A 72,089-nucleotide genomic window follows, 5' to 3' on the forward strand; every position below is an offset into this window, starting at 1 on the left:
ATGTCTTGCCTTTGGATCTGTGATAGAGGGTGTACCCAACTGTCTTCTTTGGATATCCTATGAAGACACATTTATCCGATTTGGGTTTGAGCTTATCAGGATGAAAAAATTTCACATAAGCATCGCAACCCCAAAATTTAAGAAACGACAACTTTGGTTTCTTGCCAAACCACAGTTCATATGGTGTCGTCTCAACGGATTTAGATGGTGCCCTATTTAACGTGAATGCAGCTGTCTCTAATGCATAACCCCAAAACGATAGTGGTAAATCGGTAAGAGACATCATAGATTGCACCATATCTAATAAAGTACTGTTACGATGTTCAGACACACCATTACGCTATGGTGTTCCAGGTGGCGTGAGTTGCGAAACTATTCCACATTGTTCCAAATGAAGACCAAACTCGTAACTCGAATATTCTCCTCCACGATCAGATCGTAGAAACTTTATTTTCTTGTTACGATGTTTTTCCACTTCACTCTGAAATTATTTGAACTTTTCAAATGTTCCAGATTTATGTTTCATCAAGTAGATATACCCATATCTGCTCAAATCATCTGTGAAGGTCAGAAAATAACGATACCTTCCGCGCGCCTCAACACTCATTGGACTGCATACATCAGTATGTATTATTTCCAACAAGTTTGTTGCTCGCTCCATTGTTCCGGAGAACGGAGTCTTAGTCATCTTGCCCATGAGGCATGGTTCGCAAGCATCAACTGATTCATAATCAAGTGATTCCAAAAGCCCATCAGCATGGGTTTTCTTCATGCGCTTTACACCAATATGACCTAAACGGCGGTGCCACAAATAAGTTGCACTATCATTATTAACTTTGCATCTTTTGGATTCAATATTATGAATATGTGTATCACTACGATCGAGATTCAATAAACCATTCACCTTGGGTGTATGACCATTGAAGGTTTTATTCATGTAAACAGAACAACAATTATTCTCTGACTTTAAATGAATAACCGTATTGCAACAAACATGATCAAATCATATTCATGCTTAACGCAAACACCAAATAACATTTATTTAGGTTCAACACTAATCCCGAAAGTATAGGGAGTGTGCGATGATGATCATATCAATCTTGGAACCACTTCCAACACACATCGTCACTTCACCCTTAACTAGTTTCTGTTCATTCTGCAACTCCCATTTCGAGATACTACTCTTAGCAACTGAACCAGTATCAAATGCCGAGGGGTTGCTATAAACATTAGGAAAGTACACATCAATAACATGTATATCCAATATACCTTTGTTCACTTTGCCATCCTTCTTATCCGCCAAGTATCTAAGGCAGTTCCACTTCCAGTGACCATTTCCTTTGCAGTAGAAGCACTCAGTTTCAGGCTTGGGTCTAGCTTTGGGCTTCTTCACAGGAACAGCAACTTGCTTGCCATTCTTTTTGAAGTTCCCTTTCTTCCCTTTGCCCTTTTCTTGAAACTAGTGGTCTTGCCAACCATCAACACTTGATGCTTTTCTTGATTTCTACCTTCGTCGATTTCAGCATCACGAAGAGCATGGGAATCGTTTCCGTTATCCCTTGCATATTATAGTTTATCACGAAGTTCTAGTAACTTGGTGATAGTGACTAGAGAACTCTGTTAATCACTATCTTATCTGGAAGATTAACTCCCACTTGATTCAAGTGATTTTAGTACTCAGACATTCTCAGCACATGCTCACTAGCTGAGCTATTCTCCTCCATCTTGTAGGCAAAGTACTTGTCAAAGGTCTCATACCTTTCGACATGGGCATGAGTCTGAAATACTAATTTCAACTCTTGGAACATCTCATATGCTCCGTGGCGTTTCAAAAACGTCTTTGAAGCCCCGATTCTAAGCCGTAGAGCATGGTGCACTAAACTATCAAGTAGTCATCATATCGAGCTTGCCAAACGTTCATAACGTCTGCATTTGCTCCTGCAATCGGTTTTTCACCTAGCGGTGCATCAAGGACATAATTTTTCTGTGCAGCAATGAGGATAATCCTCAGATTACGGATCCAATCCGCATCATTGCTACTAACATCTTTCAACTTAGTTTTCTCTAGAAACATATCAAAAATAAAACAGGGGAGCTAAACGCGAGCTATTGATCTACAACATGGATATGCTAATACTACCAGAACTAAGTTCATGATAAATTAAAGTTCAATTAATCATATTACTTAAGAACTCCCACTTAGATAGACATCCCTCTAATCATCTAAGTGATCACGTGATCCATATCAACTAAACCATGTCCGATCATCACGTGAGATGGAGTAGTTTTCAATGGTGAACATCACTATGTTGATCATATCTACTATATGATTCACGCTCGACCTTTCGGTCTCAGTGTTCCGAGGCCATATCTACATATGCTAGGCTTGTCAAGTTTAACCCGAGTATTCTGTGTGTGCAAAACTGGCTTGCACCCGTTGTATGTGAACGTAGAGCTTATCACACCCGATCGTCACGTGGTGTCTTGGCGCGACGAACTTTCGCAACAGTGCATACTCAGGGAGAACACTTGTACCTTGAAATTTAGTGAGAGATCATCTTATAATGCTACCGCCGAACTAAGCAAAATAAGATGCATAAAAGATAAACATCACATGCAATCAATATAAGTGATATGATATGGTCATCATCATCTTGTGCCTTTGATCTCCATCTCCAAAGCACCGTCATGATCACCATCGTCACCGGCGCGACACTTTGATCTCCATCATAGCATCGTTGTCGTCTCGCCAACTATTGCTTCTACGACTATCGCAACCGCTTAGTGATAAAGTAAAGCAATTACATGGCGATTGCATTTCATACAATAAAGCGACAACCATATGGCTCCTGCCAGTTGCCGATAACTCTGTTACAAAACATGATCATCTCATACAATAAAATTTAGCATCATGTCTTGACCATATCACGTCACAACATTCCGTGCAAAAACAAGTTAGGCGTCCTCTAATTTGTTGTTGCATGTTTTACGTGGCTACTACGGGCTGAGCAAGAACCATTCTTACCTACGCATCAAAAACCACAACGACATTTCGTCAAGTATGTGATGTTTTAACCTTCACAAGGACCGGGTGTAGCCACACTGGATTCAACTAAAGTTGGAGAAACTGACACCCGCCAGCCACCTGTGTGCGAAGCACGTCGGTAGAACCAGTCTCGCGTAAGCGTACACGTAATGTCGGTCCGGGCCGCTTCATCCAACAATACCGCCGAATCAAAGTATGACATGCTGGTAAGCAGTATGACTAGTATCGCCCACAACTCACTTGTGTTCTACTCGTGCATATAACATCTACGCATAAACCTGGCTCGGATGCCACTGTTGGGGAACGTAGTAATTTCAAAAAAAAGTCCTACGCACACGCAAGATCATGGTGATGCATAGCAACGAGAGGGGTGAGTGTCGTCCACGTACCCTCGTAGACCGTAAGCGGAAGCATTATGACAACGCAGTTGATGTAGTCGTACGTCTTCACGATCGACCGATCCTAGTACCAAATGTACGGCACCTCCGCGATCTGCACACGTTCAGCTCGGTGACGTCCCGCGAACTCACGATCCAGTAGAGCTTCGAAGGAGAGTTCCGTCATCACGACAGCGTGATGATGGTGATGATGATGCTACCGACGCAGGGCTTCGCCTAAGCACCACTACGATATAACCGAGGTGGATTATGGTGGAGGGGGCGCCGCACACAGCTAAAAGAACAATGATCAACTTGTGTGTCTATGGGGTGCCCCCCTCCCCCGTATATAAAGGAGTGGAGGAGGGGGAGGGGGTCGGCCTCCTAGGCGCGCCCCAAGGGGAGTCCTACTCCCACCGGGAGTAGGATTCCACCCCTTCCAAGAGTAGGAGTAGGAGGGAAGGAAGGAGGAGAGAGTGGGAAGGAAAAAGGGGGGCGCCCCCCCCTTCCTTGTCCAATTCGGACTAGAGGGGGAGGGGCACGCGGCCTGCCCTGGCCGCCCCTCCTCTTCTCCACTAAGGCCCATGAGGCCCATTACACTCCCCGGGGGGTTCCGGTAACCCCCCGGTACTCCGGTATTTGTCCGAACTTATCCGGAACCCTTATGAAGTCCAAACATAGTCATCCAATATATCGATCTTTATGTCTCGACAATTTCGAGACTCCTCGTCATGTCCGTGATCATATCCAGGACTCCGAACTACCTTCGGTACATCAAAACGTATAAACTCATAATACCGATTGAGGGAGTCCTGGATTAGGGGGTCCTCGGACAGCCGGACTATATACTTCTGCCGGACTGTTGGACTATGAAGATACAAGACTCAAGACTTCGTCCCGTGTCCGGATGGGACTCTCTTTTGCGTGGAAGGCAAGCTTGGCAATACGGATATGTAGATCTCCTCCCTTGTAACCGACTCTGTGTAACCCTAGCCCCCTCCGGTGTCTATATAAACCGGAGGGTTTAGTCCGTAGGACAACAACAATCATAATCATAGGCTAGCTTCTAGGGTTTAGCCTCTACGATCTCGTGGTAGATCAACTCTTGTAATACTCATATCATCCAGATCAATCAAGAAGGAAGTAGGGTATTACCTCCATCGAGAGGGCCCGAACCTGGATAAACATTGTGTCCCCCGCCTCCTGTTACCATCCGCCTTAGACGCACAGTTCGGGAGCCCCTACCCGAGATCCGCCAGTTTTGACACCGACACTGATCGTCACCAAACGTTAAGCGTACGGACCCTATGGGATGGAGAACTATGTAGACATGACTCAGACTCATCTCCGGTCAATAACCAATAGCGGAACTTGGATGCTCATATTGGTTCCTACATATTCTACGAAGATCTTTATCGATCAAACCGCATAACAACATACGTTGTTCCCTTTGTCATCGGTATGTTACTTGTCCGAGATTCGATCGTCGGTATCTCAATACCTAGTTCAATCTCGTTACTGGCAAGTCTCTTTACTCCTTCTGTAATACATCATCTCGCAACTAACTCATTAGTTACATTGCTTGCAAGGCTTATAGTGATGTGCATTACCGAGAGGGCCCAGAGATACCTCTCCGATACCCGGAGTGACAAATCCTAATCTCGATCTATGCCAACCCAACAAACACCTTCGGAGACACCTGTAGAGCATCTTTATGATCACCCAGTTGCGTTGTGACGTTTGATAGCACACAAGGTGTTCCTCCGGTATTCGGGAGTTGCATAATCTCATAGTCATAGGAACATGTATAAGTCATGAAGAAAGCAATAGCAACATACTAAACGATCAAGTGCTAAGCTAACGGAATGGGTCAAGTCAATCACATCATTCTCTAATGATGTGATCCCTTTCATTGAATGACAACTCATGTCTATGGTTAGGAAACTTAACCATCTTTGATTAACGAGCTAGTCAAGTAGAGGCATACTAGTGCCACTCAGTTTGTCTATGTATTCACACATGTACTAAGTTTCCGGTTAATACAATTCTAGCATGAATAATAAACATTTATCATGATATAAGGAAATATAAATAACAACTTTATTATTGCCTCTAGGGCATATTTCCTTCAATGCTGGTAAGCAGTATGACTATTATCGCCCACAACTCTTTGTGTTCTACTCGTGCATATAACATCTACGCATAGACCTGGCTCTGATACCACTGTTGGGGAATGTGGTATTTCAAAAAATTTACCTACGATCACGCAAGATCTATCCATGTGATGCATAGCAACGAGCGGGAGTGTGTCCACGTACCCTCGTAGACCGAAAGCGGAAGCGTTAAGTAACGCGGTTGATGTAGTCGAACGTCTTCGCGATCCAACCGATCAAGTACCGAACACACGGCACCTCCGCGATCTGCACACGTTCAGGTCAGCGACGTCCCTCAAACTCTTGATCCAGCTGAGTGCCGAGGGAGAGTTTTGTCAGCACGACGGCGTGATGATGGTGATGATGAAGTTACCGACACAGGGCTTTGCCTAAGCACTACAACGATATGACCGAGGTGGAAATCTGTGGAGGGGGGCATCGCACACGGCTAAAACAACTGTTGACTTGTGTGTTCTAGGGTGCCCCCTGCCCCCGTATATAAAGGAGCAAGGGGGAGCCCGGCCGGCCCTCCTGGGGCGCGCCCAAGTAGGATTCCTACTAGGAATCCTATTCCTAGTAGGTTTCCAACAAGGGAAGAGGGGGGGAAGGAAGGAGAGGGAGAAGGAAAGGGGGGGCGCCCCCACTTCCCTTGTCCTATTCAGACTCCAAGGGGGGCGCGGCCTGCCCTGGCGGCCCTCCTCTCTCTCCACTAAGGCCCATGTTGGCCCATTAGTTCCGCGGGGGTTCCGGTAACCCCCCGGCACTCCGATATTTATCCGGTGACCCCAGAACTCATTCGGTGCCCGAATAACATCGTCCAATATATCAATCTTTATGTCTCGACCATTTCGAGACTCCTTGTAATGTCCGCGATCACATCCGGGACTTCGAACAACCTTCGGTACATCAAAACACATAAACTCATAATACCGATCGTCATCGAACGTTAAGCATGTGGACCCTACGGGTTCGAGAACTATGTAGACATGACCGAGACTCATCTCCAGTCAATAACCAATAGCGGAACCTGGATGCTCATATTGGCTCCCACATATTCTACGAAGATCTTTATCGGTCAAACCGCATAACAACATACGTTGTTCCCTTTGTCATCGGTATGTTACTTGCCCGAGATTCGATCGTCGGTATCTCAATACCTAGTTCAATCTCGTTATCGGCAAGTCTCTTTACTCGTTCCGTAATGCATCATCCCGTAACTAACTCATTAGTCACATTGCTTGCAAGGCTTATAGTGATGTGCATTACCGAGAGGGCCCAGAGATACCTCTCCGACAATCGAAGTGACAAATCCTAATCTCGATCTATGCCAACTCAACAAACACCATCGGAGACACCTGTAGAGCATCTTTATAATCACCCAGTTACGTTGTGACGTTTGATAGCACACTAAGTGTTCCTCCGGTATTCGGGAGTTGCACAATCTCATAGTCATAGGAACATGTATAAGTCATGAAGAAAGCAATAGCAACAAACCAAACGATCATCGTGCTAAGCTAACTGATGGGTCTTGTCAATCACATCATTCTCTAATGATGTGTTCTCATTCATCAAATGACAACTCATGTCCATGGTTAGGAAACTTAACCATCTTTGATTAACGAGCTAGTCAAGTAGAGGCATACTAGTGCCACTCAGTTTGTCTATGTATTCACACATGTACTAAGTTTCCGGTTAATACAATTCTAGCATGAATAATAAACATTTATCATGATATAAGGAAATATAAATAACAACTTTATTATTGCCTCTAGGGCATATTTCCTTCAGCAGGGCGCTGGGGCGCATCCGTGCTCCGCGCGCGCCTCGGCTGGAGCGCCAAGGAGCGGCAAACACTCGTCATCCGGAGCCACACGATGGCGGCGGTCACGAGAAGAATCTTCTCTTCAACGCGGCGCGGACGTACCTGTCGTCCTGGCTTGACTCGCGCACCATGCGCCGCTCAAGCTCAGGCTGTGCACGACCAGAGACGATGGCGGCCTCAAAAGCTGGATGAAGCGCCTCTTCATTGAGCCCGGGGACGCCACCGAGGAGACGGGATCCAGCTTCCGGCCACCTGCGCGGAAGACGGGATCCAGCGGGAACCGGCGGGGGAGACGGTCGCCTGCGGGAGAGAGAGGGGTCGGCTGAGAGAGGGAAACGATGGAGGGGTCGGGTGAGACAGGTTCGGCAGTGCGGCGGCGAGGTTCGACAGTGTGGCGATAGAGACCTGCGGTAGAGAGCCAACGAATATATAAAATAAAAAGGAGAGAGGTGGGCGGGTGACAAGTGGGCCAGTCCCAGACACAGACGGATGAGATGGACACAGAAAAAGTCCGCTTTGTGTCCGCCTCCGACCCAAATGTGACCCAAGTTTGAAAAGGAAATGGGTTAGGACGAACACAAAACAGACATAAAATGAGAATGGGTAGCAAACGGACGCAAGCAGATTGCTGCGATTGGAGTTGCTCTTAGGTCTGACTAATACGAGTTAAATATTGTGTGTGCAGACATCTTCCAACAAATTTACACCATGATTCTTTTCGAAAAATTCGAATAAGAAAGTTACTTTTTCTTTCTATTTTTTTCAACTCTTTATTTAAGGACTCCCGGGTCAAAAAAAGGACTCCCGGGTTGAACCAAGTTGGTTCGCCCTCCCTCTCAACCTCCACAGCCCAACTGAACTTCTGAACCCAAGGGTTCGCTACCCGGCCCCCTCCCACCCTCGCGATGGCGGCTGCGACGGCGACGGCGGCAGGAGCAGCCGCTGCGGCCGCCTCCATATCCTTGTTTGCATACTACTTCCTCTTCGGCAGGAGCGGCTCCAAGTTCCCATGGGCCCGCACCACCGGCGCGGACGACCGGAGGACGCGGCGGAAGGGCCTCGTGGAGGCCGTCGGCAACACGCCTCTCATCCGCATCAACAGCCTCTCCGACGCCACCGGGTGTGAGGTATATTCTTTGGGTGTCTCCTTGTGTGCAGCTCCGCTTTCCTGCTTCGGTTTAAGGTACTGAGGTACTGGATTTGTTATTCGAATGTGCTGCAGATTCTGGGGAAGGCCGAATTTCTGAACCCGGGAGGCAGCGTGAAGGACCGTGTGGCGGTTAAGATTATCGAGGAGGTAATTTGTGCAGTTCGGTGTAAATTGTAAGATTAATTCGGTTAGTTTTTAGAAGCCAGAAGGGAGAAGTGTGAAGTACTTCCTCCGTTCCTAAATATAAGTATTTTTAGAGATTCAGTAAGAACTACATACGGATGTATATAGACATATTTTAGAGTGTAAATTCACTCATTTTGCTCCGTATGTAGTCCGCATTGGAATCTCTAAAAAGACTTATATTTAGGAACGGAGATAGTAGATAGGGTTCATGGTGAGAAGTTGTCTGACCGATTCATGCAATGTTGGCAAGGGTTACATGTTTTTTAGTCATTTGGTGAGGTCAAGTTCATGTAGCGAGTTCGTCCTTAATGAAGGATATGCTATTAGTGAATAGTAAGTGTAGTTCTAGCATATGTATTTTTCTTTCATTTGTTATGATTATAAGTATGTAAAATTACGGTTCTAAAGGAACAACCGTAGTTATTCTGGAACAAAGCATTCATGGAAAGCACCATTCAGTTATGGGTTTCGAGTATTAAAGAAAAGGGGTTTTGAATTTTGCTTCTTTTGCATGAAATGCAAAAAAGTAGGTGATAATATCGAATTACTTCCTTGCATACTTGGATCTAGCTAAATTATTTACATTTCAATGGATGAGGCATGAGATACTTCGTCGATATATTCAGTTTTATGCTATAGTATATATTGATCCTACAGAAATTTATTTTCTCTTTTGACTTAACATGACACTGGCATTTTTATTGCAATTAGGCTCTGAAATCTGGGGATCTTGTCTGTGGTGGTGTAGTAACAGAAGGGAGTGCCGGAAGCACGGCTATTAGCTTGGCCACTGTTGCTCCTGCTTATGGCTGTAGGTGCCATGTTGTTATTCCTGATGATGCTGCCGTTGAGAAGGTATGGAGGTTATGCTCTGTTCGAGAATTCTTGGTGTACTAAATCGGACATCTGCTGCTGTAGCATCCAGAATTTGTACTTGAATTGTCTTGTTATGTAATAAGATGAACTAATTTAGATCAGACCAGGTAGACCAGGTCTGAAATCAGGCTCTCATTGGGCCCAAGACCTATCAGAAATAATAAATCAAGATAACACCATAGCATTGTATTTCCAAGTATCAATATTCTGGGGTTCAGGCCTGAGCTTCCGGGACTGGTCTAGACTTGAGCCTGCCCTTTCAAGGGCGTGGGGCTTTTCAGGCCTGGTTGGATATTTTAGATGCTCCGGTGGGAATCTCTCCTAACAATGAATCACAGTACTTCAATCCTGTTTGTTGCTTATATTCCTGCTATGTAGTTTTACTTAAAGATTGCTTTCCAGTCTCAAATAATTGAAGCGCTTGGAGCTACTGTGGAACGAGTGCGTCCTGTTTCAATCACTCACAGAGACCATTTTGTCAATATTGCAAGAAGAAGGGCATTGGAAGCCAATATAGCATCAGCACAAAGGGAACCTAATCACATACAAACTAATGGTTCAGCCTATGTTGATACTAAAACGCTGAACTCCAAACAAACTAACGGTTCAGCACATGCCAGTTCTGAAGTGCCTGACAATGGCAAATGTTACCCTAATTCTGATTCAAAGGGAGGTTTCTTTGCTGACCAGTTTGAGAATATGGCAAACTATCGAGCGCATTACGAATGGACTGGTCCTGAGATATGGAAGCAAACTAAAGGGACTGTTCATGCCTTTGTTGCTGCCGCTGGTACTGGCGGTACAATTGCTGGAGTTTCACGATATCTTAAGGTTTGTATGCTTATTATTGTCTTTCTTCTATATATGTTTTCTTCTTGGGTCAACTAATTTTTTATTGCTATGATATTATTTACTTAGGAAATGAACAGAAATGTCCGATGCTTTTTAATGGATCCACCTGGATCTGGTCTGTTTAATAAGGTAACCAGAGGGGTTATGTATACAAAAGAGGAGGCTGAGGGCAAAAGGCTGAAAAATCCTTTTGACACTATTACTGAAGGAATTGGAATCAACAGGGTCACAGCAAATTTTATGATGGCAGAACTGGATGGTGCTTACCGGGGAACAGATAGAGAAGCTGTTGAGATGTCAAGGTACATACTTCCAGTTTAAGTTTTTATCGACTTTCAGCAGTTATGGAATAGCTATGCATACGATTTTGATGCGCGATTCCTGTACGATGCAGTTCAAGCTACACAATTTCAAAGAATGACTCAATCCATTGGTGTAGGTGTTTTTTTGTACTGAGATCGTATATGAATTGTTGTATGCTTAGCGTTGCTCTAGCAGTTATTATCTGAAAGAGAAAGGATAATTTGTTTAGTTGTATAGTTTACATCATTTTTTTTACTGCAGTCTACCTTTAACCGATCAACCAATTGGCCTGATTTTGTACTATTTCACTGTACAACTTAAATACATGTTGAAGTTATTATGTCTTGGGTTATTGGGTCCCTCGACCCCTCCAAAAATAAAGAAAAATGAGTACACATCCCACCCTTTTCTCAAACTCCAGTAGAAGCTTCAATCGTCATTTGTTAAGCATGTTTTTAGAACCAATAGGAAGACTTATATACTCCCTCCTTTCCTAGATATAGGCTGTATAGTTTTTGGAGAAAAAAATGCGGAATATAGGGTGCATGGCCTTTGTTGTCAATTTTACCCCTCCACCGATCAGCTCACACACATGAAATCCCTAAAAAAAGGAGATGATTTATTTAGAAAACTCAGCCATGATTTCATGCGTGTGAGCTGATTGGTGGAGGGGTAAAATTGACAACAAAGGTTATACATCGTATATTCCGAATTTTTTCCTCAAAAAACTATACACCCTATATCTAGGAACGGAGGGAGTATTTATTTAATCACCTTAGCCGTGATAGTTGATGGAAAGTTCGCCGTTGTTCATTCTTCTATCTTACCAAGTATGTTAGCGAACCGTGAAAATACTTCCATCCATCTGACCTCAGTTACTTGAAACATTAATCTAGGTTCCTGCTGAGAAGAGATGGACTATTTGTTGGGAGTTCTTCAGCCATGAATTGTGTTGGGGCTGTAAGAGTTGCCCGGGATTTAGGTCCAGGACATACAATTGTGACAATTCTCTGCGACAGTGGGATGAGGCATCTAAGTAAGTTCTTCAATGATGAATATTTGGCCAATCATGGGTTGACACCAACTGCTACTGGTCTGGAGTTTCTTGATCAGTAAAAACTTCACAGGGGATGCATGATTTCAGCAGTTTTGTCATTCTTCGTTGTCTGTCCTGAAAACAGTTGACGAGTGAACACTGAGGCGCCGAAACATTCCATCTAACAAGGGAACTGTTGGCTCCAGATAATGGACCTCAAATTTTATGTCATCCTAATTGAAGGTTCCTCTGGAAGAACTTTAGAGTAGTTGTCATAGCCATTTAGTAGGGATTGGGATAGCCAACCATTCAGACTGTTGTACACTGCAAATCTTCTTGTTTTTCTTCAGCCTGTTGTACACTGCTCAAGTCACCAATTCATCTATGTATACGCAGTTATTTATAGAATCATTTATGCTACTACTGTCTTGGTTCTGTGAGATGGCAGCACACATCAACTAGTCTGCGATAAAAACCATTCTAGGTGTTCCAACAGATCATCGCATGCATCATGCTAATGGTAAGAGTACTGAAAAGAACTGGTATTCTTTAGTCATGAAAGTAAACAGAAGCATCTGTCACCAGAAGGGTGGATTATGAAGATTTCAGAACACCCACAGCCACAGGTTATACCAAATAAAAAAACAAATAAATCCTATATACCTCCTCCTAGATTGTGCACCTTACACGGCGACTAGCTCTGACGACTTCTTCGCCTCCAGCCAGTGCTTGGCAGCAACGCTCGTCGTCAGGAACCAGCCGGCCTTGTCGGGAGCGCCATGGAAGGGGGCGTCGAGCTCCTTGAGATGCGACTCGAACACGGAGGCCAGCCCTTTGTCGGAGTACATGTTCCTCCCCTCCCCTGTGTGGATTCCGAGCAGTGGTGGCAGCTCTTCGCCGCTCTGAAGCGTCGTGTACAGGTCGTTCATCCAGACATGGAGTGTGGTCAGGGCGGCGCCGACGGAGAGGCCTCTGAGGTGCAGCGACCACTGCGTCTGCGTCCTCGTCTGCACGTTGCTGTAGATGTCGAGCTGCAGCGCGGCGTCGAGGAGCGCGCAGGCTTTCTCCATCTGCCCCAGGTTGATGCACAGGTCCATCAAGCAGTTGCAGTAGGGCATCTTCACCACGCCACGGGCGCCGCTCAGGATGCCCCTGGCTGCCTCCTTGAAGGATTCAGTGGAGGCTTTCCTGTCCGCCAGGAGCTTCACCACGGTGCCAAGCTCGGCATTGCTTCTGTCGATGCAGTCAACCACCTTGCCGAGCTCCTCCACCGGCGTATCCGCTGCCACGGTAAGGAGGCAGCCGCAGAACCGGTCGTCAGGCGTGATTTTGAGCTCCTTTAGCATGCCGAATGACCTGACAACATCGTCAGTGCATCCCGCTTTACCGTAGCACCGGGTGAGCGACGTGAGGATGAAGATGTTGGGCTTGAAACCTGCCTCTGCCATCTCCTTCAGTATGGCCTCGGCACCAGGGACATTGCCAGTGCAGGAATATAGTGTCACCATTGATGAGTAGGTCCAGCTATCAGGCTTGCACTTGGTGTCCATGGACGACTTCATGTCTCTGAAGATCTCCTCAGCCTCGTCAACGTAGCCGATGTCGGCGCACATTGACAGGAGCATGTTGTACAGCACCACGTCGATGTCCATCACCTCGTCCTTCATCTTCCGGTACACGATCATCGCGTCCTCGCCGTAGCGTGCCCTGGTGTACGCCTGCAGGAGACAGCAGTAGGTTGCTCTGTTGGGCTGCACCTTCTGGCTGACCATCTCCCTGTGGATGGTCTTCACTACCCATGGCCGCATGGCACGGCCCATGGCGTCCAGCACGGTGTTGTACACGACCAGGTTTGGCTTGACGCCGACGGCCTTCATTTCCTCAAACACGTTGAGTGCGCCGTCGAAATTGCCGCTGGTGGAGTGCACCTTGATCACCGTGGCGCATATGACAGGGTCGAGCTGGCATCTCTCGGACCGGGCACGGTCGTACAAGCGGAGTGCCATCTCGGCGTCCCCGGCGCGGCCGTACGCGTCGATCACGACCGAGTAGGTGAGCATGTCCGGCGAGCACCCTGACTCCGGCATCTTCTCGAACCACTCCACGGCCTTGCCGGGCGGGCCGCAGGCGCGCGCGCAGCTGATGACGGTCGAGAAGGTGGTGTTGTCCGGCTGCACGCCGTCCCGCAGCATCGCGTCCCAGAGCGCCTCCGTTTCGCTCCAGCGCCGCCGATTGCGCAGCACCTTGAACACGACGTTGTAGAGGATGACCTTGCTGCGGACCTCGGCGTTCTCCAGGAACCAGCGCAGCGCGAGCACGGCGGTGGCCGGGTTGCCGGCGGCCGTGTTGAGCACGATGGCGGCGTCCTGCTCGGAGGGGGCCTCGGGGAAGGCGGCCTCGAGCGCGGCGGCGACGGGCGCCTCGGCGGGCTCGCACGCGGCGAGCGCTGCGGCCGCGGCGGCGAGGCGGGCCCGGCGGCCGGATCCGGCGCGCGCGCGGGCGAGTTCGGCGGCGCGCGGGCTGTTGGGGTTGACCCAGAGGAACTTCGCAGTGCTGGAAATCTTGGGGTTCTGGCCGGGGTCGGAGGGAGGCGCCGGGTCCTGGGGCGGCGAGTCCTGGACGGAGACATGTGCGGCGGCCGGCGAGGCGGAGGAGGAGTGGTTCTTGGGCTGGAAGGAGAGCGAGATTGGGCGGTGCGGCCATGAGAGGAAGGAGGAAGGGGACGATGGGCAGATGGGTAGGGAAGCCATCTCGCTGCTCTGCTCTGCTCTCCTGCGGGTGGATTGTGGGGTGCCCACTGTCCAGAGCTTCGCTTCGGTTGGGGAGTGACGGACGCGACTGTGTCTTGCTGTCAGCAAGTGGGGTCCAGATGCCAGGGACACCGAAGGCGACGCGCTCTTCCCGCCGCTCCTCGTGAGGTGAGACCCCAAACTGCCAAAGTACATACGCCGCGCCGCGCAGCGTCCCTCGCACTCCACCGCGGCGGCGGCGCCACCGCCCCGGGCTCGCCTCCCTCGCCGACCGACCGGCACCTTCTCATCCTCACCGACTACCCGCCGGGCTCCTACCCGCGCCTACCCCGCTCGACGCGTTCCCCGACTCCTCTCGAGCCCACCACCGCCGCGGGGGCGGGATCGGCGTCCGATTCACGCGCGCCTTCCACGCCACCGAGCCGTGCGGTGCAGCCGCTCCCGCGTGTGATCCTGCGCGGCCCTGTCGTGCACTGGATGGATCGCGGCGAAGCTGGGCTGCCATTGCCTGGCCTCGGGCGTGTGATTTACCCAGGCAAAGTCGTCTTCTCTCACGAGGGCGCGGTAGCTGTTCGACGAAATAGACGAGCCCGGAGTTTCTCCCCGGGATCAATCGTGTTTCAGGAGCTTCTAGTGCTCGAGAGTGGCTTACCTGCAGCTTTGTGTTCCATGGTCGCAGGTTCTGTACGGCACGCGACTAAATTTCAGGGCATGATGCATCAGTGACGAATTTCTAGCACAAAGCTGCCCAGTTATACAATCTGCAGTTCTGCCCAGGTACTATGGACTGGAGAGCCAGTTTTGAGCCTTTGCGTTTGTTGTTTAGGATGCTACTTAGTCTTGTAGCAAATATGTTGATGTTTTTACCATTACAAAGTAAGCTTCAGTTAGCTAAATAAACCATTCTGATGGTAATAATACCTTCGAATGATACATTATATGTTATGTGTAAAACTCACAGAAATGATAGGCACATATTAGTAGGGAAGTTACGCAAACCAAATAGTTCCTACACACAGAACTGCCTACATGATGTGAGCCAAGGATGATGTTAGCCGATCTCTATTAAGACAGAAGGGGGAGTTTACAGGTACAATACTTAAATGGTTGGGATTCCACTTGCCTTCATGTTGTTTCCCCAAATCAATGAGCCTGTATGTTCATAGAAACATATGTGCTTATGTAACGAAAGTTTTGATTCTAGGTTGGGGTGAGTACCGTGAATTGACGCCTCGATTCGGGGCTCAAAATTTCAGTCTCCGAGTTCCTCTTTTTTTTTCCTCTTCTTTTTCAGCTCATTTCTAGCTGAGCCTTGTGCCTTTTATGGTACTTGCTGCCCTATAGACATCAAGCATAGTATCAATTGTAACCTTTTATTAAATTGAGCAATTTTTCTGACCAATATTGTTACCCTCTGAGTTTTATTCCCTTGTATTAATTCTTTTTATCCATTTTACAAACGTAGTAACATAGTTGAAGGAAGAAAACTTAATGGAAAACAAACTTCTAGAATGGTAGAGAAGTGACAAGACAGATACTTGCTATTTTTTTGAAGCTCACGATTTTTTTTGGAATTAGTGCACAGTAAGAGCATCTTCAGCCGCGTCTTCAGAAAGGCCTCTCCAGGCGATTTTTTCGCGCCGGCGCCGAAAAAATGGCTCAGTCGCACCCCCAGGAGCCCGATTTTCGCCGGCCTGGGCCGAAATCAGCGCCAGCGGACCCAGGCCGAACCCGGCGCGCTGGGGGGGAGCCCGGGGGCGCCAGGGCGAGTTGTTTTGGCGCGAAGCAGCCGCGGGCCCGCCGAGTCAGCGAGATGGGCGCTTCGTCGCCCTCATCGCCTCGGTTCCCGCGGGAATCAATGCCAAGGCTGCCACGCTGCCGCCGCCGGTCAGCCTTGCCATTGATTCCTCACGGGCGGCGTGCCGACGCCTCCCCTCCCGCGCACGCGTACACACGGGCGTGGCTATATAAGCCGGTGGCCTCCCTCGCCTCTGGCCACACCGCCGAGCTCTACCTCTCCCGCGCGCCGCCGCCGAGCCCTCCCTCTCCCTCCCCCGATGGCCGAACGTTTCCCCGGCGACGAGGCGGCGGCCAACGGCTTCGGCCGCCGCTCGCTCCGCGAACAGGAGTCGTGGCTCCTGTTCGAGGCCAACATCCCGGCCCTGCCGGACATGCGCACCGGGCCGACGGGGTGGAGGCTCAGCAACGGGGGAGTGCCCATTCCCCGTTGCCCGACGCCGTGGCGCGCCCCAACTACTTCGCTGCCGGGGTGGAGATCGTTCGCGCCTCCCTCACCGACGAGCAGCTCGCCCTCCCCCAGTACGCCGCCGACAACCACACGGCGTGGGCGGCGTACTTCGAGCGCCGTCAGCAGCAGAGGCTGGCGTCCACCAACGGGGCGCCGGTGGTGGGCGGCACGAAGAACAGCGAGGGGCGCCACCTGTGGTGGGGCGTCCCCGGCCGCACGCTCGAGGGCGTGCTGACGCACCTTGAGGGCGGCAACAACCCGCCGCTGGCATACCCTCCCCCGGCGAGGGCGGCCGCCCCGGCCCACCGCCGACGCGCCGGGCAATGGATGCCCAGGAGGTTCGGCTCCTCCTCGTCGTCCTCCTCGCACTCCTCCTCACGGGCTTCTTCCCACTCCTCCGGCTCTCCGGCGCTGCTCGGCGTCAAGGCCGAGCCCGCGGCGGAGACGTCGCTCGGCCGGCGCACTCGCAGCGCCGGCATCGTCATCAACGAGGGCGGCCGGCGCGCCTCCTCGTTGGCTCCTCCGCGCTTCGTCAAGCCAAAGACGGAGCCGGGGCTCGCGCCGGTGAAAACGGAGCCGGGTCTCCCCGCCGTGAAGACGGAGCACGACGACGACGCGGCCCTGGAATGGGCGCGCAACGACTCCCTGAAGATGGCGAGGGAGCGCCAGCACGCCGCCCTGCGGCGGTTTGAGCAGCGCCGCCGGGGCCGCGACGAAGGAGGAGTCGTCGTCATGGAAGACAGCGCTGCCGCCACCAGTCCGCGTTGGCGACGCCGGTCAGGGGTCCACCAGGGATGGCCGCGTCAAGGAGGAGAAGGCTGCCGCCGACGACGGCGGCGAGGATGGCGACGACGACGGCGACTACTCGGCGTTCAGCGATTTCTTTTTTTAGTTATATTTGCTATGTACCGCGTCGCGAACATGTCAATATATGCCAAAGTTTGCCGAAATTTAGCCGTGTTTAACCGAACTTCGCCGAATGTTTTTTTCTTTTTGAAAAAATTAGACGCATCTGGGGGCGGCCCTGGGACCGGCGACTGGGGACCAACGACCTGGCGACCGGCGCCCCAGGCCCTTTTTTTGCGCCGGCTCGCCCCCAAGCGGCGATTTTTAGGCGCCCCCTGGGGGGCCAACGGCTGGAGATGCTCTAATAGCAAGAACCCATATAACTCTTTTTCTTTTGAGTGGAAGCACTCATGTAACTGCTGCATTATCAGCTGTATGTGCATAAAAACCATTAGAGATCATCGCTGCCGTAGAACCAGAGCATGGATGCAGGAGTCAAGGTAGTAGGATTATTAGAGATCATGAGCACAATTTCGTTCCCAGGTCTAGCAGAGTGTCTCCCTTCCAGGTTCGTTATCTGAAATAAAGCACTAAATGGTATCACTGTAAGTGGAAACCGGTAATATTTCCACTTTCCTAGTACTCACTTAAACTGAAATTACATGATAGAGAATGAAAACTGGAATAAGAAACTGGGTGGGACACTACTGAACATTCAGATTCGGGTATCATACAACGCCCATACTCTTAGGTAGCCAATCAGCCACAGTTCATACCTCGCTTCAACAACAGTTCTGGTAGTAAGAACTGTGAGGGTTCTGGTTCAACTATAACGTTCAATTCCAAGTAGTCAGATTATTTTTCATTGTACCGGAGAATCGGGCTAAGTGGTGTAGTCGATTTGTGTAAGAGATCTTTCTATGATCATGGAAGAATAATTCTGTAATATACATTTGGTAACCTATATGTAACACCCACGATGCGATTATATCTCTCACGTGTCGAGGCACGACTTAGAGGCATAACCGCATTGTGGTTCTGTCGCAAGAAGGGTCATCTTCACACAATCCCATGTAATGAACAAGAATGGGATAAAGAGTTGGCTTACAATCGCCACTTCACACATTACATAAATAAATCATACATCAATCAGAGTACACACATAGACCGACTACGGTCAAAATCCAATAAAAAAGAAGACAACCCAACTGCTAGATCCCCGATCGTCCCAACTGGGCTCCACTACTGATCAACAGGAAACCAAACAACACAACGAACAAGATCTTCATCGAGCTCCCACTTGAGCTCGGTTGCGTCACCTGCACTGGTATCCTCGGCACCTGCAACTGTTTTGGAAGTATCTGTGAGTCACGAGGACTCAGCAATCTCACACCCGCGAGATCAAGACTATTTAAGCTTATAGGAAAGGATGGTGTAATGAGGTGGAGCTGCAGCAGGCACTAAGCATATATGGTGGCTAACATACGCAAATGAGAGCGAGAAGAGAAGCAACGCAACGATCGCGAAGCTAGAAATGATCAAGAAGTGATCCTGAAACTACTTACGTTCATGCATAACTCAAACCGTGTTCACTTCCCGGACTCCGCCGAAAAGAGACCATCACGGTTACACACACGGTTGATGCATTTTAATTAAGTCGAGTGTCAAGTTCTCTACAACTGGATATTAACAAATTCTCATCTGCCACATAACCGCGGGCACGGCTCTCAAAAGTTTATACCCTGCAGGGGTGTCCCTACTTAGCCCATTATAAGCTCTCACGGTCAACGAAGGATGTTCCTTCTCCCGGGAAGACCCGATCAGTCTCGGAATCCCGGTTTACAAGACATTTCGACAATGGTAAAACAAGACCAGCAAAGCCGCCCGAATGTGCCGACAAATCCCGATAGGAGCTGCACATATCTCGTTCTCAGGGCACACCGGATGAGCAAGACGTCGGGTTGGCATAGACCCTGGTTGCCCAGGGGGCGCCGGACATCGCTCGGTTTAGACCAGCACTCGAAGGAGCACTGGCCCGGGGGGTAAATAAAGACGACCCTTGAGTCTGCAGAACCCAAGGGAAAAAGGCTTAGGTGGCAAATGTTAAAACCAAGGTTGGGCCTTGCTGGAGGAGTTTTATTCAAAGCGAACTGTCAAGGGGGTCCCATAAATCACCCAACCGCGTTAGGAACGCAAAATCAAGGAACATAACACCGGTATGACGGAAACTAGGGAGGCAAGAGTGGAACAAAACACCAGGCATAAGGCCGAGCCTTCCACCCTTTACCAAGTATATAGATGCATTAATTAAATAAGAGATATTGTGATATCCCAACATAATTATGTTCCAACAAGGAGCAATCTTCAACTTCACCTGCAACTAACAACGCTATAAGAGGGGCTGAGCAAAAGCGATAACATAGCCAAACAACGGTTTGCTAGGAAGGGTGACAAAGGTTAGAGGTTCATGACAATTTGGGAGGCTTGATAAGCAAGTGGTAGGTAGCGCGGCATAGCAATAGAGCGAACAACTAGCAAGCAAAGATAGAAGTGATTTCGAGGGTATGGTCATCTTGCCTGAAATCCCGCAAGGAAGAAGAACGAGTCCATGAAGAAGACAAACGGACGAAGTCAAACGAATCCTCACAACTCCGGAACGAAACCGAAGCTAACGAGAGAAGCAACCCGAAAAGAAACAAACAACATAGTAAACAACCATCACATAAGCATGGCATGATGCAAAAACAAGTATGATGCATGTCCGGTTTAAATATGCATGGCATGGCAAAGTGCACCAAACAACACTACAAATTAAATGGAGCTCAATATGCAACGAGTTGCATATTGAAGAAACACCACATCAATTATTTAGTTCTCTCTCGTTTATGTACCCAACAATATTAAATGTTATTAAACATGGCAAAAGGTGAAGCATAGTAAGACTATCTATCTAGGCAAGTTTAAATGAGGCCGGAACAACAAACAACAATTCCGGAAAATCCTCATATGCATATTTTGGAATTGGTACTGTTCTGCCCTAAACCATATTTTAGATTTGTTAAACATGCAAGATGAGTGCACCATGTTAAACTAGGCATTTTTCTAAGCAAGTTACATATATAGTTTATTTAAATCCGAGTTACGGTTAATTAGTTATGAATTAAATCATTTTAACATGGCATTTATACAAATTTAAACAAACAACAAGTTTAAACATTTTTTAACATGGATGAAAGTAGCATATTATGAAACTAGATGAAATTCTAAGCATTTTACATATTTAAATTATTTTAAACCGATGCATGGTTAATTAGTTATTACATGCATGAACATAAGGGTGCAATCTGTAAAAATGCAGTTCCTGGGAAAATAGCAAAAATCGCAACAGAGGAAAAAAAACACGCATCAGGCCGAATCTGGGACGGACTGGGTGCAGGACTGTGGGTGGCTCACCATGGGCCAAGCCCAGATCGACGCAGAGGCAAGAGGAGGCCTGTTCCTGGGCTGCTAGGCGCGCAGCTGGACCGAGCGATGGGGAGGCGCGGTCAAACGAGGCAGGACTAGGCGCGGGTCAACGCAGCAGCGACGGCGCGCTCGTCCTCCTGCTCGAAGCAGAGGATGCAGGGGGCGACGGCCGCGGCCGGACTTGGCGACGGCGGTGGACTTGGCGTGCTCTCCGGCGAGGACGGACGAAGGGGCCGGATGGATCCAGGCGGCGAAGGAGGAACGGCGATGGCTCCATGGCTTGGCGGCATCCAAGCGGCGAACAGAGGGGGCTTGAGCGAGTCGCGGAGGCCATGGCTCGGTTGGGGAACGACGAGGCCGGATGGATCCACCTCGGACCCGGTGAGGCAGCTTGAGCTCGGCGGCTGGACTCGAAGATGGGCTGGGCGCGGGCGTTCGTCCTCCCTGCAACGAGGACGAGACGCGAGGCAGACGAGCTGGTCGCCGAACCAGAGCGACGACGGCGGCCTTCGACGGGAACGGGGCCGGAGGAGGTCGTGGGGGTCGGGAAAAGGCGCGGCGGCGATGACCCCCTCCAGATCCGGCGCGGTTTGGGATTTGGCAAGCCCGCACGAGGTGGAACTTGGGAGCGGCGACTCCTGTCCATGGCGTCGGGGCAGAGCTCCTTTGGTTCCTGCGGAAGCAGGAGAAGGAGAGAGAGAGAGAGGGATTAGAGCAGAGGAGGGAGTAGAAGGCAGGGAAGGAGAAGAAGGGGCGGAGGTGAGGGCGACGGTCTGGTCGTGGTCGGCGGCGGGGATGAGGTCTCGGGCGCAAGGAGACCGGCGAGCGGCGCTGGTTGGTTGGTGCAGAAAATGAGGTGGATTGGAGGCTGCGGGTTTGTCCGGGAGGGATCCCGAGAAGGATTTGGTTGAGTGGCGACGGCGAGGGACAATCCTCCTAAAATTTAGGGTTTGCCAAAATGGACTAGGGGTGGACGAATATATACATCACGGATTAGGTTAGGGGCTACCTCGTCCCTCAGATCGCAATCGGACGATCGAGAGAAATAGGTAGGGAGTCCAAATAACAAAACGGAGATATTTTAGGGATGTTGGGGGATGATCCAGACCCATCGGTAACGACAACCCGGGTCGGGTTCGGGACAATTTTCGGACGCGCGCGAGGGGTGGTCTGAGAGGGGTCGACAAAGACAAAGTGTCTGACAAAAGGCCCCGGAGAAAACAAGAGAGAAAACGAGGAGCAACGTTGCAAGTGTGGTTGGTCTCGAAACGGTCAACGAAAGCAAGGGGGGACGCGCCAACTATGAGCGGATGCAAGTTTTATGAAAACATGCGGATGCAATGCGATGATGAATGCAACAAACAAATAATACACACAACGATAACGAAAAAAAAACATGGAAACCGTCTGGAGCGTCGGTCTCGGGGCGTTACAACACTCCACCACTACAAAAGGATCTCGTCCCGAGATCTAGGATGGCACCGGAGAGAAACGGAAGAGGAAGAGGTAAATCTAAGTTGCTTCTTTGACAAACGAGTGAAACCACGAACCTTGAGAGATTGAACGAACGAAAAGAGAGAATACAAGGGAGATGAACGAGATTGAAAACACTCTGTTATCAAAGAGGAACAAGGAACACTGCGAGAACCTTTGTAGGTTGAAGAATATGAAACAAGAGCTTAACAGATCAAAAGGAATATGAAAGCACACCGGTAGAAAAGAGAAACAAGGAACACCATGTGAACCTTGGAGTTTGCAAAGCTATGAATGACGAGAACAATGGACGAGAAGTACATGCAAGCACTCCGGTTGAAACGAGATGTACAAGGAACGATAAGGATCAATTATGACAACGCTCCGGTTGGAAATGAAAAGAATAGAATTTGAACTTGGCAAAATGAAAGCACTTGGATGAGACTCCGGTTAAAATTAAATAGAGAAGGAATAAGATTGATATAATTTGGGCAGCATTCCGACTGAAAGAAGAAGGAAAACTTGATAAGATGAGAAGAACTTGAAGAGATGACACAACACTCCGGTTAAATGGTAAGCATGAAAAGAACACGATCCTCGCAAATCGAGATGATGAGTGAAGATAGCAACATCACCAAGCCTCCGGAAGAAAATATAAGATAGATCATCGGAATAAGAGAACGGAGAAGGAAATGATAACTTCTACCACAATTGAATTTGGGAAGTATCCTTCCAAGAAGGTTAGAACGGAGTTGTTTAAAAACCAACAACGAAACGAATAAACTTGTAGTGGGCTTATGGAAAACATCTCAAGACTGTGAGGTGACAACCGGCCACTAATGGAAACCATTGATTTGATTGAGAGCACCAAAGAGATGAAAAACTTCTTCACCGAGATGAGAAGGAGAAAATTGGATCATTGATAAACACCACAAATAGCTACATTCCTTAGGGAAGGCTATAGGTGAAGTATAACCCAATACAACTCCAACAAAAAGATTGATTGGTTGAAAAGATCTCTTGAACGAAGATAAAATGATGGATTTAAATATGTCACTCTTGAAAACTTTGTGAATCATGAACCCGAAGGGAAATTATCCAGAATGACATAGCACCACCTCAAAAGATAAGGTAGAAAGAATTGCACTTCGGAATACAAGATGAAGAATGCTTGAACTCCTCAAACAAAACATGTGTAGAACACCATGTTTATCTTTGAGTATAGCTTGGCGGATCATAACTTCGAGAGAATTCTTGAAGAACAATTGAAGAATGAAAGGAATCCTTGACGAACCACCATGTAGAGCCTCCATGAAGAACTTGGGTAAACAAAAGGATGATAGAAAGAAAAGAGAAGTTGAAAGAACAACGTGAAGTCTTGCAATGATTTAGATGGATCTTCAGGACGATATAATGAGAAAACTTTGAACTCCGGAAAGAAAAGATGAAGCATCTCAAACCGAGAATGTGATATGATGAACAAACTCCGGAAAGAAGAGATGAACAACTTAGAATTGAGAAATTGATACCATTACGAACTCCGGAAGAAGGAATTAATCACTTGGATGAAACAAGAACAAGAATTATGTTATGCGTATCCCTCACCAATTTAGATTGATGACAAGCAACGGATTTGGCATACTACTTATTCTCGTAGAAAGGATTAAGAGAGATATGGCGTAAACTTGAGAAGGTCTTCAACGAACCACCGGTAGGATTGAAACAACGAACAAATTAAATATGGGAATATAGGATGAGGAATCTTGAACAAACCGCCGTAAGAATTGAAAATGAACGAAGAAAAGATAAAGAAACACCGGGAAGAATTAGAAAATGAACGAAGATACTTGAGAGAATTTAGATACAAGTGAAACGAAGATATCATGAACTGATTAGAGGATATTTGAACGATGCACCGGTAAGATTTGGAGAACGAGAGCTGAATGTTGAGAACGAATAAATCTTCTGAAATTTTGGCCTTCGGAGAATCAAACTGAAAAGACTCATGAATTTCCCCGGATGGTTGAAAGGAATTCTCACAATCGAAAATAATTATGAGAGGATGGCATAAGCTAGAACTATGAATCTTCAAGAGAACGGACCAAGATTTAGGAGAAATTCTTCTTCGGTCTTCAAAATCCGAGAATGACGACGAGAAACACCACCATGAATTGTTGAGGCACTCCGTAATGAAAATTAGAAAAGTTGAACCAACGATGAAAAGAATTTGAAAGCGATCTTGGAGAAGGAATATGACTGATGATAATTTATTCTTACGTCAAACTTCGAAAAGAATTTGGGAATAGCTCCGGGAAATTAGAAGAGTCAGGTAAGATCCTGGGAAAAGACTTGTGGGTTAGGGCCCACTCAAAAGATACACCGTTAAAAAGGTCGCTTGGAAGAGAGATTGCGCCAGTTGAATTACATGGCTTGAATGTGATAACAACCTCGAAATAGCTTGAACGGATTGATAATGGAGACACAAATCTTCTGAGTTATCTTCGGCACTCCAGAACAAATGAATGGCGAGAAGAATGATTAAGAGTTGCACCAGCATGAGAAAACATTTGAAACGAGGAAAGGTATGATCGACAAAGCTTGAATTGAATCCACCGGAGAAGAAAAAAGAGCGAAGAATGATAAATTTGAAGCTTCCTGAGCATCTTCCTGAGAATCAGCGGATTAGAACATTGATGGAAAAGAATGGAGAAACTTCACATCCATAAGATGGATACATGATTAAGAAATCTAAGTCCTTGAAGAAAAGGGTGGGAGGGCTGGAAAACAAAGGCAACTTGGGTCGGATGAAACGAACACCGTTGAGAAAAAGCTTAGAATTGATCTTGCAAATGTTGGAATGATCGGATTTACTTGGAGAGAAGCACGCCGGGTGGAAAAGAATTGACATGACAATCTCGATGATCAAGAAGGATTAATATTCACATACAAATATGAGAACACCGTTTAGGAAAGGTATGGATTCAACATTTGACTTCGAAGCAACTCAAATACCACAAAACAAAACAAAAACAAAGGATTTGGCTTGCAGAATAAGCCGGAACAAATACATATGATAGAGATTTACCCAATCCCATATCCTGCATCTGTCGGAAAGATATTCTAAGAGCTACTTGAATTCCCACCTATAAACTCCCGAAACTTTCTGGTTATGCAATCAGGTGTTCGGGATACAGGGGACACAATATATCTCACCCAAACTAACAATACCTAGATCCAGCTGTATCCATCCTTCAACAAATAACCAAGAAAACTTCGGAAACAGTGTACCTCAACCTTCGAAAAGCATCCGTTATACGAGTTATGGCAATACTCCCTAAGTCCCGCCCTAGTACTGGGTGGCGTCGAGGTGATCTCACCAACAACTGCATAAAAGAGATTTTCGATGTCGGCGAAACTCAGCTATTTCAGAACTGCAACGATAAAATTGTGACGACAACACCTCGGAGCTCAACTCCCCGGGACACTGCCACAACCCCTAAATGTCAGGAGGCACCAAGAACAATGTTCTCGTCACAAAACCATCGGAACGATTCCAAGATACCCGCGTGATCCTAAAAAAAAAAATTAGTGAAATTTGAGGAGAGAAGAGTCAAAACTTCTACGTCAGGAGGCCTCACCAGAGCGACGAAGGGACTGAGGAGTAAAAAGAATCCTACTCTCCGATATATATAATCCTAAGACTCAAAACATTTTTGTTCTAGACTTAACAACGCCAGCGATTCGATCAAGCAGGGGGCTCCTAAGTCGGGGATGGCTCTGATACCAACTTGTAACACCCATGATGCGGTTATATCTCCCACGTGTCGAGGAACGACTTAGAGGCATAACCGCATTGTGGTTCTGTCGCAAGAAGGGTCATCTTCACACAATCCCATGTAATGAACAAGAATGGGATAAAGAGTTGGCTTACAATCGTCACTTCACAAATTACATAAATAAATCATACAACAATCAGAGTACACACATAGACCGACTATGGTCAAATCCCAATAAAAAAGAAGACAACCCAACTGCTAGATCCCCGATCGTCCCAACTGGGCTCCACTACTGATCAACAGGAAACCAAACAACACAACGAACAAGATCTTCATCGAGCTCCCACTTGAGCTCGGTTGCGTCACCTGCACTGGTATCCTCGGCACCTGCAACTGTTTTGGAAGTATCTGTGAGTCACGAGGACTCAGCAATCTCACACCCGCGAGATCAAGACTATTTAAGCTTATAGGAAAGGATGGTGTAATGAGGTGGAGCTGCAGCAGGCACTAAGCATATATGGTGGCTAACATACGCAAATGAGAGCGAGAAGAGAAGCAACGCAACGATCGCGAAGCTAGAAATGATCAAGAAGTGATCCTGAAACTACTTACGTTCATGCATAACTCAAACCGTGTTCACTTCCCGGACTCCGCCGAAAAGAGACCATCACGGTTACACACACGGTTGATGCATTTTAATTAAGTCGAGTGTCAAGTTCTCTACAACTGGATATTAACAAATTCCCATCTGCCACATAACCGCGGGCACGGCTCTCAAAAGTTTATACCCTGCAGGGGTGTCCCTACTTAGCCCATTATAAGCTCTCACGGTCAACGAAGGATGTTCCTTCTCCCGGGAAGACCCGATCAGTCTCGGAATCCCGGTTTACAAGACATTTCGACAATGGTAAAACAAGACCAGCAAAGCCGCCCGAATGTGCCGACAAATCCCGATAGGAGCTGCACATATCTCGTTCTCAGGGCACACCGGATGAGCAAGACGTCGGGTTGGCATAGACCCTGGTTGCCCAGGGGGCGCCGGACATCGCTCGGTTTAGACCAGCACTCGAAGGAGCACTGGCCCGGGGGGTAAATAAAGACGACCCTTGAGTCTGCAGAACCCAAGGGAAAAAGGCTTAGGTGGCAAATGTTAAAACCAAGGTTGGGCCTTGCTGGAGGAGTTTTATTCAAAGCGAACTGTCAAGGGGGTCCCATAAATCACCCAACCGCGTTAGGAACGCAAAATCAAGGAACATAACACCGGTATGACGGAAACTAGGGAGGCAAGAGTGGAACAAAACACCAGGCATAAGGCCGAGCCTTCCACCCTTTACCAAGTATATAGATGCATTAATTAAATAAGAGATATTGTGATATCCCAACATAATTATGTTCCAACAAGGAGCAATCTTCAACTTCACCTGCAACTAACAACGCTATAAGAGGGGCTGAGCAAAAGCGGTAACATAGCCAAACAACGGTTTGCTAGGAAGGGTGACAAAGGTTAGATGTTCATGGCAATTTGGGAGGCTTGATAAGCAAGTGGTAGGTAGCGCGGCATAGCAATAGAGCGAACAACCAGCAAGCAAAGATAGAAGTGATTTTGAGGGTATGGTCATCTTGCCTGAAATCCCGCAAGGAAGAAGAACGAGTCCATGAAGAAGACAAATGGACGAAGTCGAACGAATCCTCACAACTCCGGAACGAAACCGAAGCTAACGAGAGAAGCAACCCGGAAAGAAACAAACAACATAGTAAACAACCATCACATAAGCATGGCATGATGCAAAAACAAGTATGATGCATGTCCGGTTTAAATATGCATGGCATGGCAAAGTGCACCAAACAACACTACAAATTAAATGGAGCTCAATATGCAACGAGTTGCATATTGAAGAAACACCACATCAATTATTTAGTTCTCTCTCGTTTATGTACCCAACAATATTAAATATTATTAAACGTGGCAAAAGGTGAAGCATAGTAAGACTATCTATCTAGGCAAGTTTAAATGAGGCCGGAACAACAAACAACAATTCCGGAAAATCCTCATATGCATATTTTGGAATTGGTACTGTTCTGCCCTAAACCATATTTTAGAGTTGTTAAACATGCAAGATGAGTGCACCATGTTAAACTAGGCATTTTTCCAAGCAAGTTACATATATAGTTTATTTAAATCCGAGTTACGGTTAATTAGTTATGAATTAAATCATTTTAACATGGCATTTATACAAATTTAAACAAACAACAAGTTTAAACATTTTTTAACATGGATGAAAGTAGCATATTATGAAACTAGATGAAATTCTAAGCATTTTACATATTTAAATTATTTTAAACCGATGCATGGTTAATTAGTTATTACATGCATGAACATGAGGGTGCAATCTGTAAAAATGCAGTTCCTGGGAAAATAGCTAAAATCGTAACAGAGGAAAAAAACACGCATCGGGCCGAATCTGGGACGGACTGGGTGCAGGACTGTGGGTGGCTCACCATGGGCCAAGCCCAGATCGACGCAGAGGCTGGAGGAGGCCGGTTCCTGGGCTGCTAGGCGCGCAGCTGGACCGAGCGATGGGGAGGCGCGGTCAAACGAGGCAGGACCAGGCGCGGGTCAACGCAGCAGCGGCGGCGCGCTCGTCCTCCTGCTCGAAGCAGAGGATGCAGGGGGCGACGGCCGCGGCCGGACTTGGCGACGGCGGTGGACTTGGCGTGCTCTCCGGCGAGGACGGACGAAGGGGCCGGATGGATCCAGGCGGCGAAGGAGGAACGGCGATGGATCCACGGCGTCCAAGCGGCGAACAGAGGGGGCTTGAGCGAGTCGCGGAGGCCATGGCTCGGCTGGGGAACGACGAGGCCGGATGGATCCACCTCGGACCCGGCGAGGCAGCTTGAGCTCGGCGGCTGGACTCGAAGACGGGCTGGGCGCGGGCGTTCGTCCTCCCTGCAACGAGGACGAGACGTGAGGCAGACGAGCTGGTCGCCGAAGCAGAGCGACGACGGCGGCCTTCGACGGGAACGGGGCCGGAGGAGGTCGTGGGGGTCGGGAAAAGGCGCGGCGGCGGTGACCCCCTCCAGATCCGGCGCGGTTTGGGATTTGGCAAGCCCGCACGAGGTGGAACTTGGGAGCGGCGACTCCTGTCCATGGCGTCAGGGCAGAGCTCCTTTGGTTCCTGCGGAAGCAGGAGAAGGAGAGAGAGAGGGATTAGAGCAGAGGAGGGAGTAGAAGGCAGGGAAGGAGAAGAAGGGGCGCAGGTGAGGGCGACGGTCTGGTCGTGGTCGTCGGCGGGGATGAGGTCTCGGGCGCAAGGAGACCGGCGAGCGGCGCTGGTTGGTTGGGTGCAGAAAATGAGGTGGATTGGAGGCTGCGGGTTTGTCCGGGAGGGATCCCGAGAAGGATTTGGTTGAGTGGTGGCGGCGAGGGACAATCCTCCTAAAATTTAGGGTTTGCCAAAATGGACTAGGGGTGGACGAATATATACATCACGGATTAGGTTAGGGGCTACCTCGTCCCTCCGATCACAATCGGACGATCGAGAAAAATAGGTAGGGAGTCCAAATAACAAAACGGAGATATTTTAGGGATGTTGGGGGATGATCCGGACCCATCGGTAACGACAACCCGGGTCGGGTTCGGGACAATTTTCGGACGCGCGCGAGGGGTGGTCTGAGAGGGGTCGACAAAGACAAAGTGTCTGACAAAAGGCCCCGGAGAAAACAAGAGAGAAAACGAGGAGCAACATTGCAAGTGTGGTTGGTCTCGAAACGGTCAACGAAAGCAAGGGGGGACGCGGCAACTATGAGCGGATGCAAGTTTTATGAAAACATGCGGATACAATGCGATGGTGAATGCAACAAACAAATAATACACACAACGATAACGAAAAAAACATGGAAACCGTCTGGAGCGTCGGTCTCGGGGCGTTACACTATACTTGGCAATATGATGCATTCCTAATCTCTTTAAGCGTAGTCCTGTGCTTTGTGTGGGCTGTCCAGTGTTAATAACTTTTAAACTTAAAGCTAGAAGCATTATCGCTATGCAATCTTTCATCTAATTATTTCAGCCAGTGAAGCATGAACTCATGTTTGTCATGAATATTGCAGGCTGCAAACACTGGGGATCACAAGGTCTGTACGTCTTTAAGTGCCCTTTGGGAACAACATGTCAACTCATTCAGTCTGTGAAGTTCCCTTTTCTGTTTGGTACACTCATGGTTAAATATTTCTATAGTAGCACAATACAATGAATGCATGGAATGGTGTTTGGTGTTCCCAAATGGATGTGTGTTGTTCATGATGCTGTCCACCACTGGCGGTTCTCATGATGGTGCTCATTAAAAGGACAATCTTAAATGGCCAATCCTTTTGTGGAAAAATTGTTTACCAAGTTCACCTAACAACTAATGTTGAAGTTGGTAAAATTATTTTTCTATTCCGTTACATACTATTAAATTTGAATACATTTGTGCGGAAACTATTTGACTATTTGTAGTTGTACCGGTGTGTGCTTCCGCTATCTTACCTATATAGTGTTTCTTGGGAATTAACATATGTGTCCATTCTCTCACCTCATGTAACTTTTACTACATTATATTCCAGTTCTATTTTTCATCTTTGAGTCATTGTCATCCTTCATGTTTGGGTCTATGAACTAAGGACTAAGTAATGTTTGTGCTACTTTATTTCATTGCTATTGTACATTTGTCCAAACTCTAGTATTGGAGACACGGAACATTTTCTCATCTAGAAATATTTGCCAAAAAAGGAAAATGAAAGGAGAGTAGCAGCAAATAGATGTGTGATTTGCACATTGGATTCCGTGAGTTGAGGCAGTAAGGAGCATGGGTCCAAGTATTTTTTGGTGTCTTGTGAGCATACATGGTACTTTCTGTACCAATGGTGTATTTCCACATACGATATATATATATGCTTGGTTTGCCTGACTGTGGGAGAATGAATATTCAGTGGCTACTTATGCATGCATGTGAAGTCACATTCGTCGATTTCAGATAATTTGCATTATTTCTGCCACTTTGAAATGTGTTGTTCTGAATAATGCAAAGCAAATCATTCATTGGCTTTAACATCCCATCTGAAAAGCATAATATTAATCTGTGTGCTATGGTACCTAGAGTCCTAGACTGGCCCATCTAGGCCCAACAGGTTCAAAGTTGCTGATTTTCGTATCTTACGAATCTGACTTAAAGTGATAATATCGGGTCACACAAGTTTTAGGGCTTGAAGCTTTATAAGTTTGATATTACTGAGGAATTATAATTTTTAATAGAAGAGACATTATTTAAGTCTAGCAGAGCATGCCATCTGAACTTTAATCTACACTTTATTCCAGGAAGTTATGAGTTTCCTTAATCAGAGTAGTTCTTGTCACTGTGCTCATATTTACCTGATATCTTCTCTTCTTCTGTTTTCGAACTGACGCTGGGGGATTATCGGATTAGTTGGTTTCCCCTATATGCCTGCAGAGCAGAATACCATTTACTGTGGACGGGCACACTCGCATCACATCGGTCACTCTACTCAGTTTTAACTGACATGTTTATTCTGTTTTTTAACTGATGTTGGGGGCTGCGTTTAATCGACCAATTATTTGGTTTTCTTGTAGGGATGCTGGATGGAACACCAGTTGCTGTAGACGGGCTGCACACGCATCACATCGGTCGTCCAACTCCAGTGTACGGCACAAGGCACATGGGCGCCTGTCCTCGCGGAGCACGGCATTACAGGCTCATGCTGAAACTAAGGTTAGCAGTTGCATACTCTGACCTGGAAAACTGCACGGGTGATCTGTTTTTTGGCGAGCTGGAGCTAGAACAATACATAGACTTCGGTGTCAGGAGGCCTGCCGCGTGTGTTCCTTGCATGGTGATGCCTGTTTAAGTGCCCAGCTTTTTTCGTGACCAGATGAACCAGAATTTAACTGGTGCAGTCTGCGCCAAAGCCTGCCATTGCATCAATAATACGAGCATTGTACGTACAGACTGTAGCATCGATCATCTTCCCAGGCCTAATTGAATCTGTGAAGGCCGTAGTCTGGGGCTCACAGGTTGGCTCCTGCATGCCCTCAAGTTTTCAGAGTTCAGAGCTTCAGACCTCCGGCCCAGTCCTTACTCATCTTCACGTCAAATTAAAGAAATGTACCCTGTAACTGAGACATTAGAATTCGTTTCCTGGCCCCGTGCAATTTAGAATCGACACGGTGTTCCTGTAGGCTGCGGCGGCTGGTGACCAGCCTATTTAGCCTTTTTTTCTTTTTCAGACGGATATCTAGCCTGCTTACCCATAGCTAGGGTTAGTACTGATAGGTTGATTGGCTATGTATACGCAGTATATAGTACACTAGTTAAAATAGCTGGGCAAGATATAAAGGCTTGCTGCCCGGCGAAGGACTTATGTACGGGAGTCGGGAGGGAGGGACCTATGTACAGGATGTATAGCCTATGTTTAGTATACCATGGGTGTGGGGCTAGTACGTACGGTTGCAAACACAGCAGCAAGAGATATACTGGGATAACTAGGGCTGCCATGCATCTAGATCTAGTCTTGGGAACTGTTGGAGATGAACGGGAGGTATAGTGGTATACGTAGGATTGATGCTGATGTTATATCTGTTGGAAATATGCGCAACATGTATTCTCATGGACTCATAGGCCCATATGTACACACGTATATGTGAGGAAAATGCACAGAAAACCCCTTATACAATTGAAAAAAATACAAAGGATGTTCACGGCTATATAACAACACCCCCCCTTCCCATCCTTAGTTTGGAGAGATAGAACCTATCGTGTGCTTTAGTCTGGGCATTGTGAAGAAATCTGGAAGGGAGGCCTACAATCTAGATGAGAGCGCCGTACGTGGATGATCTCGGGCAAGAAAAGTGCAAGAGACAAAAAAAAATACAATCAAGGACAAGTTGCGGCGTTCGGAAGAAAACCTAGGGTTCTGATATCATGTTAGAAATATGCAACTTGTATTCCCATATGGCCATAAGCTAGCAAGTATACACATGCATATGTGATAAATATGCAGAAAGCCCCTTATACAACAGAGAAAAATATAGTATACTCAGCTATAAATATAACTCTAATAACCTCTAGTTATTTATTCCTTTTTCGGAAGACGATTTGTGGCTCTCGAGTGCCACATACCCCCATATGAATATAACATTAAAAAACATATTAGGATATTTTAAAAAAATCTGAAAATTTTGGGATATGAAAGAGTGAAGTGCATCCTAGGTCCTAAAACTATTTCAAAGGTGTCATGTAGGTCGTCAAACTATGAAAAATGGCATCTAGGTCCTCAAAAATCCTTGAAGTGTAATAAATGTGTATATACGTGACACCTTTAAAATAGTTCAAGGACCTACGTGACACCTTTTAAATAGTTTGAGGATGAGGATGACACACATATTGCGCTTTGAGGACATGGATGACGATTTTCATAGTTCGGGGACCTACGTGATACCTCTGAAATAGTTTGAGGACCTATGATGCACTTCACTCGATAGAAAATGGGTGTCCGTTGTACACCCGTGTTCAGTTTCAGTAAGGACAAAAACAATCATATATATAGAAAAAAAATTGGATGTATCGTAGGTCGGATCATAATTCTTGCGCCGCGGATGCCACGGGCACCCGTTTCCCATGAATATGAACACAGATGTAGAATGGGCACCCAAGTTTGATATCCCAAAATTTCAGATTTTCTTTACATTTCCTGATATTTTTAAAAATGCTATTTTCATATAGGGTGCGTGGCACCTGGGTGATCCAATGCATTTCCCTTTCTTTTCCCTTCTTTGTTCTCCTTAGCAACTAGCGAGTAGCTGTACCTGCTTTGATTTTTGTTCTCACGGCTAGTGTGACTCGAGTTGCCAACAAAGACGGCGACTACTTGGCAATGCAGTGAGAATAATCGAGGTGTTAGCTGGCCATTGCATTGGCTATTTTTACTCACCAGGTACTGTGGTATACTGGTATGTCTAAAAGAATACGCACAATGATATATTTCGTGCATGCAAGAAAAAAAGGTGGTGCTGCTAGCGGTTTTGAATTTTTGTGGACAGTTCCTGTTTGCACGCAGAAGGGAGAAAACGACACTTCCTGAAGTCGCATTGGATCTATCACCAATAATAGTGACAGGAACAGCACTGCTGCAGCAGCAACATCAAAAACGATACCATTGGACATTAAAAGCTTCAATGCAGGGCACACTCACTCATACCGATGATAATTAACCTGCCTTAGACCACTTACTTAAAAGAAGCGGCGTATGCGTCAGGCTGCTAGCAAATCTGCTGCATGGTTTGTAAACATCCCTATTTTCTGGAAGCCATGTTTAATCGTACTTGCATCTACTGATGTAGCTTTAAATAATGTTTCATTTTCCTGAAGCTATTCCCCACCGTACAAGTTCTTCTCACTTTCATGAGACTGGCGTGCAGGCTAAGATGATCCAATACCGCCCGGCTAGCAAAACACTTCGAACTAATCTGCACCTTGAGGTAAATACTACATCCTAACTACTCTCCTGTGAAAGAAGAGGAACATCATATAATCTCTATACAGCCGGCTAATGACCTTCTTTTCTCTCTCAAAAAAAAAAATCTAATGACCTTCTTTCAGTTTGGACAATCTCACAAGAGTAGCACTCACTGCCTAGTCTGATCAGTAGACATTTACATAAGATATGAGCCTGACATGTCATACCTTAATAAGGGCGAAGCCCTAGGACAAGATCCATGTATCGTTGCTTTCATATTGCTAGCAGTACTAACATCTTATATGGGTGTTGGGAAATAATTATGGGTGGCTAGCTTTCTGACCCAGGGAATATATTCATCATTTTGAGCTGTGATTTCTCATGTGCCTGGTCTGTCTGAACTCTGAACTCCTTATCCTTTCTGCTCCCCCTACTCGGCTCATACCTGTACTTTCCCTCGCCTATCTTTCTCTTGCATATATCTCTGCATGCACTTTACTGGTCTTTTTTAAATATAATATAGTTCACACAAAAGTAGGCACATATTAAAAGACCACACGTCCTTTTTTTAGGAATAGAACATTGTTTAAACCTGTATGTATAGCTCAGCTTTCTAGATAGAGAGATAGGGTCAGCACTGTACATACCTAGTCAACTTTAAGAAGTCAACTGTAATGGAATCATATAAAACATATTTTTGGTACGTGCAAACTATCTTGAATGAACACCAGAAAGCTGAATCTACCGCTATAAAGCTACAGCCTTTATATTGGGCATCCAAGTTGCAGCGGCAGTTTCTCACATATATATGAACGTATGTACTGGTTAAACCCCTGGTGGGGCTCAAAATTTGCATTTGCGTGTGTATTCTTTCAGAATTTTATATGCGTTCACTTGTATTTGCTTAATTAAGCTGCAGGTTCATACTGACCTGTGGCAGCTAATTGATGACTGGTCATTATCTCAATATATATTAAAAATGAAAAAGTAAACTCCCACCGAAATGAAGATAACCTTTCTATAAATGGATGGTAGACTACAATCTGTTTTATTCACCAGTCTCTTCAAATTTATACTGTTACTCAGAAACACAAAAAAGTTGTTCATCACTTCTTTATGCCTAATTATTTGTACTGTTTGTTATCTAAATGGCGAGAAATAAAAATGTGCATCTGAATCCTAAAAGTATATATATATATATATATATATCTCCTAGAGTTTTAGTGTGTAACTCAGCTTAACTGAACTGAAAGTATTTCAAAGAATTTTAATTGAGTATAAAGTTGTCTTGCTGCATGAAAGTTATAAATCTAAAAGGTAAACCCTAATCATACAACCCATAATGTTCTTAATGTGCATGCAAATAGCAGGATCGAAGCTTTGATTGATGGACATATTTCTCACGTGTCACGAGCCGCGAGTGGAAAAAGGTAATATCAGCCAGGTACGATCCGAATGCAGTAAAAGGGTAGTTTCAACCAAAGAAAAAGATTGGGAAATCAGTTCTCGGAGTAATAATAATCTACTAAAAACAACGGAGAAGCCACTTATAGATGCAAATCTAAGCTCACACCCTCGGGTGCTGCGGTGGTGGCTGGCTGCTCGCAAGCAGACTGACCTTGCGGGGAGAGCAGTAAAGAGGAAGAGGAGGGGGAGGCCGCCCCATGAGAAGGGGAAGCTCTCTGCTCTTCTCCGAACATGTGCAGCGTGACCGGCCGCCGCTCTCCAGCCAACGGCATGCCCATGTTGCCATGCGCAGCCAGCGGCCTCCTCCACTGCGCCTCAGGCAGAGGGTTCCCGTTGATCGGCTGACCGACCGCCCCGATCCCCCTGTAGAACTGCTGGCCATAGGAGAGACCGCCACTCACCGTGGTCCACGACGGGTACAATGTCGCACTGAAGCGGTGCTGCGGGTAGCCAAGGAGGTGGTGGTGGTGGTGCGCGCTGCCAGCAGCCGCTGCCGCCGCAGCCATCGCTGACTGCATCTGCACCCGCTTCGCATGCTGCCGCTCGCGCTTGTGCGCGTTCTGGTGGCCGCCGAGCGCCTGTGATGTCGGGAAATGCCTGCAGCAGTAGTGGCACTCGAACTTGCGGTTGCTGTCCGGGGCGGCGCTTGCAGCGGTGATGGCAGCTCCACTGCTGCTCTGCGTGGTGGCAGAAGGGGTCGCGCTGCTGGCAGCGGTGGCTTCTTTAATTCTTTCCTCAGGTGATGCATGCGGGACGTCAATGCCGAAGAGACGAATGCCAGAGTTGGGGCTTTCTCGCGGAGGAGCGCTGGAGCGCAGGAATGGCAACTCGGAGAAGGACGCAACGTTGCCAAAGCCATGAGGCTCCCGCACGCTCTCTGCGCCACCACCGACACCACCTTCACCGCCTCCGCCTCCACCGCCGCCCATGCAACCAGAACCAGGTGGATCGAGAAAGGCACAGAATTTCCTAGGCTATCTAGCAGCTCTTTGTGAAGTACAAAACAATGTCTCAGGCTCAGCTGCTAGTCTAGCGGCAGCAGCAGTGAGTAGCTGTTGGGAGGAAGAGGAACCCCGCCCTGAATATCATGGAGTTAAGGAGGGGGCCGGCCGGGGCATGAGAAGAGAGCCAAGGAGAGAGAAGGTAGTAGGAATAGAAAGGGCAAGAAGAAGGTCTGGCGCTCATGTCGCTCAAAGGAGGAGTGCCAAATGTATAGAACCAATAGGTTTCGCATCGCATGCTTGGTGAGGCGAGTGGGGTACCGACGGATGGGGCAGGGTAATTGTCACCTTACTATCGTGCGTGGTTAGTTAGGAGGAGGTGGGGGCGTCCTGCTGCTGCTAGATGGGAGGGAGGAGATGTGGATACATGCACCGTCCATGCATCCATGGTGATGTCGTAGTAAATTCTTGGGGAAGGGCTGGGGCCTTGTGGTTGGGGGAGCCCATAGTACACAATAAGCTCTGGCAAGTACTACTGCACTGCACTAGGAGGCTTTTGGGCTCTCCCACATAACAAACAAGTACCTGTCACTGAGTCTGAGGAAAACCATCTCTCTCTCCCCCTCACTCTCACGAGCGCTCTCTCTCTCTCTCTCTTTGTCTCTCCTCCCTCTTTTCTTTGCTTTCTTCATTTCTCTGGCTTTCATGCATGTGTAGGCATCAGTGAGTACGTGACAAGCTCTGAGCGTGGGCCTGTTGCTCTATATAGCAGCTATGTGGGGGTGGTACTGGCTGTTTTATGGGGGCTCTTTATAGCTGTTGGCTTCTTTACATCTGGAGCTGCAGGCTTGTGTTTGGAAGTGGTCCTGTCGTGCAGATCTAGTGGTAGCACCCTCCTTGTGGCTACGCTAGCACAGCTGCAGCTGCGTGACTGATCGATTTCTCTCGACCACCTCCAAAAAAAGACTATACTCTGCTGCTGTCTTAGTTTCTTATCTTGTTTCCTTTCTCTATTCTTAAGCTATACCTTATATGGGAGCGTCCTAAAATATCTGCCTACTCCTGTTTACCGCCTATTCATCTCAAAAGCTAACCAACTGTATCCATCAATTATCCTAGCTAGCTTGCTTCTTGTTATTGTTAAGCGGCTAACCACACAGGAATCTTGTTGCCATGTTCACCTACCAAGCTATGTAGTACTACTAGTTACCTCGGAATATATCGATCTACATGCAACTAGACGGTGCATGTGTAGCTAGGTTCATCATGCTAGGCTCTGCTTTGTTCTTTTGCTATAATGAAGCTACTCAGCACTCGCTTTGTTTTTTAGTCCCTACGATTAAAGCGAGGCCACCTGAGATAGCGGACACAGGTATGATTTGCGGGTGCCTCTCGTTGGCTGATCAAAGAATAAAAATGTTACAATAGCTTTTTCTCTTAGGTCACTCCCAATGATGTCACGTCAGAGGTATTTACAGGTGGTATCATAGGACTAAAGATGACATGGAGGGGAAATAAAGAGAAAATAATAGTAGTACAAGAAACTAGACCGCATCATCACAGATGGTTTAGCATTGCCACTGACTAATTACTGGGTCCATCTATATATGCAACCATTGTAAGATTGGTATCATTTGCATGTTCTAGGTGGCATGCGTATATAGATACAGCAAAAACAAAGGTCATTTGCAGCGCCTTTGTGAAGTTTTCATGCCTTCTAGAGACAAAACCTCGCAATTTTTTTTTCTCTACCATCATTCCCCTGGCATGTTTTCCGTTTTTTCATAACTTCCCTGACCCCTCACTTGCTATTCCACGTTGGTTCATGCCTCCCGGGGCCCTTCTTGATCACTGTACTTCATGCAACATGCTTAAACTATAGCCGCACCTGCATGGAAATATTTGCATTATAAAACCAAGCACGTATGTGTTCCACAGGGTGGAAGAAAAGGCAGATGGCTGTTTTCCGGCCGGCCGGGCAGCCACGTTCCAGGGCGATGGGGATTCTGCTGCACCAATGTGCGTGCTGTTTACTTGGAAAGGTGTGCTCCTCTCATCAACAGACAACAACCTTTGTTTTTATGAAGCATAACATCCTCCGTTAAAAGATCACCCAGGTGCTTTTCTCTCATGCATAGATCCAGTGTCCATATCAAGATATCATGCATGCCACTGCTGGAGATTGTTAGTATCTTTCCAAGACTAGGGAAGAATAGTACTCCTTCCGTTCACAAATATAAGATGTTTTTGAATATTCCAAGATGTACTACATATATGGACTGAAATGAGGTGAACCATTACACTAAAACGTGTCTATATACATCCGATTCGGGAAAAAGTTAGAACATCTTATATTTGTGAACGGACGGAGTAGTTGGCATCAGCTGTAAACGAAGCCACACAATGCTTGGTCGTTAGTTATAAGCTGTGTGACCAGCACCTGCAGCCCGAATCACAATATATAGTTTGACTTGTTGCGTGTATAGTATCGTACAAAGGCCGTGGGAGATCACTCTTCTACTGTCTCTAAAAAAGATGGTTTAATTTGATGTGCTATTTGTCATCAGATCAGAATTTGCCATAGTCCAATAATTATCACGAGCACCATGAATGTGTGGCTGTTGGTTCGGACATGCAAGTTGGTACGTCTCGTGTTTATATGTGTACGTACCTTTTTTTTAAGATTATATGTGTACGTACCTAGGACCGAGTACGCGCGCCTTGTTTGTGTGGAATTTTTAAAGCTGTTCACAGTATAGCGGTGACTGGTCTGTGGAACCAGTTGTTGCGTGTATAGATTCAAGATCTAGCAGCAGGGCAGGGTCACTAGGTCCAGAATTTCGCGAACCAAATTATGCTGTGCGTCGTACTGGTGGCTAGCTAGTCGCCGGGCGTACTGAATGATTCAGACAGACAGAATGCATGGTCGCTAATTATATTGATTGATTAGGACTCTCTTGACCAGAACCAAATACGTACAAATCCTGGTGGTTGGTTACAGGTCTAGATCTCACCAGCAGCTAGCATTTCCAGCACTTGATAACCTACTTGTGCTAATCAGAGGGGGACCTAATTCCTTTCGTCTTCAGACAAGACGCCACCATCCCTGCCCACCTCTACTAACAAGCCTTGCTGTTTTGAAACTGTGGTAGGTCCACATGGCGTAGGAGAAAAATTGGATCTTGTCAGTTTTGTTAGCGAGATCAAAGGCTGCTGCCTGTGCGCAATTCGCTCATTACTCCCCGCTCGCTTTCTTTCGGAAAATGTTGCTCATTATTCCTCTTTAACGACGGCTCTCGTGCATGCATGTGCCCAGTACATGTGGGTGTACTGACTTTTAACTGCGGCGTTACATGTGTTCCTACCAAAACAGCAACTTGATCATTAAGACGCGGGGCCTCCTATATAATGATAAATTCAACAAAGTGGGGACTAAATCTTCTGTGTGTGCATGTTTATATATACGGTGTGCTGCCACTACGCTCTGAAGAAATATGCGACAAAACAAGGAATTTACGAGTGGCGTTCTCCAAACTTTACGCCCATTTCCGCATGAACATCATATGAACCTGAAAAGTTTCTCAAGGAAGTTTCTATACAATCTTTTCTGTGCATGTTATGCAACAAGAAATTTGCAGGTGATGCTTCCTAAAATTGGACCATATGTATGGCATATATCCTGACCATTTTCGCATGAGCATCATATCGACCTGAAAAGTTTCCAAACAAACTTAGAGTAGCACAGTTTTTTACTTAGGGTATGTGAATCATTTTCCTTAACCAAATAGGTAGCACCTTTTTTGAATGGTACATATGACCTTTTGATCAACTAAATATGGAGTCTGATTGTGATAGATGTCCATGATGAACCTATATGTTACTGACCGGTAGCCAGTGCATGCGGCAGTGGAAATACCTCGACTTTTTCAGAACAGGTCCGAGTCAAATAGCAATGATTCGAAGCACTTCTTTTTCCGAATGAATTTATGCTTCACTAATTGAATGATAAATGACTACAAGCGAAGAAAACTTCATTCTCGATTCTACGAGAATTTTTATGAAAGCGTTTCATTTGCTCGAATTACTTCGGATCTTTCTAGAGGCATTTGGGGCTTGTTTCGAGAAAGATATCGTCCAATTCTCCTCCATCCTTTGAGTACGAAGCTGATGATCATGCAAACTGAGTATGGTGGTCGCTTTACTGATGCTGTGATGCAGTGCCTGACTCGTAGGCAATTATTCTTCCTCTCATAACTGTGCACGGCTTCCCTCTTTATTCTGCTCCCTGCAGTTCCCATCCATCACCTTGGGCTTGTGAAACGTACGTACATCATCTTGGTTCAGTCCACAGCTGCAGCTGCACTGCAACTCTCCTGTTAGATGGCCGAGCAAGGTACGTACTTGTCTGCTGCCCTCACATCAGCCCCACCTCGGCCAATCGTGAGCCCACCTTTTTTTCCTTTCTGTTTTCTTGGATCTGTTATCTTCAGAAAACCTTATGAGATGGGGTTTGGGTGTGTTTCCCTCGGAAACATGCTGCTTATCGTATATACAATTTTCTCTCTTTCGGTATGGTGAAAAGGTAGTCCTTTTGCCCGTTGCTGGAAAAAGGAAGAAAGACGGCTCCCAGTCGACGCATGCAAACAAAGAAATACCCCCTCCGTCCCATAATATAAAAGCATTTTTTACACAACACTCTTATATTATGAGACGGAAAGCGCTCTTATATTATGAAAAAACGCTTTTATATTATGAGACAGAAAACACTCTTATATTATAGGACGGAAAACACTTTTATATTATGGTCCGGAGGGGGTAATAAGTAGCATAAAAGCAAAAGTCAATTTTTTAGGGGTAAAAGCAAAAGTCAAATATGGAGTCAAGAGGCAACCCTATATCCAAAGGCCCAAGAAAAGATGAAGTCCATCAAGCCAACCAATGTCATCCCTCATGGACCAAAGCCCCCCAAACCCTCCATGAATCAAGTGCATGGACCCAAGAAGAATAGAATTGTACCGGTGGTTCGCGAAGCATCTGGCTTACCGCCCATCTCCTATTCCGGTCTCTGAGAGACTAAAAGAACTATAGCATGCCAGAAAGTCTTGCTTTCCTTCATGATTAGGGGCATTTTATACTTTCTTAGTATATACCTCCTTGCCCTTACTGTTCCCTCCCACCAAGGCTAGTGGTAGTCATATGTACAAGGCCTTGAGTCTATAAAAGGCATCCCACGGGTCATTTGTAACTATCCCTCATTTGGAATAAGAGAGCTTCCACAACAGTGGCGGCCTTCACTTCCTTTTGAGACGATCTATTGGGGCAGTTGAACCAAGCGAATTTCCTTCCGAGCCCAGAAAGGAAACATTCCGAAGAAAGCTTACCTCCTGTCAAGGAATCGGTTGAGGACATGGGGCTAGGTATCATAACAATATTTGTTGGGAAAGATAATAGAAAACAATAAATTTCGCCCTACGATCAAGGTCCCGGATAACTATGAAGATGCATACAAGGTTAGATCGGATCGTTACCAATTTCGAGTTGCAGCGGAAGAAGAGTTGGTGTAGATCGAACTTGAAGTCACTCGAACCGTCCACGACGATCCCTCGAACAAAAGATCGAAAGCATGGCCTCTCTATGGATTGCATGCATACGGGCTTCATGATACGACAGCGCGTCGCAGTCCAGAGCTTAACGTCATCGAAGAACTAGAGGAGGGAGAAGAAAAGCGCACGAGGCTTCTCAATTATGTGGACTAGACAAAGCTAGAACTCGATCTAGCCTAGAACCACTAGTAGAAAAAGGGTCAAATGTGAAGCACATTAGTCCCGGTTTGTAACAGAACCGGCACTAATGGTTGCACTAATGTGACCATTAGTGCCGGTTCAAACGGCTAGGCGGGCGGAGATCTATAGTACCGGTTCGTGGTGAACCTACAGTACCGGTTCATCCCACAAACCGGTACTAAAGAGGCCGTGGCCCCACCTTCCCCCTTTAGTGCCGGTTCGTGCTACGAACCGGTAATGAAGAGGTTGTGGCAGGCTGTTTTTAGTCCCACCTCGCTCCCCTAACAAGGTTTTTACCACCTTAAATATGTTACTTCTCAAACTATCACAAGCACTTGGTCTTCATTGAACTCTATGTGTAGAATTTGTGGCCGCAATATGATAAAAGTATTTTTGATGTATTTCTCTGTAAAGAAATATAAGATCATGATCTTATATATAGTTTCTTTACAGAGGGGTATATTTTTACATGTTTACATATATAGCATTTAGATCAATGTATTTTTGATGTATATTTTTACATGTCTACACAATCTGTTTCGAAGTATTAGGGTTTCGAACGAAAACGCATTTGTTACAAACAAAGGCATGGTATCATCATTTCACCCACATAGCATGTGCAAAAAAGTAGAGAGGGTTACGACAAAAACTGGATGCACTTCGTGTACAAACTGGACAATCTCTTTCGGAGTATCAGGGTTTCGGACGAGAACTCATCTGTTACACGGGCACTTCATTTTTCTAAACTTATTTGAACTCCAGACTTTTTTTGCGTTCCGTATGCACCATTCAAAGCGACGTCATCAATGTTCAACACTTTCTGACGTCATTTGCTATTTTTCAGTCATTTACCGATTTGTTTATAGAGCTAAATGGCCGTGAAATTGAAAATCGCTACAAAATGAACTCTGAAAATGTTGAAATTTGGCATGGTATCATCATTTCACCCACATAGCATGTGCAAAAAAGTAAAGAGGGTTAGGGCAAAAACTGGATGCACTTCGCGTACAAACTGGACAATCTCTTTCGGAGTATCAGGGTTTCAGACGAGAACTCATCTGTTACACGGGCATTTCATTTTTCTAAACTTATTTGAACTCCAGAATTTTTTTGCGTTCCGTATGCACCATTCAAAGCGACATCAATTTTCAACACTTTCTGACGACATTTGCTATTTTTCAGTCATTTACCGATTTGTTTAGAGAGCTAAATGACCGTAAAATTGAAAATCACTACAAAATGAACTCTGAAAATGTTGAAATTTGGCATGGTATCATCATTTCACCCACATAGCATGTGTAAAAAAGTAGAGAGGGTTACGGTAAAAACTGGATGCACTTCGTGTACAAACTGGACAATCTCTTTCGGAGTATCAGGGTTTCGGACGAGAACTCATCTGTTACACGGGCACTTCATTTTTCTAAACTTATTTGAACTCCAGACTTTTTTTGCGTTCCGTATGCACCATTCAAAGCGACATCATCAATTTTCAACACTTTCTGACGTCATTTGCTATTTTTCAGTCATTTACCGATTTGTTTAGAGAGCAAAATGACCGTGAAATTGAAGATCACTACAAAATGAACTCTGAAAATGTTGAAACTTGGCATGGTATCATCATTTCACCCACATAGCATGTGCAAAAAAGTAGAGAGGGTTACGGCAAAAACTGGATGCACTTCGTGTAAAAACTGGACAATCTCTTTCAGAGTATCAGGGTTTTGGACAAGAACTCATCTGTTACACGGGCACTTCATTTTTCTAAACTTATTTGAACTCCAGACTTTTTTTGCGTTCCGTATGCACCATTCAAAGCGACGTCATCAATTTTTAACACTTTCTGACGTCATTTGCTATTTTTCAGTCATTTACCGATTTGTTTAGAGAGCTAAATGACAGTGAAATTGAAAATCACTATAAAATTTAAACTATTCAAATTTGAAAACTACTAGCACTAATAGAAAGTTTGTAATTTTTTCTACCTAAAGCAAAAATATTCACAAAAAAACTAAATACAGCAAAAAGAAACTACTCCGAAATAAATAAAAGAAAATACTATATAAAAAATATATTTGCGCATCACAGCGCGCCCTTTAGTACCGGTTCGTGGTTCTAACCGGTACTTAAGGGTGGTCTGTAGTACCGGTTGGAGCCACGAACCGGTACTAAAGGGGGCCGCTTCCCGCCACTCGGCCTGGCCAAAATTTGCCTTTAGTACCGGTTGGTGGCTCCAACCGGTACTAGAGGACCTTCCTATATATATAGCACTTACGAAAAATTCAGTTTCATCTCCGCATCTCCAACCTCTTCGCGACATTGCCGCCGCTCCCGTCCCGCGCCGTCGCCCATCGCTGTCTCGCCCTCGCCGCCCCCGCCGCCTGTTGTCGCCGTCTCGCGCCGCCGCCCCATACGCCGCCGCCCGTCGTCGCCGTCTCGCGCCGCCGCCCCATACGTCGCCGTCTTGCCCCTGCCGCCCGTACGCCGCCGCCCCCGCTCGTACACACACACACAAACACATACACGCGCGCACACACACACACATTTTTTTTACTTATTTTCTGTTTTCTGTTTTTTAGATTAATGCATGTAAAAATGTTAATTAGATGATCGAATTAGATGAATTACCTAGATAAGAATGTGAGATTAATGTCGAATGTTAGATGAATTAGATAGAAAAGTTAAATATTAATGTCAATTGTTAGATGAATTAGCTAGATATTAATTAGTGTCAATTAGATGAGTTAGTTTTTTATACTTTTACTTAAAGATGAATTAGATATATTAATGTTAGATGAATTAGTAAGTGCATAGTTGAATTAGTAAGAAAATTAATAGAACTAGTTTATTTTTAGTAAGAAAATTTAGGTATCTGAGATTTGATGATCTAATTAAAATATTACTATATAGAACTAGCTAGTTTATTTTAGTAAGAAAATTAATAGAACTAGTTTATTTTTAGTAAATGCTTAGTTGAATTAATAGAACTAGTTTTTTTAGTTGAATTAATAGAACTAGTAAGTGTTTAATGTTTCACCCATATGAACATAGGAAATGTCGTCTGACGACGAAAAATATTTCATTATGTGCGAATACTGTGAAGACCAGCGCGGCCTGTGCGACAGAAATTTCCTTGTTGATGATAGCGCTTCAGCATTAAGCTGGATGAGACCTTCGAAGTGGATACAGTAAGTCACAACGACAAGTCTTTTTTCGTAATTAAGCAAGTCTACTAGCGCATCCCCTGCCATGCAAGAATTTTTGTCTTGGATAAGATAGTGTCAGTGCTATGGAAACTATGGAGGTAAAGAGAGTTTACTTGAAGACCGAGCATGGTTATACTTTCGCCGTCAAATTATACAATGCAGACACATACACCTATTTTGAATGCAAAACTTGGCAAGCACTATGCAAGGCTTATGCATTTGAGCCTGATATGGTTATCACCTTTGATATTCGTCCGGAAGATGATATTGAAGGTAATAGAGACATCTGGGTCGATGTGCAGTCGCCTCCAGTTCTACCATTATGTGAGTTTCTCAATCATATTTATGTCTTCGATATTGTTTATTCAAAAATAGTTGACAACTAATTTCTATGGACAGCTTATTTCCATTCAAGCAAACATGTCCGGCGCTTGGTAGACAGGACCGTCCACTGTCCTGGGGCTGAACTAAACTGCGAGGAGATAAGTCATTATGTTTCATGGCTTGAGGATCTTGATGCTGTCAAGAGAAATTATTTTCCTGAATTTGAAAATCTTAGTACTCAAAACGTGCGACCAATAGTGATCGTATTGAACTACGGTCACATCTATTTAGGAAAGATGGTAAGATTTTTACTATTTGTCCTCAGTGCATCTTTTGCATACATTATTTTTCAAGCTAAACTTTCATTGCTAAGTATATTACTATACGATGTTCTTCAACAGGGACTCCCGATGACAGTTGTGCCTGAGTGGATCGATACTAAAGGTCGCATGTCAATGGTTAGCTTACGGCCAAGACATCCTACATTGCACATGAGTGCATTCAGGATTTCTAAAAGCGAGGAATGCTTAATAGTGAAAGATTGGAGCAAAATTGTTAACAATCACAGAGAAGTACTAGGGGGCAGCAAGCAGAAGCGCAGCCCACGATTAGGAGACAGGTTCATCTGCATGCTCCAATATGATGAATCAGGAGAGCTATACATGTTCTATGCTATTTTACCTGAGAGAGAGCAGCAGGAGTGATTATCTAGTTCATGCTCTTAGTACTTGTCCTCTCATGTCTGTGTTCTTCGTCCTGAACTTAATCTCAAAGAGTGATTTGCTTTTGTGGTGTTACGAACGCTTATAATATCATGACCATGTTGAACTCGATGATATCTTTGCTTCTGGTACAAGTGAATGTTTCTTCTTTAAGATAGTGTTGGTGGTGATTAGATAGCGGTAATCACTATGATGATTAAATAGTGGTAATGACGACTATATATGATGATTTTTAGCTAGCTAGTTACTGTTGTTGGTGATGATATGATGCAAGAGTTTTTATATTAATATGATGATGAGTTATTATATCATTTATGAAAGAAACCGCAAATTAGTTTCAACTGGATGGATCCTAGCTAAGTGATCAAGTAATACAGATATATGGCATATACTTGATCACTTAGCTAGGATCCACATGCATCCAGTCGAAACTAATCTGCGGTACTTTCACCTAATGATTTAACAACTCATTATAATGTAAAACAATCACTAAATTAAATTGAAAACACAAAATTAAAGGAAAAACAAAAAACAAAACCAACCCCCCCAAACATTTAGTACCGGTTGGTGTTACCAACCGGTACTAATGGTCTACCCGCACCCGGGCCTGTCTCGTGCCACGTGGTGGCACTTTAGCGCCGGTTCGTGCCGAACCGGTACTAAAGGGGGGGGCTTTAGTCCCCACCCTTTAGTGCCGGTTACAGAACCGGCACTAAAGGCCCTTACGAACGGGCGCTAGAGCCCGATTCTACACTAGTGAACAAATCTAGACAAGAACTAGAACTAGAGAGAGAGAACTAGAGGGGGCGCCTCCACCTGGAGAGATCTTGTCTGTCTCAAAGGGGGCGACCCCTCACGTGTGGAGAAACTGACTTGGAGGAGGCAAAACCCTCCCTTGGGGCGTGGCCAAGGAGGAAAAGTCATCCTCCAACTCCCCTATGCCCCCTTAGCTTCTCCAAGCTAAAACGGGGTGCCATCCCTAGATGGCCCTTCAAGGCTCATTAGCTCTCACTAATAGGCCAATTGATATTTCCCTTAGCCCATTGACTCTAAATAAATTAAATGGACTCCTAGATCATTATCTAAGTCCTCTATTATTTATATTAGGCCCCTAGAAACAATTTCCGCCTATATATGATTCTCCGGTATTACCTAGTACTCCCCCAAAACTCTTCCGGTAACCCTGAAACACTTATGGTTTCTCTCAAAACTATTTCTTTTATTCCTGGAGCTATTATGGGAATATTTTCTCATATTCCTCGCTCCACTAGAACTCAACAGATTGTAATTCCTTTAAGCGTGTGACCCTGTAGGTTGGTGGAATAGACATGAATAAAACTTCCTTTCATTCAATGATCAATAGCGGAACCGTGGACATCCATATTGGTCCCTATGAATACATGAATGATATTCGAGTGGACCTTTGGTTCTCATATCCTATTCCCTTTGCTTCACAATATGTTACAAAACCCGAGGTGAGATATATCGGTGTCCTCTTGAGTCATTCTCATGCTCATTATATCGGTCTCCTTGTTACCAGTTTTGTTCTTCTTTCTCGTTGACATGTTTCGGCATCCCTGTGACCTAGTCACATGTGCCTGGCCAGACGATAATGGATGCCCTCACACCAAGAGGGCCCTAATAATATCTCTTCATCCTCAAAGGAGCAAATCCCACTACTGGGCTATCACTACAAAAAAAACACTTCCGTGATGATACATGTTTGTCATAGTACACTGGTGCGCGTCGGTGCTATACAAACGGTTTTTAACCCCTTTCCGCGACGGCATTTGGGACCGTCGCCAAGTGAGTGTGTGCGGTAGGGTGTCCTTCCCACACGACCCAGAAACCGTCGGGGATATGGAGCAGTGATCCAGAGGCCTTCCAAAATGTAATCGTGTGCGATGCAGCACACACTAAATTCTTTCGCACGTGTGGTATCGGTGATTAAGCGTTTCTAATGACGCAGTGAAACCATACGGTCTGTCGTAACAAACCGTTTGGAAATAGTATGTAAGGCACACAGACCAACATATGAACTGTGTGCGATTTGTGCCCCATCGCACACGAGTTTTTTGCGTAACCCGTCTGCCATGCTAGACTCCATCGCACACGTTTGCCAACAATTACCGTCTGCGATAATGTTCTATCACAAACGGTTCAGGAGCCCCTTCGCACACATACAAGTGTTGCAGACCATTTATGATTTGTTGGGTATCATCGACGGTTGCCGCAAGAGTGACGTGTGCTTTTCGTTTGGGATCCCACACGTTTCCTGAAAAAATTACGACTGTGATTGTATTTTGCATTGGGCACGGTTTACTCCCAGTTCTCGTGTGCGATAACGCGATATCACAAACGGTTCCGGAGACCCTACGCACACGTAGTAGCGCTGCAAATCATTTGCGATCTACTGTGTATCACCGACGGTTCCGCTACGATTGACGTATGCTTTCCGATGTGGATCGCACACACTCATTTAGTTGAACCGTGTGCGGAGCATTTGCCAGGTTAAAACAAAAATATCCCATTTTGAGTCGGCACGCAAAAAGCAAATTCGCCACAATATTCAATTGAACAATTAAACAAAAATATCCCATTTTGAATCGGCACGCAAAAAGCAAATTCGCCACAATATTTAATTGAACAAATAGTGTCCAGAGGAAGAACATTCATCAGATTTCGCAACAATTGCAATTGAACATATGGTAGCTAAATTTCAATGATTTGTCCACACATATATGCATTACATAATTAATCATAGTGTACGAAATACGAAGACCTCATCAGATGGAAAACAATGGATCCATGCGTTATATGTTTAGCGGCTAACTCTTACTCAATGTTTCAGGAGAACGCATGCTGAAATCTTCATTATCACCAGTGGGATTGATGTAGTGATCCAGGAAGAAGTCGCTGATAAATCTTCGAACCATCAGCAATTCACCAGCCAGGAGCGGTTCAGGGGTCGGTTTTAAGATGAGCTGCAGTATTTTTAAGATCAGAATGTGCCATATGAGTGGAGTAGAAGATATTAATTAAGATAGACTTACTGGTACTAATTCGCGAGGATCGTCACAACTATCAGCAGATTTGCAGATGGAGATCATGTGTCTGCAAACATAGTATCCACAAAGGTTGGTCCCTGCTTCTTGTTGAGGACACTGAATTTTTTTGTACAAAATTAGTCAAGTATTTGTCCTGTTAGGAACAACCTAACCGATGTTAGATGTATTATTTTTTCTTTGGACACAATAGAAAGAGCTTTATTTAGAAGCTTGAACATTTGACTAGCGTAAGAAAAGGTATTTGCAGACTGTTGGATAAATTTTCCGAAAATAACGGATTTCGGTGTGTTACCGGAGAAACGATCTCATGCTGCAGAGGTTGTTCCGTCTTGAACAGGTTCCCTGGTTTAGTTTTCTACAATGCGAGCACACTGCAAATGATGATGAATTTTGCAACATCAATTATTGAACCAGATATGAATGCAAATTAATTTCAACATCATATAATTCAATACCTATCGAAGAATTGTTGAACATGCGTCAGACCCCGAGCGTTTGTTGACTCTCTGAGAGAATCGATGTAGTAAACTGTGTTCTTGTTTGGAACAATGAATACCAATATCCAGTGATTGCTACATATTAAGAAAGCCATGAACTTACCAATGATGTCGAAATCTGAAAGACAATCAGTGTATGTGTGGTTGTTTACTTGACTTACTGTTCATGATATGGCCAGAGAAATGATTCTGCATGGGACGTGTTTTCGAAGATACGGACGACCGTGTTAACGGCCAAGTCCCGTCGGTCCTTACCATCTAATGTTGTGCCATTTGCTAATGCAGGATCTATGAAATACACACTCTCCCTTTTTCTTCTCTGCGCGTTCAATCCCCTAAGAGGAATAAAATGCAGTTAGCTGTTTATCATTTACGTCCTTGTATGGAGAAGTTGATCAGAGTTTGTTAAGTACTTACAAAATCAGGCATCTAACAAGAGTGGCATCGAGCATGTTGAAGTTGAAGAAGAGATGTAAGTCCTTGAAACTCACATTGATGGAACCAGCATCGTGTCGGAAATGATCTCTGTTGTAGTGGACTAGCAAACCATGATGACCTCCTGACATTTGATCCATGCAATATTCATGTACATGGCAACTCGAGCTGCACTCATCAAAGTATTCACCAACAAGAAATGGCTGGCCATGGACGTACTTGCGTGCTTCAAGTACGACTGCTTTACTTTTAGCAAGCAACAATCTTACTTGTTCATCATCCATGGCGTCAGAAATAATATTACTCACTGATTCGAACAAGCTGTTGTAAATTTGGTTCTGGGTGATGAGTGATTTAAGTAAGAGGCAATCATTCTCTTTCCTCTTCACTCTCCCGCTGTGCTTCCTTGTGGGTGTAGCCTTTTTGGCCACTTTCTTGGTACTTGAAGCATTTCTGGCAGAACGTCTGGTTGGCTGCAAGGTAGACTGCCGAGCAGACGGTGAAGCTTGCACTGACTGCTTAGCAGACGGTTTATCTATGCCGGACCGCTGAGCTGGCAGTGCTGCTGTGACGGATTGCTGGGCTATAGGAGCAGAGGCATCAGACTGCTGACCATGCATTGAAGCTATGTCGGGTTTCTACGCAGGTGGTGCTAACTTGTCGGTGTGCTGAGGAGGCCGTGCCAACGCGTTGGTTTGCTGAGCAGGAAGTGCTGATGCATTGGTATGCTGATCATGCGCCTGCAGACTGACGGACTGATGAGCAGTCGGTTCTGGACCTACACACTGCTTAGCAGGCGATTCCGAAGCATCAGACTGCTTAGCAGTCTGTTCCACCAGGTTGGTCTGCTGAGCATGTGCTGCAGCTGGGTCTCCCCTCGCTGCTTCAGCGGCCGGCATCTGAACCGGTGGTCGTCATCAGCAGTTGTAGGCCTTGCCACTGGCTGCTTTGGGGCAGAGGATGACATGGCCTGTACGCCACAAAGTCGGGCCGGCTGATCACAGGTTGATGCATCAGCCCGCGAGAGCTGCTGTGGCAAGGAGAGCGTCACCGGTTGAGGGGCGACAGTGGTTGCTCTTGGCGGGGCTTCAGGAATCTCATCGATGAACTCTATTTCCTTTCGTGGCCACTGGATGTGATGTAACAGTGTTTCTCCCAAGGTCCTTTGCTCATCGAAGTCTCCTAGGACATAAATTCATTGAATCCAGACTTTACTTTAGTCACGTAGCACTTCACACAACCCGGCTTCAATGGCACATTGTCCAAGAAGAGGCCATCTTCCAAGAAGGGTGGGCAAACCCAGGCTGTTGCACATTTTAATGTACCTTCATAATGTGTAAGCACGCCCTTCAGTCTGTCTTTTATTCTAGATAGATCAGATATATCATCATCACGAGGAGCTGGAGTCTCAGTGTCGCTGGGGTCAGCTGATGCACAACTACTCTTGTGCAGTGTTGTCGCGCAATAAGCAACATCCTCCATGCCCGCCTCCCCTCCCATCTGTTGGCTATCTGTCAGTGTTAGTGTCTTCTGCATCATCATTGACTCCTCAACATCCTTTCGAACAGCCGGATAAATCTCCTTCTTCAACCTTTCATACAATGCATTCTGCTTCATTTCACTCCTCGCTTTTTCATGCTGAGCCTCTCTTCTTTGCTGAGTGTGAAAGCCCTCTTGTGCGGGACACTAAAACCTATACCCCTTGCACGGCCAGGGGGCTCTTTTGTGTCCAGAGCAATGGACAGAATGTCACATGGCCCTGAGTTCCTGTAGAACCTTCCAGGGATCTTGGAAGCCTCTAACATCACTTCATACAGTTTGGCATCACGTGTGTTTTCAAAGTAATAAGTTCCATCATCACGCCTCTTTGCACGTGCCCGCAAGTAGTCTCTGGCGCGTTCGCCCCTAATTTCACTAAAGGCCGGATTCCCACCCGCCGCTACTGCTTCTTTGTCCTCCTGTTCCCATATCAGTTTCATGTCGTAGTATCCTGCCACACCCATACGGTGGGGGTGTATGTTCTTATTCTGAAGTGCCGATTACTTGAAACTCTTCTCAGCAAACTCTTTAGTTGCCCTGACCCTTTTGAATTTTGCCCAGTCTGCATTTGTAATTTGGGAGTATGCGGGGATTGGGTCCTTGCCTTCATTCAAGTACTTCTTGTACAACACGTGCTTCGAGTTTCTCCAAGCATCCCTAGACTTCTTCAGTGCAGCGTGTTCCACCTGCATTCTCCACTGCTCTGGAACATTGAAGTGATCCATGATCTACCGGACTATCCTTCCCTGTGTTTCTGTGTCAGCCTTCCGAAACCCCGGCAGATTAATGTTGAGCTTGCCCTGCCAAAAAATTCACACACACTCCTAAACCTCATGTGTGCTTTATCTGGTTTAGTTGGAGCCTAGGACTTTATATCAATCTTGGTTACTTCATATACACCTTTAGGCTGGTGTGTGGGCTTCCTTGGAGAGTTCCTCCGTGTCCTGACCGGAAGGGTAATTGCTGCAGCTCTATCCCGTTCAAGACTACTTGATCCCTCACAATCTGCTGAAGACCTAGGGTTGTCCGAATCAGATGAAGATACATGGCCTGAATGAGTGATGTCGCTGCTACTCGACATCTACAGAGAACACATGCAAAACTCGGGAAAGGAGGATAAGCATAAAACTAACAACTTGGTATCAAGCTTTCTAAACATGCCATGCAATAATTTAGAAAATGTACGACTATTTTGTTAAGTTTGTGTGACTCGGGCGCCCGCGATCTGTAAATAGGTAGTAACTTATTGGAACAAATACAACTTATATGTAGTAAGGAAGGTAGATAATGAACATATATACGCTCTCCATTATTTTATAGCCAATTTGGGAACATACCGAACGAAATTGGAAGAGGGATTGCGAGGAAATATGCCTCACCGCGATGGAGAGCAGTAACTAACAAGCTTCTTAATGCAAACCGGCCGGACCACACGAGAGGGAGGGTTACTGCATCGATACGCTCGAGGGTGGCTGGCGAGCAAACAAAGACGGCGAGGTGCGGGCTGCCGCGTGTTGGGAACGGTAGTGGAGGTAGGCTTGACGCCGAAGAGCAGGCACACGGCCGGGGTGAGCATGGCGGCGCCGGAGAGGGTTCTGATGTGGATCTGGGGGAGGGGGGAGCTGGCGAAGGAGATTGGGTGGACTAGTTGAGTGAAACGCGAGCGGACGGTGGGGGGGGTGATGTCTACTACGCAACCTTCTTCTTGTAGACGTTGTTGGGCCTCCAAGTGCAGAGGTTTGTAGGACAGTAGCAAATTTCCCTCAAGTGGATGACCTAAGGTTTATCAATCCGTGGGAGGCGTAGGATGAAGATGGTCTCTCTCAAACAACCCTGCAACCAAATAACAAAGAGTCTCTTGTGTCCCCAACACACCCAATACAATGGTAAATTGTATAGGTGCACTAGTTCAGCGAAGAGATGGTGATACAAGTGCAATATGGATGGTAGATATAGGTTTTTGTAAACTGAAAATATAAAAACAGCAAGGTAACTAATGGTAAAAGTGAGCGTAAACGGTATTGCAATGCTAGGAAACAAGGCCCAGGGTTCATACTTTCACTAGTGCAAGTTCTCTCAACAATAATAACATAACTGGATCACAAAACTATCCCTCAACATGCAACAAAGAGTCACTCCAAAGTCACTAATAGCGGAGAACAAACGAAGAGATTATGGTAGGTTATGAAACCACCTCAAAGTTATTCTTTCCGATCAATCCATTGGGCTATTCCTATAAGTGTCACAAACAACCCTAGAGTTCGTAGTAAAATAACACCTTAAGACACACATCAACCAAAACCCTAATGTCACCTAGATACTCCAATGTCACCTCAAGTATCCGTGGGTATGATTATACGATATGCATCACACAATCTCAGATTCATCTATTCAACCAACACATAGAACCTCAAAGAGTGCCCCAAAGTTTCTACCGGAGAGTCAAGACGAAAACGTGTGCCAACCCCTATGCATAGGTTCATGGGCGGAATCCGCAAGTTGATCACCAAAACATACATCAAGTGGATCAATAGAATACCCTATTGTCACCACGGGTATCCCACACAAGACATACATCAAGTGTTCTCAAATCATTAAAAGACTCAATCCGATAAGATAACTTCAAAGGGGAAACTCAATCCATTACAAGAGAGTACAGGGGAAGAAGAAACATAAGATCCAACTATAATAGCAAAGCTCGCGATACATCAAGATCATGCCAAATCAAGAACACGAGAGAGAGAGAGATCAAACACATAGCTACTGGTACATACCCTCAGCCCCGAGGGTGAACTACTCCCTCCTCGTTATGGAGAGCGCCGGATGATGAAGATGGCCACCGGTGAGCGACCCCCCCTCCGGCAGGGTGCTGGAACAGAGTCCCGATTGGTTTTTGGTGGCTACAGAGGCTTGCGGCGGCGGAACTCCCGATCTATTCTGTTCCCCGAAGGTTTTAGGGTATATGGATATATATAGGCAGAAGAAATACGTCAGGGGAGCCACGAGGGGCCCACGAGGGTGGAGGGCGCGCCCAGGGGGGTGGGCGCGCCCCCCTGCCTCATGCCTCCCTTATTGCTTTCCTGACGTGCACTCCAAGTCTCCCGGGTTGCTTTCTTTCCAAAAATAACTTCTCCAGAAGGTTTCATTCCGTTTCGACTCCGTTTGATATTCCTTTTCTTCGAAACACTGAAACAAGGGGAAAACAGGAACTGGCACTGGGCTCTGGGTCAATAGGTTAGTCCTAAAAAATAATATAAAAGTGATTAATAAAGCCCATAAACATCCAAAACAGATAATATAATAGCATGGAACAATCAAAAATTATAGATACGTTGGAGACGTATCTGCATCCCCAAGCTTAATTCCTGCTCGTCCTCGAGTAGGTAAATGATAAAAACCGAATTTTTGATGTGGAATGCTACCTAACATATGTATCCATGTAATTCTCTTTATTGTGGCAAGAATATTCAGATCCATAAGATTCAAGACAAAAGTTGAATATTGACATAAAAATAGTAATACTTCAAGCATACTAACAAAGCAATTATGTCCTCTCAAAATAACATGGCCAAAGAAAGTTCATCCCTACAAAATCATATAGTTTGGTCATGCTCCATTTTTGTCACACAAGAATGCTCTTATCGTGCACAACCCCGATGACAAGCCAAGCAATTGTTTCATACTTTAGTAATCTCAAACCTTTTCAATCTTCACGCAATACATGAGCGTGAGCCATGGATATAGCACTATGGGTGGAATAGAATATAATGATGGGGGTTATGTGGAGAAGACAAAAAAGGAGAAAGTCTCACATCAACGAGGCTAATCAATGAGCTATGGAGATGCCCATCGATTGATGTTAATGCAAGGAGTAGGGATTGCCATGAAACAGATGCACTAGAGCTATAAATATATGAAAGCTCAGCAAAAGAAACTAAGTGGGTGTGCATCCAACTTGCTTGCTCAGGAAGACCTAGAGCACTTGAGGAGGCCCATTGTTGGAATATAGAAGCCAAGTTCTATAATGAAAAATTCCCACTAGTATATGAAAGTGACAAAATAAGAGACTCTCTATCATGAAGATTATGGTGCTACTTTGAAGCACAAGTGTGGTAAAAGGATAGTAACATTGTCCCTTCTCTATTTTTCTCTCATTTTTTTGGGCCTTCTCTTTTTTTATGGCCTTTCTCTTTTTTTTATTCCTCACTTGGGACAATGCTCTAGAAAATGATGATCATCACACTTCTATTTATTTACAACTCAATGATTACAACTTGATACTAGAACAAAGTATGACTCTATATGAATGCCTCCGGCGGTGTACCGGGATATGCAATGAGCCAAGAGTGACATCTATGAAAGAATTATGAATGGTGGCTTTGCCACAAATACTATGTCAACTACATGATCATGCAAAGCAATATGACAATGATGAACGTGTCATGATAAACGGAACGGTGGAAAGTTGCATGGCAATATATCTCGGAATGGCTATGGAAATGCCATAATAGGTAGGTATGGTGGCTGTTTTGAGGAAGATATAAGGAGGTTTATGTGTGAAAGAGCGTATCATATCACGGGGTTTGGATGCACCGGCGAAGTTTGCACCAACTCTCAATGTGAGAAAGGGCAATGCACGATGCCGAAGAGGCTAGCAATGATGGAAGGGTGAGAGTGCGTATAATCCATGGACTCAACATTAGTCATAAAGAACTCACATACTTATTGCAAAAATCTACAAGTCATCAAAAACCAAGCATTACGCGCATGCTCCTAGGGGGATAGATTGGTAGGAAAAGACCATCGCTCGTCCCCGACCGCCACTCATAAGGAAGACAATCAAATAACACCTCATGTTTCAAATTTGTTACACAACGTTTACCATACGTGCATGCTACAGGACTTGCAAACTTCAACACAAGTATTTCTCAAATTCACAACTACTCAACTAGCACAACTTTAATATCACTATCTCCATATCTCAAAACAATCATCAAGTATCAAACTTCTCTTAGTATTCAATGCACCTATATGAAAGTTTTTATCATACCCATCTTGGATGCCCATCGTATTAGGACTAGTTCCATAACCAAAGCAAACTACCATGCTGTTCTAAAGACTCTCAAAATAATATAAGTGAAGCATGAGAGTTCAGCTATTTCTTCAAAATAAAACCACCGCCGTGCTCTGAAAGGATATAAGTGAAGCACTAGAGCAAATGACAAACTACTCTGAAAGATATAAGTGAAGATCAATGAGTAGTTGAATAAATATGTAACTATGTGAAGACTCTCCAACATTTAAGGATTTCAAATCTTGGTACTTTATTCAAACAGCAAGCAAAGCTAAAGAAAATAAAATGACGCTCCAAGCAAAACATATATCATGTGGTGAATAAAAATATAGCTCCAAGTAAAGTTACCAATGAACGAAGACGAAAGAGGGGATGCCTTCCGGGGCATCCCCAAGCTTAGGCTCTTCGTTATCCTTGAATATTACCTTTGGGTGCCTTGGGCATCCCCAATCTTAGGTTCTTGCCACTCCTTATTCCATAGTCCATCGAATCTTTACCCAAAACTTGAAAACTTCACAACACAAAACTTAACAAAAAACTCGTAAGCTCCGTTAGCGAAAGAAAACAAAACACCACTTCAAGGTACTGTAATGAACTCATTATTTATTTATATTGATGTTAAACCTACTGTATTACAACTTCTATATGGTTTATAAACTATTTTACTAGCCATAGAGTCATCAAAATAAGCAAACAACACACGAAAGACAGAATCTGTCAAAAACAGAACAGTCTGTAGTAATCTGTAACTAACGCAAACTTATGCAACTCCAAAAATTCAGCCAAAATAGGACGACCTAGACAATTTGTTTATTGATCAGCAGCAATTGGAATCAATATTTTATCACGTTCTGGTGATTTTTAACAATTGTTTTTGTGAACAGAAAGTTTCTGCAATTTTCAGCAAGATCAAATAACTATCATCCAAGAAGATCCTATAGGTTTAACTTGGCACAAACACTAATTAAAACACAAAACCACATATAAACAGAAGCTAGATGGATTCTTTATTCCTAAACAGAACCAAAAAGCAAGAAAGTAAAATAAAATTGGGTTGCCTCCCAACAAGCGCTAACGTTTAACGCCCCTAGCTAGGCATGACGATTTCAATGATGTTCACATAAAAGATAAGAATTGAAACATAAAGAGAGCATCACGAAGAACATGACTAGCACTTTTAAGTCTAACCCACTTCCTATGCATAGGGATTTTGTGAGCAAACAACTTATAGGAACAATAATCAACTAGCATAGGAAGGCAAAACAAGCATAACTTCAAAAATTGAAGCACATAGAGAGGAAACTTGATATTATTGCAATTCCTACAAGCATATATTCCCCCCTCATAATAATTTTCAGTAGCATCAAGAATGAATTCAACCATATAACTAGCACATAAAGCATTATTTTCATGATGCACAAGCATAGAAATTTTATTACTCTCCACATAAGCAAATTTCTTATCATGAATAGTAGTGGGAGCAAACTCAACAAAATAACTATCATGTGAAGCATAATCCAATTGAAAATTAAAATCATGATGACAAGTTTCATGGTTATCATTTTTATTTATAGCATACATGTCATCACAATAATCATCATAGGTAGCAACTTTGTTCTCATAATCAATTGGAACCTCTTCCGAAATAGTGGATTCATCACTAAATAAAGTCATGACATCTCCAAATCCACTTTCATCAATATAATCATCATAAATAGGAGGCATGCTTTCATCATAATAAATTTGCTCATCAAAACTTGGGGGACAAAAAATATCACCTTCATCAAACATAGCTTCCCCAAGCTTGTGGCTTTGCATATCATTAGCATCATGGATATTCAAGGAATTCATACTAACAACATTGCAATCATGCTCATCATACAAAGATTTAGTGCCAAACATTTTAATGCATTCTTCTTCTAACATTTTGGCACAATTATCGGAATCCTTATTTTCACGAAAGATATTAAAAAGATGAAGCATATGAGGCACCCTCAATTCCATATTTTTTAGTTTTCTTTTATAGACTAAACTAGTGATAAAACAAGAAACAAAAAGATTCGATTGCAAGATCTAAAGATATACCTTCAAGCACTCACCTCCCCGGCAACGGCGCCAGAAAAGAGCTTGATGTCTACTACGCAACCTTCTTCTTGTAGACGTTGTTGGGCCTCCAAGTGCAGAGGTTTGTAGGACAGTAGCAAATTTCCCTCAAGTGGATGACCTAAGGTTTATCAATCCGTGGGAGGCGTAGGATGAAGATGGTCTCTCTCAAACAACCCTGCAACCAAATAACTAAGAATCTCTTGTGTCCCCAACACACCCAATACAATGGTAAATTGTATAGGTGCACTAGTTCGACGAAGAGATGGTGATACAAGTGCAATATGGATGGTAGATATAGGTTTTTGTAAACTGAAAATATAAAAACAGCAAGGTAACTAATGATAAAAGTGAACGTAAACGGTATTGCAATGCTAGGAAACAAGGCCTAGGGTTCATACTTTCACTAGTACAAGTTCTCTCAACAATAATAACATAATTGGATCACATAACTATCCCTCAACATGCAACAAAGAGTCACTCCAAAGTCACTAATAGCGGAGAACAAACGAAGATATTATGGTAGGGTACGAAACCACCTCAAAGTTATTCTTTCCGATCAACCCATTGGGCTATTCCTATAAGTGTCACAAACAGCCCTAGAGTTCGTAGTAAAATAACACCTTAAGACACACATCAACCAAAACCCTAATGTTACCTAGATACTCCAATGTCACCTCAAGTATCCGTGGGTATGATTATACGATATGCATCACACAATCTCAGATCCATCTATTCAACCAACACATAGAACCTCAAAGAGTGCCCCAAAGTTTCTACCGGAGAGTCAAGACGAAAACGTGTGCCAACCCCTATGCATAGGTTCATGGGCGGAACCCGCAAGTTGATCACCAAAACATACATCAAGTGGATCAATAGAATACCCCATTGTCACCACAGGTATCCCACGCAAGACATACATCAAGTGTTCTCAAATCATTAAAAGACTCAATCCGATAAGATAACTTCAAAGGGGAAACTCAATCCATTACAAGAGAGTAGAGGGGGAGAAGAAACATAAGATCCAACTATAATAGCAAAGCTCGTGATACATCAAGATCGTGCCAAATCAAGAACACGAGAGAGAGAGATCATACACATAGCTACTGGTACATACCCTCAGCCCCGAGGGTGAACTACTCCCTCCTCGTCATGGAGAGCGCCGGGATGATGAAGATGGCCACCGGTGAGGGATCCCCTCTCCGGCAGGGTGCCGGAACAGGGTCCCGATTGGTTTTTGGTGGCTACAGAGGCTTGCGGCGGCGGAACTCCCGATCTATTCTGTTCCCCGAAGGTTTTAGGGTATATGGATATATATAGGCGGAAGAAATACGTCAGGGGAGCCACGAGGGGCTCACGAGGGTGGAGGGCGCGCCCAGGGGGGTGGGCGCGCCCCCCTGCCTCGTGCCTCCCTCGTTGCTTTCCTGACGTGCACTCCAAGTCTCCCGGGTTGCTTTCTTTCCAAAAATAACTTCTCCAGAAGGTTTCATTCCGTTTCGACTCCGTTTGATATTCCTTTTCTTCGAAACACTGAAACAAGGGGAAAACAGGAACTGGCACTGGGCTCTGGGTCAATAGGTTAGTCCTAAAAAATAATATAAAAGTGATTAATAAAGCCCATAAACATCCAAAACAGATAATATAATAGCATGGAACAATAAAAAAATTATAGATACGTTGGAGACGTATCAAGGGGGGGGGGTTGGGGACTCCGGGTGTTGGCGGCCTAGGTGAAAAGGGTGAAAATATCCCCGGTCGCCGCGCGCGCGGAAATGTCTATGCAAACGGTTGCCTCTAAGCGCTCGTGTGCACAAGCAGTATAATTTCGTTTGAAATGAAGACGTACTAATTTTGAAATGAAGACGTGAGTTCATCGTTTCGCCTCTAAATTTTTCCCACGTAAACCAATCACAATTTTACCACGGGTTTGATTTGCTGGCGCATTTTAGGTCTCGTATGCTATATGTAAGACATTTTTTGGCATTTACCGTGCATGTTGGTATATAAATCAATTCCTAGCCGGACCGCATTTCCTGTCGAAAGGGATGAGGATTGCCGTTCGATCTGGGAGCATCCAACGATGCAGACGTACGATCCGTGGGGTTTGGGTTCTGGCCAATCAGAATGCACGACTCAGATCGCGCGCGCAGCAAGGGGGGGCATCGGCCATGGTTTGGTAGGCACACGGCTTTCGTGTGTGAACCGTGTGCTATTTGAAAACATTTACATGTGTTGTCGAAAGGGATGAAGATCGCCGTTCGATCAAGGAGAATCCAATGGTGCAGACGTACGATCCGTGGGGTCTGGGTTCTGGCCAATCAGAACGCATGACTCAGATACGCGCGTGGCAGAGGGGTGGGGGGTGCATCGGCCACGGTTTAGTGGACACACGGCTTTCGAATGAAAACATGAGTTCATCGTTTTGCCTCCAATTTTTTTCCACGGTAAGAAATCACGAGTATAGTGGAGAGTGTCATATACTAGTATCATGAATATACAATATATATGATACTAGTGTATGATACTACCTTTAATTAATTATAGCGCATAGTATAATACATAGGGTATAGTATCATATATAGATCATATTTATTGTCATGCATGACACAAATTAGCATCGCATTTAACATGATACGATATCTACCTATATGTTACTCTACCCCTCTTTATATATATTTAATTCTTTGCCACATCAGTATACTTGCTATTTCCGAGTGCATGACATCGTCGGCTATGATACCACCACTATGGCCAGCCTTATATAGTGGGGAGTATCATATACTATATATATATATATATATATATATATATATATATATATATATAGTATCATGCATATGATACTAGTGTATGATACTACGTACGTACCTTCATAGTGCATATATAGTATCATAGTAGTATATATCATAGATGACCGTATTTATGGCCATGCATGACACAAAGTAGTATAGCATTTATTATATATATATATATATGTTACGGTATCTACCTATGTTACTGCTTCTTTGCCACATCATCATATTTTCTATTCCCGAGTGCATGATACTGGCTATGATACCCCCACTATGGCCACCCTAATAAGGCTGGTCATAATATGGGAGTATCAAGCGGTATGATGCATACCAACTAGACTTTTTGGATGATGTGGCACACAGTTAAATGAGGAAAGAGAGGTGTGGTATCATATCATGATACCATATCATATTAAATGTTGTACTACTTTGTGTCATGCATGGCAATTAATAAGGCAACCTAAGATACTAACTTATGATACTATGCATGCGCGCATTACGAAGGTATTGCCGATCATATACTTGTATCATGCATATGTACTCCCTCCTTTCCGGTTTATAGGCTTATCTCAAAATTTTAGTTTTTCCATTTTATAAGACTCAATTTGGTTGTTCCCCATCACATGTCCAGATTCCAAGGTGCATTAAATCATTGCATGCAAGTATTAAAAGAAAGTTGACCAATGCATGTACTTTATGCATGCATGTATTGCAATTAATACATTGGAAAACATAATTTTTTGAGGAAAACAAAAGCATTATTTGGGTGTTTTTGCAAACTACAAAAAGTATTCCACCACTCACCATCTACCTTGGTTGGTGAGATTTTTGAATTGAACCCTATAAGGCTGGTTGTAATGGGGAGTATCATATACTAGTATCATGCATATATATGATAGTGTATGATACTACTTCCGTAATGCATAGTATCATAAGTTAGTATCTTAGGTTGCCTTATTAATTGTCATGCATCACACAAAGTAGTAGTACAACATTTAATATGACATGGTAACATGATATGATACCACATCCTCTCTTTCCTCATTTAATTGTGTGCCACATCATCCAGAAAGTCTAGTTGGCATGCATGATACCGCTTATGATACTACCATTACAACCAGCCTAAACCGGAAAGGAGGGAGTATGAGACTAGCCATAATGGAGAGTAACATACACTAGTAACATACACATATCCCTAAACTATGTTACTACCTTCATAGTGGGTAGTACGTAACATAAGTGTAGTGTCATGCAAAGCTTCATTTATTAGGTTATAGACTCATATTGCATTGGGACATGTGATGTTACAGTAACTAGCTATGTTACTGAAACTATCTCTCTCCTCATTAACTTATTGCCACATAAGCAAGTTTGCTGAGTTGGAGTCGATGTTACTGCTGAAGTTACTCCCACTATGGCTAGTCTGATACTAGCTAGTTATCTATGATATACTAGCTACCTTACTAAGAGCATGGTTAATAATACAGCCAAGGGTCGGCTAGAAGAAGTTGCCATGTCATATACAGCCAACCTCTTAGCGGGCATGTACAATAATAAGTTTTAAATACGTACTAGTTTATCAATAGTTGGCCCACCTTACATCCTCACAAAGTGTCTTGGGTCCCGTGTTGCAGCTGGCTCTACTAACCAAGAGCCCGCTTCTCTTCTCTTTCCTCCAACTAATAAGCACATATATATTATTCTATTCCTTATAGCCTGCTTAGACTACCCACAGTGGGAGTAACATATGTAGTAACATCACACGTATCTAGATAAAGTAGATGATGTGGCAAGCAATAACTGAAGGAAGAGAGGAAAGTGGTAACATAGCTAGTTACTAGTAGTATGAGTAACATCACACATCTCAAGGCAAGATGAGTCTATAGCCTAATAAATGAAGTGTTGCATGTTACTACACATATGTTACTCCCCACTATAGAGGTAGTGACATAGACTAGTAACATTCTATGTTACTACCCATTGTGGCTAGTCTTATGTCACTCTATTGTGTACTTGCTATAATTCATAGTATCATAGAGTAGCTAGTATCATATGTAGTACTTTATTTATATTGTCATGCATGACACATAGTAGCATAGCATTTATTATGATACGGTTTCATACTTAACCCTCTCTTTCTTCATTTAATTAATTCTATGACAGCTCATCAAAATTGCCTAGTTGGCATGCATGATACTAGCTATGATACCCCCTTACTATTAGCCTAGCAAAGAAGGTGTACAGATCATTTGTGCGCCGCTTTGTGAGTTTTCATCCGTTTGTTCGAGAAGCAGGGAGAAGTTTCAAACATTTCAGCCGCGAGGTGCGGCCACTGGCATAGGCCTAGTTGGTATTTTAATTACAGGAAATTCAGATGGAGTTCAGACATCATCAAAATCGATGTGTGCCCGTGGCGTGCTCTCACAACCCCGTGGAAATTTTTTGGTAAAGTTTGGCACAAGTTTTGAAGACCGCTCCTTCCAAACCGGAGCATCTCACATGAAGGATCATGGTTTTCCAAAAGGAGACGTGTCAATTCAAACTCCTGTGGCCGGTGACTTCATCGTTTGGCCTCATAAAAATTTGCACGGTACGCAATCACCATTATACCACGGGTTTGATTTTCTGGCGTGTTTCAGGTATCGCTAGCTATCTTTAAGACATTTTTTTGAGATTAACGTGCATTTTGTGCATAAAAATAAAATTACAACCGGAACTGCATGTCCGGTCGAAAGGGATGAGGATCGCCGTTCGATCTGGCAGCATCCAACAGTGCAGACGTACGATCCGTGGGGTTTGGGTTCTCGCCAATTAGAAGGCACGACTCAGATCGTGGGCGGGGTGGCGGGGTTTGTTCGGCACACTGCTTTCATGAACGAACCATGTGCTATTCGCAAACCAGATTGCACATCTTTGTTCACACATACTTAAGTGAGATCAATTAAGTGTGCTACCTCTATCACTACTAGGAAATTGCTTATAGACAGTAGCATAGTAGTAGCGCTTTTTATAATAAAGCGCTGCTACTACTTATCAGTAGCGCTTTTTTATAAAAAGCGCTACTACTATGCACTTAGCAGTAGCGCTGTTTTAGTAAAAAACGCTACTACTACAATTGCCAGGCCATTGCCGGCAGGCCAGGCATAGTAGTAGCGCTTTTATGTACGAAGCGCTGCTGGTACTGGACGTAGTAATAGCGCTTTCTACATATAAGCGCTACTACTACGGGCTCTTTATCCAGCCCAACGGCCCGCGCTCGACCTCTCTCTCTCACTCCCCCACCCTCACACACTCACTCGCCTCTCACCGCCGTCGTCGCCGCCGCCCTCCCCCGCGCACCGCCGTCCCCTGCGCTGGAGCTCTCCCGCTGGTCGCCCTCGCCCGCGCCGACTCTGCTCCCCCGCCGGCCACCCTCCCCCGCGCCGGCTGTCATGGTCCTAAGACTGACAGTAGAGTGGGGGTAGGTATGAGGAGGCAAGATCCCAGCTATGGTGAAGTTGTACACACAAGATTTACGAGTTCAGGCCCTTCACGGTGGAAGTAATAGCCCTACGTCTCGGTGCTCGGGAGCTCGGTCGATTGGATTATGTGTGTGGAGTTATAGGGGGTGCGAACCCTTGTCCCTGAGGAGGGGGGTGGCTTATATAGAGTTTGCCAGGTCCCTCCGGCCCTCAGTTACACAAGGTTTAAGGTACATAAAGATAGGGCGTTACTGATAACGCCAACAATAAAGATACATGAATGACCATTAAGTCTACAGGCTAACGCCTGGCCGTTGCCATACATAGTGACTTTAGATCTTCTGTCCGTCGAGTGATTCTTGTTACGGTCGAGTGAGTAATTCCTGGTCGAGTGAACTTGAGTCTTCCGAGTGGAATGTTTCTGGTCGAGTGGATGATGGTATCCCTTGAATGCTTCTGACTTTAGGTAAATGTCCTTGGGGAGGGTGTCTAGGTCAGGCCTATGACCCTACCCTAGGTACATGTCATCATCATTAGCCCCCGAATGGTTCAAGGTTCGAGTGGAAAAAGGAGTGGAAGTTGGTTCCGACTTAGTTACACGCTGCGGAAGCGTTTTCCTTAGACTGATGAGCCATGTGACAACTTTGACTTCATTTTCAGTCGCCTTGATCCATTCTAAAGTAGTCGAGTGAACTTTGCTGATAAGCTTCGAGTGTTGATATGGAAAAAATCTTCAGCCTAACAGGTTGCTCTGCTGCTCCCGGATCTTGCAGGATTCAAAATTTTGGGAAGCACGCGAGACGGAGGAGGCCGCAGTAACCGGGATGGATTAGGCAGGGGCGCCTCGATCTCCATGCCACCTTTTTCGCCATGTACCAAGCGAGCGACAGTTGCGGGATTTGACAGGATTGCCCGGGCCCAGCCGTCAGTCACTCGGAAATGACTCCATATAAGGCGTCGGGTTGGGGAATTTTGCATAGTGCGTCCCAATTTCTCCTTCTTCCTCCTCTGCTTCTCCACCGCTACCACTTCCGCTCTCGACGCTGCCTCCCGCCCATGCGCCTCTTGTTGCGATGGCGAAGGACAAGACGGTGGCGCTGGAGCGCGCAAAGAAGGGGGCGGCGAAGGGGAAGGGGAAGAAGACCAGCAGGAGCGGGTCATCGTCGAGATCCGCCTTGCCACGCGGCTGGGTTTAGGGCGACTGGATCCAGTCCACAATCGAGCTAGATGACTTGCAAGATCTGGCCGAGAGCGGGCTGATTGAGCATGGTTCCTGGAGGCTCCTGGGGGATGAAACAGAGCCGCAGCCTCAAGAGGGTGAGTGCGTCTTACTCGCCGCTCACGCCGACCGCGGTTTTCCTTTGCCCCCACATCCCTTTTTCCGTGATTTTCTGAACTTCTTCGGAGCTCAACTCCACCATTTCTCTCCCAACACCATCACGTACCTAGCTGCCTTTGTCTCCCTGTGTGAGAATTTCCTGGTGCCGACCGCACTGGGGTCTGTTTAAGCACATCTTCACATGCCACTCGCAGACTGTGAAAAAAGCTAGCCCGAGTGACGAGAGAACCCAGGTGATCCAGATGTGTGGGGGCTTAGGTATCCAGATGAGGGGGAAGAGTGCTTTTCCCGCGATGACCCTCCCTGACTCGGTTAGAGGGTGGCAGTCGACTTGGTTTTATTGCAAAGGCAAGTCGACCCCTGGTCATTCGACTGGTCTCCCTCCCTTTTCCTTGGAGTGAGTCCAGAAACCCACTTCCTTGAGAGTGACTTCAGCAAAGAAGGTGGAGGTGACCAAGTTGATGGAGCGAGTAGTTCAGCGGATCCATGAGGGTGTGACTAGTATGGATCTGCTCGAGGTATTCCTCAGTCGACGTATCCAGCCTCTCCAGGCTCGTGATCACTCCATGTGGATGTACTCGGGGATTGAAGATTCCACTCGGATCCACCCGGAGGACGTTGATGAGAAGACGGTGGCGCAGTGGGTGCAAGGCATCACAGGAAACAAGGATAACCCCGGGGGTCCCGAAGAGTTTTACCATTCGATGCCAACCACCAACCAGACCAGGTCTATTCTTTATTTCCGAGTGTTTTTCATTCTGTTGCTTAATGAGTCGACCATCCTTTGTTCACCTCTTTTACTTCGCCGATCTATACAGAGACATACTCAATGCCGAATGGGGAGCAAGAGCAGTACCAGGAAGGAGAAGAAAGCAGAGGCGAAAACATGGATTGGCAGTTTGATGGAGGAGAAGAGGAGGAGGAAAGCGAGGACTCGAGCAGTGGCGAAGAAGTCGAGTCACCACCTCGCAACGAAAGGCGTTCCAAGCATCTGCACGACCCAGCAAGTATCCGTGGAAAAGTGGCCAAGCCGACTGGACAGACATCCAAGCGCACTCGGACCTGTTCTCCTGTGCTGACTGAGAAGGCTCCAAAGCAGCTCAAAGTTGCAGCATCGAAGTCTCGGAAGACCCTGCCCAAGATCAAGATCGATGTTCCCGTCGCTTCTGCGTAAGTGTCTTGTCCTCACTTTTTGCTCAAGGACTTGTGCTGTCAACTCTCTTCCTGATTTAACCGAGTGAATCTTGAAACTTGCAGAGCTGCTACTTCTGGGACTTCTGCTTACAGGGATGGTGACGAGGATGTGGAAGACGCGGTCACTTCTAACCCGGGTATGACTTTTGCAACCTTGTCCTTGCTTTCTCAGCCATTTTGTTGGTCGACTGAATTCTGGCGGTTGATTCTTTTGCAGCTCCTCCCAATGTCATTGATCTTCCAGACGACAACGATGATGTGCCGCTGAGGCCCATGGGAAGGAGAAGCAGGAAGACATCAACTGGCAAGGTGCCTCAGTCGACGCCAGTGACAGAGCCGGCGATCCGGGAGACCGGCGATACCAACCGGGCTTCTGTGACTTTTTCCGTACCATTGTCAAGTGCCCAGCCTTCAGCGTCAACTGCACAGATTCCAGTCGATATACCGTCTTCACTCTTCACTGCGCATCACGTCCCGGAGGACCAAGTGGGTGCTGCCAAGGAAGCTATACGCCAGGCAGACATCATGATGGAGCAGATGAAGGTGGTTCGGGAGGCCAGTCAAGCTGCTTATGATGCCAGCTCAGCTCTCCAGAGCAACGTCCAGGTTGGTTGATTACCGACTAGTCCCTTAGCTTGTCGCTTGTTCTGTTAGGATATGCTACCTGAAAATTTTCCTTGTGCATCTTTTTGTCAGTCTGCATTTTGCATTTGTATACCCACTGGGTGTTTAATTTACTGCTGAATAGTTTTGCTTCTTGAGTCGACTAGGTTGTGTCGATTGAGTCTTTGAACCAGTGGGGGCACGCTGAGTGCACCCACTGGGTGTAGTCCCCGAGACCATAGTTGACTGCGGGCAATCGGCTATGGTGTGAGAATCAGAACTTTCTCACTCGGTCTGAACGGATCACGTCGAGTAGAACCTGAACCAGTGGGGGCATGCTGAGTACACCCACTGGGTGTAGTCCCCGAGACCGTAGTCGACTGCGGGCAGTCGACTGTGGTCTGAGAACAACTTTTTCCTTCTTCTTTTTTTACACTCGGCCTGGACGGACCATGTCGAGTGGAAACTGGACCAGTGGGGGCACGCTAAGTGCACCCACTGGGTGTAGTCCCCGAGACTACTGTTGGATGTTTGATTCGGCAGTAGTCTTAGAACTTGTTGAATTTGTCACCCTATTGTTCTGAAGTAACCAATCATCGTATCTGTCGACTAACCATCCTCTGATCACAGAAATCTTGTGAACTTGGAGCTTGTTTTGCTGACCTGGAGCAGAAGCAGATTCAGCTCAATCTCGATTTGGAGTTGGCCAAGACGAACTTGCAAAAGGCCAAGGATGAAGCCGCTGGTATGAAAAATTTGTCGACTGATTTGTTTCTGAACCGAGTGTTATTTCCTTTCTCTGAACCAGGCTCTGGCGAAGAAGGATCTAGACCTTGCAGCTGCGCAGAAGGTAGCAGAAGAGAAAACCGCACTCGCCGACCAGATGCTTGCTTCAGTCGGTAAACTGGAGGAAGAGAAAGCCAAGCTGAAGACTGCCCTGGATGAAGCCAACAAGGAGGCGACTCGTTTGAAGAAGGACAAGAGGGCCCTGACCGACAAGGTAGAAGACATCGCTCGCAAGAGAGATGAGCTGGAAAATTATCTGGGAGGACTTGCCAAGAAGTTATTCGTTATGCTTGAAGGTGCTTTCCTTTGTCCGACTGACTTGTTGTTGTCGACTCGATATATAGCTATTGACTCATTGTTGTATTGCGTGTGCAGAATTTTGCCAGAACTTCGAGGAAGAGACTGGGCGAATTGAGACAAGCTTGGACCCCATCCTCTCTCCTATAAGGACGAAGCTGCCATGAACGTGCTCCGACTGGAATCCCGTGTCGCTGGTGTTGTCAACTACCTTGCTCGGCTGAAAGTTGCGGTGTCGCGAATCGACACAACACTCTGGCTGGGGGCGACTTTCCAAAATGACCTCGAGTCTCTGATGGCTCGACTCAATGAGGTCCCTGGTCGAGTGCAGGAATGGAAGAAGTCTTTTGCTCGATGCGGTGCTGACGTGGCTTTGTCTCTGGTTCGTGTCCACTACAAGGAAGCTCGAGAAGAGAAGCTAGCGGCAATCAAGGTTGCCAATACCAAAAGGCACGACTTCCAATCTTTTATGGAAACCTTCATTGCTGCTGCCACTTGGATTGCTGACGGAATCGACCTGGACGAGTTCGTCGAGCCTGCAAGCCCTCCTCCTGCCGAGTGAACAATCTTTATGCCCCGCCTTAAATTTGCCTCGGAATGCCGAGTGATTTTGTAACCGTTAAACTCCTTCGGGCTTGATGTCCGAGTACTTTAATCCGTGATCTGGAACCTCGTGGGATTTATCTTAAACTTATGCTTTCTTTACATATGCATGTGTTTGCTTTCGAGTGAGACTTATTTCTTCACTCGAAATAGTCTTTTGTCCTTGTGATGCAGCTCTGAGGAGAAGGTCGCTGACGACCTACACCTCGTCGTCCTTGCGGATTAGGATGAAGCATACATTGTATTTATGGCGCAGCTCTGAGGAGAAGGTCACAGTCGACCTACACCTCGTCATCCTTGCGGATTAGGACGGAGCGCACATTATATTTATGGCGCAACTCTGAGGAGAAGGTCGCAGTTGACTTGCACCTCGTCGTCCTTGCGGATTAGGACGGAGCGTATGGCCAAGTCCCCGAGTGAGAGAATCGTTCTTCACTTGGTAGGATTTTTAGATCTTTAGGCGCGTACTGGACTGCAGCTAAACTCCAGAGTGCGAGGCTTGCTCTTCACTCGGTAGGATTTTATTCAAACTTAGGCGAGTACTGGACTGCAGCCAAGCCCCCGAGTGAGAGGGTTGCTCTTCACTCGGTGGGATTTTTCAAACTTAGGCGAGTACTGGACTGCAGCTAAGCCCCCGAGTGAGAGGGTTGCTCTTCATTCGGTAGGATTTTTTCAAACTTAGGCGAGTACTGGACTGTAACTAAGCCCCCGAGTGAGAGGATTGCTCTTCACTCGGTGGGATTTTTTCAAACTTAGGCGAGTACTGGACTGCAGCTAAGCCTCCGAGTGAGAGGCTTGCTCTTCACTCAGTGGGATTTTTTCAAACTTAGGCGAGTACTAGACTGCAACTAAGCCTCTGAGTGAGAGGCTTTCTCTTCACTCGGTGGGATTTTTTCAAACTTAGGCGAGTACTGGACTGCAGCTAAGCCCCCGAGAGAGGCTTGCTCTTCACTCGGTGGGATTTTTTCAAACTTAGGCGAGTACTGGACTGTAGCTAAGCCCCCAAGTGAGAGGCTTGCTCTTCACTCGGTGGGATTTTTTCAAACTT

The 72,089-nt window shown here is 45.6% G+C and overlaps 4 protein-coding genes across 4 annotated transcripts; 2 read left to right on the forward strand and 2 right to left on the reverse strand.

The window, feature by feature from the left end:
• Positions 1–8,206: 8,206 nt before the first annotated feature.
• Positions 8,207–12,221, forward strand: LOC109759814 (cysteine synthase 2). Its single transcript, XM_020318655.4, has 6 exons — positions 8,207–8,525; positions 8,621–8,695; positions 9,446–9,589; positions 10,013–10,441; positions 10,529–10,764; positions 11,662–12,221. The coding sequence occupies exons 1-6, from the start codon at positions 8,304–8,306 to the stop codon at positions 11,879–11,881; spliced, it is 1,326 nt and encodes a 441-aa protein (XP_020174244.1). The 5' UTR covers positions 8,207–8,303; the 3' UTR covers positions 11,882–12,221.
• A 107-nt stretch (positions 12,222–12,328) lies between these two features.
• Positions 12,329–14,626, reverse strand: LOC109759813 (pentatricopeptide repeat-containing protein ATP4, chloroplastic). The gene has a single exon (XM_020318654.4). The coding sequence runs from the start codon at positions 14,549–14,551 to the stop codon at positions 12,485–12,487; it is 2,067 nt and encodes a 688-aa protein (XP_020174243.2). The 5' UTR covers positions 14,552–14,626; the 3' UTR covers positions 12,329–12,484.
• Positions 14,627–14,888: 262 nt separating this feature from the next.
• On the forward strand, positions 14,889–18,089 carry LOC123493699 (uncharacterized). Its single transcript, XM_073497784.1, has 2 exons — positions 14,889–15,641; positions 15,756–18,089. Exon 2 carries the CDS (start codon positions 16,206–16,208, stop codon positions 18,087–18,089), a length of 1,884 nt encoding a protein of 627 aa, XP_073353885.1. The 5' UTR covers positions 14,889–15,641; positions 15,756–16,205.
• An 18,142-nt stretch (positions 18,090–36,231) lies between these two features.
• On the reverse strand, positions 36,232–37,689 carry LOC109759816 (zinc finger protein GIS). Its single transcript, XM_020318657.3, has one exon. The coding sequence runs from the start codon at positions 37,204–37,206 to the stop codon at positions 36,358–36,360; it is 849 nt and encodes a 282-aa protein (XP_020174246.1). The 5' UTR covers positions 37,207–37,689; the 3' UTR covers positions 36,232–36,357.
• Between the last annotated feature and the right edge of the window lie 34,400 nt (positions 37,690–72,089).

Source organism: Aegilops tauschii, chromosome 4 (assembly GCF_002575655.3).
Source record: "Aegilops tauschii subsp. strangulata cultivar AL8/78 chromosome 4, Aet v6.0, whole genome shotgun sequence".
NCBI classification, from domain to species: Eukaryota; Viridiplantae; Streptophyta; class Magnoliopsida; order Poales; family Poaceae; genus Aegilops; species Aegilops tauschii.

Coding starts and splice junctions, on each gene's coding strand:
- LOC109759813 (XM_020318654.4), bottom strand. CDS start 14,551: ATGGCTTCCCTACCCATCTGCCCATCGTCCCCTTCCTCCTTCCTCTCA.
- LOC109759814 (XM_020318655.4), top strand. CDS start 8,304: ATGGCGGCTGCGACGGCGACGGCGGCAGGAGCAGCCGCTGCGGCCGCC. Junction 8,526..8,620: donor CCGACGCCACCGGGTGTGAG/GTATATTCTTTG, acceptor AATGTGCTGCAG/ATTCTGGGGAAGGCCGAATT. Junction 10,765..11,661: donor GAAGCTGTTGAGATGTCAAG/GTACATACTTCC, acceptor ACATTAATCTAG/GTTCCTGCTGAGAAGAGATG.
- LOC123493699 (XM_073497784.1), top strand. CDS start 16,206: ATGGCTCAGTCGCACCCCCAGGAGCCCGATTTTCGCCGGCCTGGGCCG.
- LOC109759816 (XM_020318657.3), bottom strand. CDS start 37,206: ATGGGCGGCGGTGGAGGCGGAGGCGGTGAAGGTGGTGTCGGTGGTGGC.